Source organism: Lycium barbarum, chromosome 10 (genome assembly GCF_019175385.1).
Source record: "Lycium barbarum isolate Lr01 chromosome 10, ASM1917538v2, whole genome shotgun sequence".
Taxonomy (NCBI): Eukaryota; Viridiplantae; Streptophyta; class Magnoliopsida; order Solanales; family Solanaceae; genus Lycium; species Lycium barbarum.
Genome location: NC_083346.1, coordinates 22,815,002 through 22,887,090, shown reverse-complemented (window position 1 = coordinate 22,887,090; position 72,089 = coordinate 22,815,002). Strand labels below are relative to the sequence as shown.

The 72,089-nt window shown below is 39.4% G+C and overlaps 1 protein-coding gene and 1 long non-coding RNA gene across 2 annotated transcripts; both read left to right on the top strand.

Annotated features, from left to right (window-relative positions):
- The first annotated feature begins 9,592 nt into the window (after positions 1–9,592).
- On the top strand, positions 9,593–13,501 carry LOC132614340 (uncharacterized). The gene is made up of 3 exons (XR_009572267.1): positions 9,593–11,207; positions 12,063–12,109; positions 13,259–13,501. It is a non-coding gene; the product is annotated as an uncharacterized LOC132614340 (long non-coding RNA).
- Positions 13,502–43,338: 29,837 nt separating this feature from the next.
- LOC132615731 (histone H3.3a-like) lies at positions 43,339–43,968 on the top strand. The gene has a single exon (XM_060330341.1). It carries the CDS (start codon positions 43,372–43,374, stop codon positions 43,780–43,782), a length of 411 nt encoding a protein of 136 aa, XP_060186324.1. The 5' UTR covers positions 43,339–43,371; the 3' UTR covers positions 43,783–43,968.
- Positions 43,969–72,089: the final 28,121 nt, after the last annotated feature.

The window sequence follows — 72,089 nt, the reverse complement described above, 5'->3', positions numbered from 1 at the left end:
CAGTTCCCTCGGGGCGTTATCATACTTCCAGCCTTTACAGTAGTTCGGTCAGTGAGGTATGTTGGGGGCCTTGTCCCGGTAAACAGCTAGCAGTTTAGTACTCTTTAGAGGCTTCGTAGACTATAGTCCAGTCAGTCAGATGTTTAGCAGCTTTTGTGTTAGCCTTGTCGGCTATTTATTCAGTATTTTCGCATTTATGATATCTCAATCAGATTTTAGTAGAAAAGCTTGTGTTAATGTTATTTTCGTATTCAACTATGTTTGATATTACATGTTGATTCAGCCAGCCAATTGGTTCGCTCGGTCACATGCAGGAAGGCACCGAGTGTCGTGTTATGCCTAGGCCATGTTTCGGGGCGTGACACTTTTTTATGCGAATGAAAGGGTCACCACCAAAAAAAAAAAACTAATTTTCTTGTACTGGATCAACATACATATATAATGTTCTTGATAGAAGCTAGAAAACTAAGGTTTATTACTATAACAAGATAGATTTGTGCATATGAGTGTCCATGGTTCTTGCATAATACTGCTTTGTATTTATTTATGTCAGAATTTTTGTTAGTTATCATCTGGATTACTAATTTTAAGTTTTCCCAAGTGGGACAGTGCAAGATTTTTCATTAAAATTTTACTAATGTATGGCTGACATGTATTACAAATTGATTTTTATTTACATGTACTGAATATATCTAATTTTACGGCGATGAGCTGAGGGTCTATCAGAAACAGTACTGCGTAGATTGATTATACACTCCCTTAACCCCACTTATAAGATTTGACACGACCTAATTTTGTTAAGTCGCGAGGGCACCTACCTTCCCACCTCGGTAAGTGAAACCTTATCCCAACAATCTTAGGAATATGTAAGTCTGACAATAATGATATAAGAAAATGCAGAAGTAAGGAAATACATCAAAACCACCCCAGAATTTGGTCTAATCATACTAGATCATCTAACTAGATACTACTAGTTTGAACAATAAAAATACATCAATAATCTTAAAACATATGTCTTAGGATAGAAATAAAGACATAGTAGACAGAGGAGTCTTCGGGAGGCGAACATCCTCATGCTCACCCTGAAAGACTTGAACCACCAAATTCTCGAACAATCAGTCACGAGGAGTAGAATTCAATCCCTCCTGATACTCTACATTCATAAAAGAATGCAGCAAATGCAGGTCAGTATAAACAATAAGTACTGGTAGGTATCGTAGGCCGACTAAGACTAACTAACGTATTTAGAGACAACAAAGCAAGATAAACACATAAACAAGTACTGGTAGGTATCATAAGCCGTCTAAGACTAGCTAACGTATATAGAGATCACAAATCAAGATAAACACATAAACCCACAAGCACAAGTAAAAAATAAGCCATATCCATGGTATAGGTTATCCCCTATGTTGTAGCATCTAAGCCCAACTGTGTCAAATCCCAATATAGTAATCCGAATCAGTACATCATAGTAATATCAAAAAATCAACAATAATCAAGATATAATGCAATGCAATAATGCATATAGGATGAATGCAATGCATATGTAGCTTTGTACAACATGTCCCAGACGAAATGACTCCACGTCTCGACGATTATGACCCATAAGGGACTCGCGAAGTCCATGTACCACTATCTCCGGAATATGGACTCAGATCACGAGCACACTGTTACACCTCGGAAATTTCCCCGCGAACGTACAATGAAAAGTTGCAGGTTTGCACTTTGACCCAGTTAGTCGTAAAGTGGAATACGGCCCGTAAAGTGATTTATGGACCGTAAACTGCTATCGTCCTCCGACCTTTCAAAAATTTCAAATTTCTGTCAAATGCTTCAAATGGTTAAAAACAACTTGGAATACGGACCGTAAATCGAAATACGGCGTAAACTGAGTCGTAAATTTCCATGATCTCCAGCATGCCTTTCTAGTTTACGACCACTGTACCCCGCAGTCACTGTTCATTCCGGAATAGATTTTAAGTCATTAAAAAGAGACCCAACCTCATTCAAATCATTTCATAGTCACGATATTTCTCTTTAGAAACTCCTAGAATACTCTCTACTCTTCAATTACAAGAACTCAAGGGAGATTGGTCATCAATTACATGAGACCCACGAAATCAAGTGTGAGAATCACACTAAAGTTCATCCTTCTCAAGAAAATCCAAAAGGAGTGAAGCAGGGTTTTGGTGCTAGAGGAGTAAATCCATTCAAAGCTTGTTCAACCATCATCTAAGTTAAGTTTCATGACCATTTCATGTTGTTTAAGGTATTGGAAGGTTACACGGGTATGTAGAGGGCGGGGAAACACCAAGCAAGATAGCCAAACTACAAGCACAATAGTTTTCTTACATAGTAGGACTGGGCTTCAACATCCCGAAGGACGACTTGCCACAAACCTGACTTCAACAACTCGAAGGATGGCTTGTCAAGTTAGTCGGACAGTTTGAAAGATCGTAGATATGAAAGTTTTTATTACAAAATGGGTTGGATTCCTAGCCAAGCTACTCAACTCGGAAAAACTTAGGATCAGCCTTTCCATGCCTTTCAAAGAGAAGAACAAGAGAAATTTAGAAGGCAAACATTTTATTGATATCGAAAAATTTACAGGGAAATTGTTTGATGCCTTCTAACTACTACATAGCCTCCTATTTATAGGAGTTGGAGGCTTCCACAAGACTTATCTTACATGGAACACGGGCCCCACTAGACATGTGAAGGGCCTAATAAAACAAACCTAATAAAACGAGCCTAATAAGACAGCCTAATAAAACAAGCCTGATAAAACGAGCCTAATAAGACAGCCTAATAAAACGAGCCTCATAAAACGAGCCTAATAAGAAAGCCTAATAAAACACGCCTAATAAAACAAGCCTAGTAAAACGAGGGGAACATTATTTGAAGCATGACAACCATGTGCAAGCATGTGACCGTGGGGTCCGCTTTTGTCTGTCTTGTAAGCACGTCAGTAAGCTTTATCCAACGGAGCGGTGCTTGATAGAGTCGACGGCGGAGTTGCGTATCCTTCCTCTATCCACCATTCTGGTCCATGTTTTTTCTTGAATTTTTCTTTGTTTTCTAGACTTCTTTTTCGCGACCTTGTGTAGTAGCATTTTTTGTTGAATGGCCCTGACATCTCTGGATCTATTTTTGCTGAATCTTGAGATGGAAAATCCAACCTTAGCTTTGTGATAGCCTGAGTGACTTCATCTTTGATTATTTCATACGGCACTCGGTACTCCTTTGCTGCTTCTTGAACTCTTTCCTAATAGGGATGGTTATCAGTGTAATTCCATCGAGCCCATTCTTTCGGCCATATCTCCTTTGGGATGCACTTATTTTACTGGAAAATAATTCTCTGTGCTTCTTTGTATTCATCTTTTAAGGACAAGACAGAGACGGGAAATTCCTACCATAGTGAAATATTTGGTTGAGCATAGACCTTCCCATCAATAATTTTTATCGGTCGATGTAACATGAACACTTTTGCTACATAGGAGTCTTGGAAACATTGAACCCAATATCTTCATGGTTTGAACCATTGCAGAAACTTTTTGAGAGCAGGTTCAATCTTGTCAAAATATCGCAACATGTCGCACTTGAATTCTATGAAAATATCATACTGGTGACACAAGTACCAGAAAAACCATAATAGCTCCTGTGGAAAATCATTGTGCATGGCTCTGAATACGTGACAGAATGGGTATTCTGGATTGACTCCGAATGGCTTAAGGATGGATCCTCCATATTTTCTGAAAACTAGGAGCTCATAGAAAGTCCTTCTTTCTGTGAGGATGGATGGATCAAACGGGTCCACAAACTTGCTGAAGCATTTTGGCGGATGATCTGCTATTATTGATGGACTAGCTCCTGATGAGCTTGTAAGCATGAAAATGTTGCTAGTTAGCCTCTTCTGCAGCTTGTCTTGAAATCTCTTTGAAAACTCATCTGGCCTGGATGGGAAATCCGCTAGAATATTATCTTTCCCTTTGAGGTGCTTTACTTGGAATTTGTAAGGGGAGAACCATTGTGCCCATCTGAGAATCTGCGGATTTGGGATAATCTTTGGATTTATGTGGATCATCTTCGGGAAAGCTTTCATATCCATCTCGATAAGAAACTCTGTGTGAATTAAAAAGAAATTAAACTTTTTAATCCTATTTTTTACGGCAAGAATTTCTTTGAATGTGGAATGGTAATGTTGTTCAGCATCTTTGAACTTTCCACTGGCATATCCGCATATTTTCCGTTGGCCATCTTCAACTTCAAAAAGTACCGCACTCCAATATTCGTTGCTGGCATCTGTCTGCAATATCTTTTTCCCGTCTGATGGAATATGAAGGGCTTTAACCTCTTTTGAGATTTCTTTTATCATCTGAACTGCTTCATCCTGTTCCTTTCCCCAACCTTGGGCATTCTTCTTGAGCATTTTTGTAAGTGGAGCAATGTATGTAGAGACATTAGGGATAAAATCTGTAACATAATTAATCACACCTAAAAACTGTTGGAGCTGCTTCATTGTAAAATTGGTGTCTGGGAATTTGAGCAGTTCTTGACAAATATGTGGCCCTGGGCTGTATGCTCCATGAACAAAATGCATCCCCAGAAAATCAATTTCCTTCCTAGCAAGAATCATCTTTTTCTGTGAGAGCATGATTCCATTTTTCTCCACTAGGTCATGGAATTGTTGCAGCAACGTGAGGTGTTCTTCCATAGTGTCACTAAAGAGTAAGATGTCATCAACGTAGACTAGTGATGTATGGAGGATGGGTTGAAATACTTTTATCATGGCCTTTTGGAACAATGAGGGTGGCGTTTTCAACCTAAAGGGCATGACCTTCCATTGAAAGTGGAGATCGGGTATACAAAACCCTGTTTTGGGTCTATCTTCTGGGTGTATTCCCAATTGCCAAAACCCCGATTTAAGGTCAAACTTGGAAAAGTATTTAGCTTTGGCTAAGGGTGAAAAAAGGGTGAGTTTATTTGGGATAGGGAATTTATCATCTTGGAGGAAATAGTTAAGAGGTTGATAGTTTATGACTAATCTGAGTTTACCTCTTGTTTGTTCTGCCCGTTTATTGACATAGAACGCCTCGCATGCCCATTGTGAATTAGAGGGCTCGATAAGTCCAAACTCCAAGAGCTCTTCGCTTTCTCTTTTCGCAAGCTGAAGATGGTTTGGATTCATGCCGGAGTGAGTTGCCTTCGTTGGATTAATGCTTTCATTCTTCTTGAAGGGGAGTTTAATGAAAAACTCCTCATTTAGCCATAGAGGCTTTTTGCATTTTCCCATAAACTCCTTGTGAGAATCCGCACATGAATGCTCCACCAACCGCTTTTCTATCTCCTTGATCTGTTCAGCATCAGTTATTTGGAATAATCGTAAAACATTTGTATATGGCTTGAATTGTTTCTTGAACGTTATTCCATGGGCTTTGATCTGGAGCTGATCTTTAAGTTGGCTGAAGATGTCAAATCCGACAATGAGATCTTTTCTTGGTACATCTGATCCAATCAGCTTTGTTCGAAACTTCAGCCCTGGGAAGAATTCAATTGTGATTGGATGCTTTGTTATGACTGTGGTGGTTAGGACTTCAGTCCCAGCAGTGTTGTAATCTTTGAAATGTGGAATCCAGTGATCCTCAAGAAGGACGGCTGGGTTCATCAATGAACATGCCGCTCCAGTGTCCACGAAGGCAATAACCTGGATTGGTTTATCCCATTTGGATGGATAAAATTTAAGCTGGACCTGCGGGATCACCATGATGCTGTTGATATCTTCTTGAGCGTTTCCCTCTGGTTCTGAAATCTGGTAATATTCATCGCCATATTCTTCGTACACATCTATGGAAAAGAGGGTCTTCTCTGTGGGTTCGTCCTCTAATGAGAGTACAGATTCAAGATCGCCGTCTTTATCTAGATGTATACCAGTGTAGTCCTCTATTTCAGTAAGAAGCTTGATCGACCTTCTGGATTGGGGACAATGTTTTGCATAATGCCCAATCTTGTTGCAGATAAAGCATCTATCATTTTTTCGGGACTTGCCTGGGCTCTTCCTCCTGAAATATTTCGTGCGCCTCCTGAACTGGGATCCTTCTCGTGAAGTCCTTGGCCATTTGAATCGCTTGAACCTTCCTGTTCGTCTTGGGACATGGCACGAACAGCTTGACCCAGTAATTAGGTCAGACTTTCCGCAAGCTTTATCAAGGGTTGGATTGTTTCGTATGATCTGCTTCAAAACAGATCTCTTTGTGCCGATATCAATAAAATGTTTGCCTTTTAAATTTCTCTTGTTCTTCTCTTTGAAAGGCATGGAAAGGCTGATCCTAAGTTAGTATAGGGTTAGGAAATATTGGGCAAGTTGAGCTTGCTATGAGTACAATAGTTTTCTGAAGCTTTGACCGTATGTCTGTAGTAGTGCGAAAGCTTTTCCGAGTTGAGTAGCTTGGATAGGAAGCCAGCCATTTTGTAGGAAAAACTTTCATATCTACGATCTTTCAAACTATCCGACTAACTTGACAAGCCATCCTTCGGGTTGTTGAAATCAGGTTTGTGGCAAGCCGTCCTTCGGGATGTTGAAGCTCAGTCCTACTATGTAAGAAAACTATTGTGCTTGTAGTTTGGCTGTCTTGCTTGGTATTTCCCCGCCCTCTACATACCCGTGGTATCAGAGCCAGTCCATCTCTTTTGGAGAGAGGAGCAGTTTAGTAAAAATATGTCTGAGTCGTTACCATCTGCGTCCAACCCTTGAAAGTCCTTAGCAAAAATAAATGTCTCCTACTCTGTATAAAACCCTTTCTTGCAAATATGACTACCTTTATGAAGTTGATATTTTACCTGATGGAAACAAAGTGTCTCCCACCAACCTACCCCTCATAAACCCATACTCTGCATTTGCTAAAAAGACATGTTCCCCGTGGTCACAAATCTGTTCCCTGATCCAACCAAAGCCCAAAGAAGCTAAAGAATATGTTGGTGCCTCAAAACCTGACCAGCACCCTATTCTAGCAACTCAGGAGGAACAATTCATCACTTTGGCATGCATCCGGATCATCTTCAGCTTGCGAAAAGAGAATGCGAAGAGCTCTTGAAGTTTGGACTTATCGAGCCCTCCAATTCACAATGGGCATGCGAGGCGTTCTATGTCAATAAACGGGCAGAACAAACAAGAGGTAAACTCAGATTAGTCATAAAGTGTCAACCTCTTAACAATTTCCTCCAAGATGATAAATTCCCTATCCTAAATAAACTCACCCTTTTTTCACACTTAGCCAAAGCTAAATGCTTTTCCAAGTTTGACCTTAAATCGGGGTTTTGGAAATTGGGAATACACCTAGAAGATAGACAAAAAACAAGGTTTTGTATACCCGATTACGACTTTCAATGGAAGGTCATGCCCTTTGGGTTGAAAATGGCACCCTCATTGTTCCAAAAGGACATGATAAAATTATTTCAACCCATCCTTCATACATCACTAGTCTACATTGATGACATCTTACACTTTAGTGACAATATGGAAGAACAACTCACGTTGCTGCCACAATTCCATGACCTAGTAGAGAAAATGGAATCATGCTCTCACAGAAAAAGATGATTCTTGCTAGGAAGGAAATTGATTTTATGGGGATGCATTTTGTTCATAGAGCATACAGCCCAGGGCCACATATTTGTCAAGAACTGCTCAAATTCCCAGACACCAATTTTACAATGAAGCAGCTCCAACAGTGTTTAGGTGTGATTAATTATGTTAGAGATTTTATCCCTAATGTCTCTACATACATTGCTCCACTTACAAAAATGCTCAAGAAGAATGCCCAAGGTTGGGGAAAGGAACAGGATGAAGCAGTTCAGAAGATAAAAGAAATCTCAAAAGAGGTTAAAGCCCTCCATATTCCATCAGACGGGAAAAAGATATTGCAGACAGATGCCAGCAACGAATATTGGAGTGCGGTACTTTTTGAAGTTGAAGATGGCCAACGGAAAATATATGGATATGCCAGTGGAAAGTTCAAAGATGCTGAACAACATTACCATTCCACATTCAAAGAAATTCTTGCCGTAAAAAATGGGATTAAAAAGTTTAATTTCTTTTTAATTCACACAGAGTTTCTTGTCGAGATGGATATGAAAGCTTTCCCGAAGATGATCCACATAAATCCAAATATAATCCCAAATCCGGAGATTCTCAGATGGGCACAATGGTTCTCCCCTTAAAAAATCCAAGTAAAGCACCTCAATGGGAAAGATAATATTCTAGCGGATTTCCTATCCAGGCCAGATGAGTTTTCAAAGAGATTTCAAGCCAAGCTGCAGGAGAGGCTAACTAGCAACATTTTCATGATTACAAGCTCATCAGGAGGTAGTAAATCTAGATTAGCAGATCATCGTTCAGAATTCTTCAGCAAGTTTGTGGACCCGTTTGATCTATCCATCCTCACAGAAAGAAGGACTTTCTATGAGCTCCTAGTTTTCAGAAAATATGGAGGATCCAACCTTAAGCCATTCGGAGTCAATCCAGAATACCCATTCTGTCACGTGTTCATAGCCATGCACAATGATTTTCCACAGGAGCTATTATGGTTTTTCTGGTACTTGTGTCACCAGTATTATATTTTCATGGAATTCAAGTGCGACATGTTCTGATGTTTTGACAAGATTGAACCTTCTCTCAAAAAGTTTTTGCAATGGTTCAAACCACGAAGATATTGGGTTCAATGTTTCCAAGACTCCTATACAGCAAAAGTGTTCATGTTACATCGACCAATAAAAATTATTGATGGGAAGGTCTATGCTCAACCAGATATTTCACTATGGTGGGAATTCCCCGTCTCTGTCTTGTCCTTAGAAGATGAATACAGCGAAGCACAGAGAATTATTTTCCAGCAAAATAGGTGCATCCCAAAGGAGATATGGCCAAAAGAATGGGCTCGATGGAATTACACTGATAACCATCCCCATTGGGAAAGAGTTCGAGAAGCAGCAAAGGAGTACCGAGTGCCGTATGAAATAATCAAAGATAAAGTCACTCAGGCTATCACAAAGATAAGGTTGGATTTTCCATCTCAAGATTCAGCAAAAATAGATCCAGAGATGACAGGGACATCCAACAAAAAATGCTACTACACAAGGTCGCGAAAAAGAAGTCTGGAAAACAAAGAAAAATTCAAGCAAAAACATGGACCAGAATGGTGGATAGAGGAAGGATACGCAACTCCGCCGTCGACTCCATCAAGCACCGCTCCGTTGGATAAAGCTTACTGACGTGCTTACAAGAAAGACAAAAGCGGACCCCACGGTCACATGCTTGCACACGGTTGTCATGCTTCAAATAATGTTCCCCTCGGTTTACTAGGCTTGTTTTATTAGGCGTGTTTTATTAGGCTCGTTTTATCAGGCTTGTTTTATTAGGCTGTCTTATTAGGGTCGTTTTATCAGGCTTGTTTTATTAGGCTGTCTTATTAGGCTCGTTTTATTAGGTTTGTTTTATTAGGCCCTTCACATGTCTAGCGGGGCCCGTGTGCCATGTAAGATAAGTCTTGTGGAAGCCTCCAACTCCTATAAATACGAGGCTATGTAGTTGTTAGAGGGCATCAAACAATTTCTCTGTAAATTTTCCGATATCAATAAAATGTTTTCCTTCTAAATTTCTCTTGTTCTTCTCTTTGAAAGGCATGGAAAGGCTGATCCTAAGTTAGTATAGGGTTAGGAAATATTGGGCAAGTTGAGCTTGTTATGAGTACAATAGTTTTGCGAAGCTTTGACAGTATGTCTGTAATAGTGCGAATGTTTTTCCAAGTTGAGTAGCTTGGCTAGGAAGCCAGCCCATTTTGTAGGAAAAACTTTCATATCTACGATCTTTCAAACTGTCCGACCAACTTGACAAGCCATCCTTCGGGTTGTTAAAGTCAGGTTTGTGGCAAGCCGTCCTTCGGAATGTTGAAGCCCAGTCCTACTTTGTAAGAAAACTATTGTGCTTGTAGTTTGGCTGTCTTGCTTGGTGTTTCCCCGCCCTCTACATACCCGTGGTATCAGAGCCAGTCCATCTCTTTCGGAGAGAGGAGCAGTTTAGTAAAAATATGTCTGAGTCGTTACCATCTGTGTCCAACCCTTGTAAGTCCTTAGCAAAAATAAATATGTCTCCTACTCTGTATAAAACCCTTTCTTGCAAATATGACTACCTTTATGAAGTTGATATTTTACCTGATGGACACAAAGTGTCTCCCACCGACCTACCCCTCATAAACCCATACTCTGATTTTGCTAAAAAGACATGTTCCCCGTGGTCACAAATCCGTTCCCTGGTCCAACCAAAGCCCAAAGAAGCTAAAGAATATGTTGGTGCATCAAAACTTGACCAACACCCTATTCTAGCAACTCAAGAAGAACAATTCATCATTCTGCAGATTCCAGATGATTTTCCTAGACAGTGGAAACATCGTGGTTTCATCCATGTCCATTTTGGTGCTATTTGAATTGCATTAACATATCATGGATGAAAGGTCCTGTTATATCCCGTATTTTTTTACATTCGGATATTTCAAGGTAATCGCGATAAGTTAAGGGCAAGGCTATATTTTGATCTTGTTTAATACACAAGTTGTTTATGAATATTATTGATGTGGAAATATTAAGAAAGGCTAGGGGTAAAAAGGGAAATTCATAAGAAGGTTCATGGTAATATTGTGGAAGGCTAGGGGCAAAATGGGAAATTCACAAAATATTCAAGAAGGTTCTTGAAGGAGCCATGTTGGCCGTGTGGCATATGTCCACAATTTTATTAAATGGGGCTAATTATAAATATATATATATATATATATGGACCAAAGCTTACATAATAAGACAAGTAGTCATCTTTGTTTATTTTAAGAAAGTTCAAGAAAAAGGGAGAAGGGGACATGTATCCACCTTGTGTTGGTAGAATCTCTCTCTCTCTCTCTATATATATATACAATGGATGACAAAATAAGGCATATTTATCTTCTAAATCAAGAAGCTTGGAGAGAAAAGAAAAAAAAAGAAGAGAGAGGGGGTTCGGCCATGGTTGGCCGAACTTGGAGCCATGCAAAATTGATCCAAAAAAAATATTTTCTTCTAGCTTTTCTACCAATTGGAAGGTCCTCTATAACGTGGAGTAGTAGTTGGAGCAAGCAAACCATTCATTCTTGCAAGGCACAACTCTAGCCAAGTTGAAGAGCTAAGTGGAAAAGGTAAGGTTTAATCCTCTTTTATATGTTATGGATGGTTTATGCAAGTTGTTGGGTGTAGAAAATGGATGAAATTCTTGAAACTAGGTGTGTTGATGTTGTAGCCGTGAGTGGGCTGTTTTGGGTAGAAGGAATGAATTAAATTTACTTAGTATCTTGGTTGTTGTGTTGTGGATTCTATGATGTTAAATGAAGATTTAATGGTTTGAAATGAAGTGGAAATCGTTTGTGGAGTATTGAAGAAGTTAATGTGATATTAGCATGATTCCTTATATTTGTATGAATGAATTTGTTAATGTGTGGGTTGTGGTTATAACTCATGAATTTGGAAGTAAGAGATGTTTTCGGAAGATTGTAAGTTTGGTTGTTGTGATTGTATTGAATATAAGAAAAATGTCGTTGGATTATGTAAAAGAAGTTACTACGTTAGAATGTATTTTGGATTAATTGATGAAGTTGTTAGTGTGTAGATTGTTGGTGTAGTTTGTGAACTTGGAAGAGAAGAAATGTGTTGTTATTGTTCTTGTTGAATTTGGAAGGTTTCGGGTGAAGTGGTATGTTGGTTGGGTTGTTTGAACATTATGTGAATTGTTTGAAAGTTCTTGAACCATGTTATAATATATTTTGGATTGATTGTTGGAGTTGTTAGTATGATTGTTGGTATTGTTGTTGATAATTTGGCCGAGTTGAATTCTCGGATTGTGGTTGATAAATTGGCCGAGTTAGATTCTCGGGGATGGTGTATTTACAGGGGAAATGCTACCGAAATTTTGGCAGATTATAAATGAATTCATTTGAAGGACTAAGACAAGTATATGATGATGAATCTAATGATTATGTAATTCCTTTTGAATGTAGACTAGCAAGCTTGGATAAATAAGTGTAGCTAATAGGACGTGGAACAGGTATGTTAAGGCTCGTCCCTCTCTTTCAAAGGCATGATTCCTATGATTACAATTCCATAAATGTTTTCATAGCCTCCTTAATTCGAAAAGTAGATTTGTATGATTCCAAGGCATGATTTCTTTTCCCGATAACCGTAAATGTTTTCCAAAGTGTCCGTATTTTTCCAGATAAGAGGTTTATGACTCCGTAAGCCTTTATGACAACAACGATGGATATGTTTTACAATGACAACGATGATGTCAAGGATGAGAATATTTCTATGATGACTATGATGAGAATGATTTCATGTTTAAAGGTTCCAAGTTTACGATTTCAATGACGATATAAGAATGTTGAGCTATTTCTTGATTTCCCAATTTTATTCATGGATGATGACTATTTTTAAAGATTCCAAAGTATATGAAGTGACGCCTTATGAGATTTATGATTTTATTCTATGCTTTTTAATGCTATTCTACGTTGATAGTCTCACCTTATAATAATTGTCCCTTCAAGGTGAGACAAAGCGATGATGATTATTCCATAATATAAGCGGAGGTTACCGACCTTTCATCACTCCGATAGATACATGACTTTCTTTGGGCTCTCAAACATGCTTCTTATATGATATATGTATACGGGGAAGATGGGAAAAAGGGCCAGAGCGCTATAGACGCTGGGATATGCACATGATACATGTATCTGTATATGACATGATATCGTCCCGGACGCGGGATATATGTGGTTAAATGGATCGGAGCCGACGCCTCGGCAATATGATATGTTCTATTTTCTATATATATGAAAAAGAAATGTTTTCAAAGAAAGTAAAGTATGATATATATATATGGATCGGGTTGCACGTTCCGCAGCAATATAGTATATATATATGGATCGGGCTGCACGTTCCGCAGCAATATAGTATATATATATATATATATATATATGGATCGGGCTGCACGTTCTGCAGCACTAAGCATGCATGGTACCCGCCTAAAAGGCACTCAGATGTACAGGTTACTCTTTTACCCAATGATATGCTTTATATTTCCATTCTATTATTATACATATTTACATCCCTTACTATGTTACCATTCATGCCTTACATACTCAGTACATTGCTCGTACTGACGTCCCTTCTTATGGACGCTGCGTTTCATGCCGCGCAGTTGGATATAGATGAGTAGAGGGTATTGCTAGAAGATGATCCAGCTGGATTGGCGAGCTCCATTTCCTTCCGGAGTGTTGCCGAGTCAGAGTATCCATGTTATGGTATCTTGATTGATGTTAAAGACTTTGCAGATAGAGTCACGTGTATAGAATGTCAATCTTGTAAGCGGCTCTGCAAGCCGACGTACCATTATGCACCATGTTACAAATTCCATATGATTACAAATATTACTCGATTTGAGAATGACAAAAAGAATGGTTTTTGACAAGTTTTTATTATGCATTTGATTTCGTAACTTAAGAGTCCGGTGAGGTTATGAACATAATGAGAGCTAAAGGGGTTCGCTCGACTCTGAGTATGGGGTCGGGTGCCCATCATGCCCTATCAAGAATAGGGTGTGACAGGGCCAGCCAGTTGTAGCACGCCTTGCCCTTCTTGATACCAGATATAACGAGTACCAACATGCGAATTTGGGTACCACAGAAGTCACTCTAAATGCTGGGACAGTTTTTGTCACTATATTTCCAAATTTTAACGTGTCCCTGCATGATCCATATCTAACGGAGGCTTTAAAGCTCCAAGTCCAAATTCAAGGTGCTCCACAAGCTAAAAATGCTATTCTGGCTACTTTACACTACCAAATAGCTTGGCGAGTTCAGAATCATGCTATGGATATCTCTCTTCCAGGTGGAGAAAATGCTTTGCTCTTAAAAGTGGATGCCACCAACGGAACTACCATGTGCAGCCGAATCCCAAAACAGCTTTCTAGAGAAGAACTTATCAAATTCCTTCCAGATACATCGGTCACGAATTATGAAAAGCTGAGAGAACTTGTTGAACCCCTCCAATCTTCTGAACCCACTTTTTCCAAAAAACCCGATAAAACAGTCGCCATAAGCTTTGACCACTCTCACCTTAAAAAACCCAACAAAACAACCTTCTCTTTCCAGATGTACCAACCCACTCATAACCAAGCACACCAAGATAACCCTGAAACATTCGCTTACCATCTCCCAAGTATCATGAGCGAACATGACTGGATAAAGCAGTTCGATAATGAAGGTCATGAAGTATGGTGGTTCAAATGTCCTTTCACGGGACACTGCCCATGGGATATCCAATGTGATTGTCAAGAATGTCTTGACGATGAAATTGAATGGGATGAACACCATACAAGAAGATCCAAATCAAAGAAAAAAGGGGGAAACTCTGAAAGAAAGTTCCGAACAATGTATGAAGAAGGAGACTCATCTATCGGCTCACTGAGCCGTCCAGGAAAATATGAATTCCTTGTTTCGTACAAACCCCAAAATTGGCCATCTCTCCCTAACCAAAATTTACATCACAAACCTTCAAACCCAAGTATCCCAAAGCCAGAAGTATTCATGATGAGCCCCTCCAGCTCCAGTCACGCCACTGAATTTCCTCCACAACAACCTTTTGAAAAGGACGGTGCAAGCCATGGCCCAAAAATTCCAAGGCAAAATGTTGTGCTGCCTACGGGAGAAAAGCCAACAACAAGTGAAGTGGAAGAGACAATCAATTGGCAATCCGAAAATGCCATTTGCCAAAACAAAGTGTTAACTAATATTAGCACTTCCATCAGAAATGTTGCTCACACACAGAATAAGATGATGAGCAGGGTGGGGACAATTGAGAAAAAGGTGGAACAAGCATCTTCTCAGCATGCTGGACTGATCAAAGCCCTGGAATTGCGAATGAAAAACGTGCAGTATGAGATTTGTCCACCAGGCAGTTCCCTTTTCCATTTCTTTAACCAACAATAAAAGGAAATGGCTGACCTTAAAGAACAAGTACAGCTACTGAGATATGGTCACCTTGAACCGTAAAAAACACAAAGCTGCCCATCAAAACCCACCTTTTTCCCCATGTCCTCACAAACATACTCACCACCAAAGATTGACCATTCTTTCACTATGCTCCCATCCACAAAGCGAGACCCTATGCCTTTTGCCCAAAAACAAAATAATGAACCTGAGTTTGACATCGGAAAAATGGTTTGGGAAAGGAAAGACTCTATGGCGGCCCAAAAGTAGTCCAAAGGAAAGAAAGAACTCGGGGAAGGTTCAAAAGAACCCGAGCTGGAAAACTTGATGATCTAGGCCCATAATATTCCTAACCTCTACGTGACCCGACTCACAAAGGATGTAGAGGAGGATGATACCATAGGATCCAGTGACCAAGATTCATATGATACTGAAACTACGGAAGCAAGCGTTGAGACAAGCGAAGATTCCTCAGTTGACTCTACAGAAGAAAATAACCCGCCAATATTCATGAATCAACCCAGAGAACCAGAAATCTCTGAAGTAGATGATGATCGTGACGGGATGACAGATGAGCCAATTCCAGAAAGAAGTCTAGAACCAACAACAGCAAAATTCGTTGGGACTGGATTCCATACTTTCAGTCTGGATGATATCAAAGTATCAAGATGGCCCCAAAGGATCCAAGATTTCTTCACTTGGATGGTGACAAAGAATCTTGTCGAACGGGAAAATTATATGATCCTGTCAGAATTCACTTCAAGGTTCTCCGGAATTCTCCGAGACTGGTGGAATTCACTTGGGACACAAGACAAAAATATGTTTCTCACATCCCAAGACTTTGCTTACAACATCAAAATACTCCAAGAGGTATTTTGTGGAGATGCCGGCCAAAGGTAAGAGAAACTAAGGAGACAGTTCTTTGAAATGAAATGCGTAGCATTTGACAGAGATGTCATCGATATCCATTTTCAGAAGATGGCTAAAATGTTCTTTGAGTTAGGCGGAGAAGCTAGTCTCAAGCAAGCCTTTGTTTCATCACTTCCGAAGATGTTAGCAAGCCGGACCATGACGATCGTTGAGGAGACGTTTCAATCAATAACGATCCCACCAATTGGCTACATTAGGCAAGCCATATTTCCAGCGTTGGATGATATCTGCACAAAGATATCTGTTTTGAAGCAGATCATACGAAACAATCCAGCCCTTGATACAGCTTGCGGAAAGTCTGACCTAATTACTGGGTCAAGCTGTTCGTGCCATGTCCCCAGACGAAAGGGAAGGTTCAAGCGATTCAAATAGCCAAGGCCTTCACGAGAAGGATTCCAGTTCAGGAGGCGCATGAAATATTTCAGGAGGAAGAGCCCAGGCATGTCCCGAAAAAATGATAGATGCTTCATCTGTAACAAGATTGGGCATTATGCAAAACATTGTCCCCAATCCAGAAGGTCGATCAAGCTTCTTACAGAAATAGAGGACTACACTGGTATCCATCTAGATGAAGATGGCGATCTTGAATCTGTACTCTCATTAGAGGACGAACCCACAGAGACGACCCTCTTTTCCATAGATGTGTACGAAGAATATGGCGATGAATATTACCAAATTTAAGAACCAGAGGGAAAGGCTCAAGAAGATATCAACAGCATCATGGTGATCCCACAGGTCCAGCTTAAAGTTTATCCATCCAAATGGGATAAACCAATCCAGGTTATTGCCTTCATGGACACTGGAGCGGTATGTTCATTGATGAACCCAGCCGTCCTTCCTGAGGATCAATGGATTCCACATTTCGAAGATTTCAACACTGCTGGGACTTGAGTCCTAACCACCACAGTCATCACAAAGCATCCAATCACAATTGAATTCTTCCCAGGGTTGAAGTTTCGAACAAAGCTGATTGGATCAGATATACTAGGAAAAGATCTCATTGTCGGATTTGACATCTTCAGCCAACTTAAAGATCAGCTCCAGATCAAAGCCCATGGAATAACGTTCAAGAAACAATTCAAGCCATATACAAATGTTTTACGATTATTCCAAATAACTGATGCTGAACAGATCAAGGAGATAGAAAAGCGGTTGGTGGAGCATTCATGTGCGGATTCTCACAAGGCGTTTATGGGAAAATGCAAAAAGCCTCTATGGATAAATGAGGAGTTTTTCATTAAACTCCCCTTCAAGAAGAATGAAAGCATTAATCCAACGAAAGCAAGTCACTCCGGCATGAATCCAGATCATCTTCAGCTTGCGAAAAGAGAATGCGAAGAGCTCTTTGAGTTTGGACTTATCGATCCCTCTAATTCACAATGGGCATGCGAGGCATTCTATGTCAATAAACGGGCAGAACAAACAAGAGGTAAACTCAGATTAGTCATAAACTATCAACCTCTTAACTATTTCCTCCAAGATGATAAATTCCCTATCCCAAATAAACTCACCCTTTTTTCACACTTAGCCAAAGCTAAATACTTTTCCAAGTTTGACCTTAAATCGGGGTTTTGGCAATTGGGAATACACCCAGAAGATAGACCCAAAACAGGGTTTTGTATACCCGATCTCCACTTTCAATGGAAGGTCATGCCCTTTGGGTTGAAAACGGCACCCTCATTGTTCCAAAAGGCCATGATAAAATTATTTCAACCCATCCTCCATACATCACTAGTCTACATTAATGACATCTTACTCTTTAGTGACACTATGGAAGAACACCTCACGTTGCTTCAACAATTCCATGAACTAGTGGAGAAACATGGAATCATGCTCTCACAGAAAAAGGTGATTCTTGCTAGGAAGGAAATTGATTTTCTGGGGATGCATTTTGTTCATGGAGCATACAGCCCAGGGCCACATATGTCACGACCCGACTAGGGGCCGTGACGAGTACCCAATACTTGTACCGAGCACCCCTTGTCTGTCGTTTTACCTCTACCTCTTAGCAAGCCATATGAACAGTGCCATATATTTTTTTTTTGAACGCTAACATTAACAGCGTCATTATGAACATAGGCTAGTAAACTTCGTTATCCCTTTATACAACAACATTAAGACGCCAAAATACCACATATCTAGCTGTACATAACTGACAGTGCTTATCTGTCTACGAGCCTCAAGACATGGAACATTTATACCTAGAAAGGGCCGAGTACTGTCGTGCCCGAGAATACATACACAAAATAGTACCACTGAAGTGAGGCCCCGGAACAACTGGAGCGCTGTCAAGTACGGCTGGTAGAGCTTCTAGGGATCAAATCCACCTGTCTGCTGACCTGCGCGGCATGAAACGCAGCGTCCACAAGAAGGGACGTCAGTACGAATAGTGTACCGAGTATGTAAGGCATAAAAGATAATATAAACAGTAACATAGAGTACGATTAACAATATCATGGAGTCATAGGACATATAACGGGGCAGGAAAGTAACCTGTACGTGGGAAGGCCTCTGTTTCAGGCCGGCTATCATGTAGGCTTGTCCTTTTCTCTTTGAGACATTTCTTTCTCATAGCCACAGAAAATAGGATTTATATCGTGTCATATTTTATCATATTATGTGCTGCTCTATCATAGCGTGTCGTATCACGTCATGTCGTAGCATCTCATATCATAGTATATTTCGGCATAGCGTATCATGTCATAGCATTGCCCCTTTTTCAGAACACGGTGTCCCTTATTCTCGTATACAGAAAACAGTACAATTCGGTAGACGGTATCTTTTACTCACATTTACAGACGCCGAATACATCGGCTCTCCCAACCCCCTCCCCAACGGTGTCCCAACACATCATATCATATATATCATACATCATATATATACAGACGCCGCGTACGGCTCTCCCATATCCCGCGTCCGGGCATCCCGCGTCCAGGATGAAATCCAGCTGAATCAGGTGGTGATATAACAGTGGCCTTTCCCCTTTCCCCATATACATATACGTGTACATTTACTTCGCTATTATACATATACATGTCTTATATACAAATACTTGTCCTATATACATATACCTGTATCATATAACCAGCATGCACGGGAGTCCAAAGAAAGTTACGTCTATCGGAGTGACATAAAGTCGGTAACCTCCGATTACATTATAGAATACTCATGATCGCTTTGTCTCACCTTGAAGGAACGAGTATTTTAAGGTGAGACTATCAACGGAGAATAATATTAAAGTAAACGTAGAATGAAATCGTGGGCATCATAGATGACAGTTCATAGACTTTGAAATCTTTAGAAAATAAAGTCATAGCCAGGAAATATAAATAGGATTCAAAAATTAGTTTATCATTTTCATGTTTACATAAGATACTTAGCTTAGTCATCTTAGTCATAGAGTCGTTCCGGTAGTACGTATCATAGGCATATCCTCTTATCTAACATCATTGTTATCATTATCGCCATGGAAGTGCCCTCGTTAGAGGAGTCATAGTACTTATCATTTGGTAACGAAATCGGGATCAAAGGTTCCCTTTGGATTCACTTCAAGTAAGTCAAATAAGACTGTAAGGAAAATCTGGGAGTAACGGGCCCACCTCAGGCCGGATGGGGTGGCGTATATGATTTGCATATGTTACGTGTCATAGCGTTACTTTTGAGGGTTCTAGGGTAATCGGGTTCCATTTATGCAAGTTCTAGGGGTTTAGGAGGTCTTTCCATCATTTTGGACACTTTCTAGTTCAATTCTATTGATCAAAAAGGAGAAAACTTTAGGTGCGGATTTCGGGGAACGGAGTTGTCCCCGAGGCTCATACCCAACTTATTACATATAAGACATGCCATAGAAAGAAGGGTGAAGCCTTACATACCTCTTTCCGCTCCTTTTGCTACTCCGAATTCACGTTGCAATTTCGTCAAAATCTGCAAATTGGTCATATTTACCAAAACTTTTATTAGGATACTTAGAGTTAGAATCTTAAGGAAACGCTTGGCTACCGAAATTTCGGCAGCACTTCCTCTGTAAATATACCATCCTCAACATTCAACATAACCAAATTCTCATCAATCACAATCCGGGAATTCAAACCCAGCCAAACTATTAACATAATTCAACAATCACACTAGAAATTTACATATTCCCTTCAAGATGCATGATCTCAATTTACTACTCTCTTCAAAACCTTCCAACTTCAATAACACAATAGCAACCTTATAATATATATTCCAACAACATCATACTAATACCATTACATACCATCCATGCAAGAACATTGTCTTTCAATATACATAATCTTCCAATTATCAATACTTCACCAAACTTATCAAGCCTTTATTTACAATACAAAACCTACAACACAACAACTAAAACATTAAATATAACTTGCTCATTATTCTTTCACAACTCACCAATATACACGGCTATACATCATGTATACACGGCCACATATACATACCACAACTCACGGCCACAACATGCTTGCATATCTACAATCTCTCCAAAGTCATTCAATTTCTATTTTTCACATATCATTCATAACAATAACAACCAACACTAGACAAGATAATTAAACACACTTCCTATACACATATATATATATATACATATACGGCCACCCTCTATATTCTTTTCCTTCATGAATTTCATCCATTTTTGCACACTACAACATGCATAAATATTCATAACATCTAAAGGAGATGAATTCTCACCTTCTTCTTTTGATCCTCCAACTTAGCCAAAGTTGTAACTTCAAGAACTTGTGTTTTCTTTTTATCAATTTTTCTCATGGACTTTCTCTATGGCCGAATGTCCTTAAGCTTTTCTCTCTTCTCTCTCTTGTTCTTGCTTGTCTTGAAATTTCTAGAAAATGGTGGAATAAGATGACTTAGTCATCCTTTAAATGGATGAAATTAAAATACCTTGTGGGCTTAATCCCACCAAGAGGTGGACGGCCAACATGGCCCAACCCTAGCCCACTTTTTTTTTTTTTTTGAGTTCTAGAATTCATGAAAAATTATTTCCCAAATTCCAATTTTGCCCTTCGTCTTCCTCCACATTTCCACGAGTCATATTGCGAATTTCCTTTTATGCCCTTGACCTTCCTCATCATTTCCACTTCTAAATTTTTTTTTCATAAGCAACTCATATGCCAAACAAAATAAGATATAGCCTTGCTTGTCGTCCTCCCGCGATTGTCTTGGATTATCCGATTATACAAAATGCGGGATATAACATCCTCCCCCCCTTTAGAACATTCGTCCTCGAATGTTAAACTGGCCTCACAGCTTAGTATAATACTTCGGGGAGGTCTCTTTCATAAATACCTTACAGGTCGCTTAGCATATCCATTTTAGGAGCTTAGGTTGCCTTTATATTGTAGGTCATTTAAGTTAGTTCCGAACGCTGGCCCTGCGTTAATAAGTCTCCTTTATTGGATCTTGAATCGTCATAGTCCACTTTAGGTCCAACATGCTCTCCCCCCCCCCCCCCCCCTTTATTAAGGGGCCTACGCACGCCTCTGCCCTTTAGATGATCGTCGCCTCTTGCGATCCTTACAGTTGTAATTCCTTCTCCGTATAGTCTGCCGAATCCATCCCCTCACTAGACATGTTCCCGTATATCGCCATATCGTGGATTCCTTGCATTAGCTAGTGTGGAATCAATATCGGTCTCACCCTGTGACATCTATACCCTTTTTCCTTCGTCGCGTCCTCTGAGTTTCATTCAACTAACATGTTCCATGCATTGCGACACTGGTTGTTAGGGTTCTATGGTTACAGATAAGATGTCATGTGCTTATATACATTTCCACCACCATGTTACTTCCAGAAGCTAATCGAACTTCCTTTAGTCCTGAAGCTCTGTCATGCTTCCTCTCATTCCACTAGTCCAGCCCATCTAGGCCTGCATGACTCCCATGGGGTTTCTAACCACTCTACGCACTCCAATTTACTTTGGGCCGCCTAATTTTTATCCTCGTCCCTTGTTTCCGTATTTACGAAATTTTCAGGATATTTCCCAGGGGGTCACCCATCATGAGATTGCTCCTACCTGAGCACGCTTAACCTTGAAACTCTGGTGCAATTTAATACGCGAACGCTGGTGTAATTTTACCGACCGCCCCGTACGGCCTTTGTCACATTATTTAAAGTAAGTCGGGGTTCTAACAGCTCCCAAAACGTCCTCACGGCGGGTCCCGCTCCTATCTTCACTTTCCTAACCATACAACTACCATATTGCCTCTGCTTAAATCTTCGCTATTTACTCCTATCCATACATATAACTATCGTTTACCGGGGTTTCTAAATTCACACTGGTGGCGGGGACATCTCAGTCGCCATTACTTATAACCGCTAAACCTTTGACCCCTTTTTTGAATTTCTACCTGCCGTTATTAATTAGTGTTCCTGCAGAGGTTACGTATACATAGAAAGTTTTAAAGAAAATCTCATATACCTGTAGCCGATCAATCTCGAGCCTGGCCCGGGGAGCTACCATGTGAAGTATGTTCTTCATTCTCGTCTGTCTGCTCATCGCTCGCCCGACCTTCGTCATTTCTCGCATCCGAATCCAAAGAGAATAGCGGTGATTCCTGGTTCTCTGATGGCCGGAACAAGGGACAGAAGAAATCCGTAGCACTCTCCGAGGTGGCCGGACTGGCACGGTCCTCCATCACGGGGGTAACTGGCGTGCCCCCGGAAGTCTCCTCATCCGTCATCCCAGAAGAGTGCTCTGACGGGTCTGTGCCATGACTATCCTCCTCCCTGGAGGTAAAAACCTCTGGGGGAGTCATCGTCGAATCCTCTGAGGGATCTGTATCATAGCCACTGTCTATGGAGTCCCCTGCCCTAGGGGTCAGAATCTCTGGGGGAATCGTCGCTGGGTCCTCCGACCGATCCGTATCATAGCTGTCCTCCGCGGGATCCTCCGCTCTGGAGTCAGAAAATCTGGAGGAGTTGTGGCTGGGTCCTCTGACGGGTCTGACTCAATCGAATAGCCGGGGATCCCCCTACTCGGCTTTGGAGATACTCTAGGGGCCTTACTGGTGCCCCCATCATCTGAAGCTGATCTCTTCATCGACAGTACTGAAACCATAGCATAGGATTAGGAAAGGAATGTGGAAACCTGGTAGCATAGCTCTATCGCACGATCATAGACTACAAGGAAGGTCATATTTCCTAAATGCCCTGCAGTCTCCTGTTTATAAGTGTGGCGCGCTACACACCCATAAACAAGACTCTACTGGACACGGCTCGTAGACAAACCCTAGGACCGAACTGCTCTGATACCACTTCTGTCACGACCCGACTAGGGGCCGTGACGAGTACCCGATACTTGTACCGAGCACCCCTTGTCTGTCGTTTTACCTCTACCTCTTAGCAAGCCATATGAACAGTGCCATATTATGTTTTTTTGAACGCTAACATTAACAGCGTCATTATGAACATAGGCTAGTAAACTTCGTTATCACTTTATACAACAACATTAAGACGCCAAAATACCACATATCTAGCAGTACATAACTGACTGTGCTTATCTGTCTACGAGCCTCAAGACATAGAACATTTATACCTAGAAAGGGCCGAGTACTGTCGTGCCCGAGAATACATACACAAAATAGTACCACTGAAGTGAGGCCCCGGAACAACTGGAGCGCTGTCAAGTACGGCTGGTAGAGCTTCTAGGGATCAAATCCACTTGTCTGCTGACCTGCGCGGCATGAAACGCAGCGTCCACAAGAAGGGACGTCAGTACGAATAGTGTACCGAGTATGTAAGGCATAAAAGATAATATAAACAGTAACATAGAGTACGATTAACAATATCATGGAGTCATAGGACATATAACGGGGCAGGAAAGTAACCTGTACGTGGGAAGGCCTCTGTTTCAGGCCGGCTATTATGTAGGCTTGTCCTTTTCTCTTTGAGACATTTCTTTCTCGTAGACACAGAAAATAGGATTTATATCGTGTCATATTTTATCATATTATGTGCTGCTCTATCATAGCGTGTCGTATCACGTCATGTCGTAGCATCTCATATCATAGTATATTTCGGCATAGCGTATCATGTCATAGCATTGCCCCTTTTTCAGAAAACGGTGTCCCTTATTCTCATATACAGAAAACAGTACAATTCGGTAGACGGTATCTTTTACTCACATTTACAGACGCCGAATACATCGGCTCTCCCAACCCCCTCCCCAACGGTGTCCCAACACATCATATCATATATATCATACATCATATATATACAGACGCCGCGTACGGCTCTCCCATATCCCACGTCCGGGCATCCCGCGTCCAGGATGAAATCCAGCTGAATCAGGTGGTGATATAACAGTGGCCTTTCCCCTTTCCCCATATACATATACGTGTACATTTACTTCGCTATTATACATATACATGTCTTATATACAAATACTTGTCTTATATACATATACCTGTATCATATAACCAGCATGCACGGGAGTCCAAAGAAAGTTACGTCTATCGGAGTGACATAAAGTCGGTAACCTCCGATTACATTATAGAATACTCGTGATCGCTTTGTCTCACCTTGAAGGAACGAGTATTTTAAGGTGAGACTATCAACGGAGAATAATATTAAAGTAAATGTAGAATGAAATCATGGGCATCATAGATGACAGTTCATAGACTTTGAAATCTTTAGAAAATAAAGTCATAGCCAGGAAATATAAATAGGATTCAAAAATTAGTTTATCATTTTTATGTTTACATAAGATACTTAGCTTAGTCATCTTAGTCATAGAGTCGTTCCGGTAGTACGTATCATAGGCATATCCTCTTATCTAACATCATTGTCATCATTATCGCCATGGAAGTGCCCTCGTTAGAGGAGTCATAGTACTTATCATTTGGTAACGAAATCGGGATCAAAGGTTCCCTTTGAATTCACTTCAAGTAAGTCAAACAAGACTGTAAGGAAAATCTGGGAGTAACGGGCCCACCTCGGGCCGGATGGGGTGGCGTATAGGATTTGCATATGTTACGTGTCATAGCGTTACTTGTGAGGGTTCTAGGGTAATCGGGTTCCATTTATGCAAGTTCTAGGGGTTTAGGAGGTCTTTCCATCATTTTGCACACTTTCTAGTTCAATTCTATTGATCAAAAAGGAGAAAACTTTAGGTGCGGATTTCGGGGAACGGAGTTATCCCCGAGGCTCGTACCCAACTTATTACATCTAAGACATGCCATAGAAAGAAGGGTGAAGCCTTACATACCTATTTCCGCTCCTTTTGCTACTCCGAATTCACGTTGCAATTTCGTCAAAATCTGCAAAATTGGTTATATTTACCAAAACTTTTATTAGGATACTTAGAGTGAGAATCTTAAGGAAACGCTTGGCTACCGAAATTTCGGCAGCACTTCCTCTGTAAATATACCATCCTCAACATTCAACATAACCAAATTCTCATCAATCACAATCCGGGAATTCAAACCCGGCCAAACTATTAACATAATTCAATAATCACACTAGAAATTTACATATTCCCTTCAAGATGCATGATCTCAATTTACTACTCTCTTCAAAACCTTCCAACTTCAATAACACAATAGCAACCTTATAATATATATTCCAACAACATCATACTAATACCATTACATGCCATCCATGCAGGAACATTGTCTTTCAATATACATAATCTTCCAATTATCAATACTTCACCAAACTTATCAAGCCTTTATTTACAATATAAAACCTACAGCACAACAACTAAAACATTAAATATATCTTGCTCATTATTCTTTCACAACACACCAATATACACGGCTATACATCATGTATACACGGCCACATATACATACCACAACTCACGGCCACAACATGCTTGCATATCTACAACCTCTCCAAAGTCATTCAACTTCTATTTTTAACATATCATTCATAACAATAACAACCAACACTAGACAAGATAATTAAACACACTTCCTATACACATATATATATATATACATATACGGCCACCCTCTATATTCTTTTCCTTCATGAATTTCATCCATTTTTGCACACTACAACATGCATAAATATTCATAACATCTAAAGGAGATGAATTCTCACCTTCTTCTTTTGATCCTCCAACTTAGCCAAAGTTGTAACTTCAAGAACTTGTGTTTTCTTGTTCCAATGACTACTCCACCTTGTTAGGGACCCTTTACTTAGTAGGAAATGATTTTTGGAGAATTATTATCAATTTTTCTCATGGACTTTCTCTATGGCCGAATGGCCTTAAGCTTTTCTCTCTTCTCTCTCTTGTTCTTGCTTGTCTTGAAATTTCTAGAAAATGGTGGAATAAGATGACTTAGTCATCCTTTAAATGGATGAAATTAAAATACCTTGTGGGCTTAAGCCCACCAAGAGGTGGACGGCCAACATGGCCCAACCCTAGCCCACTTTTTTTTTTTTTGAGTTCTAGAATTCATGAAAAATTATTGCGAATTTCCTTTTATGCCCTTGACCTTCCTCATCATTTCCACTTCTAATTTTTTTTTTCATAAGCAACTCATATGCCAAACAAAATAAGATATGGCCTTGCTTGTCGTCCTCCCGCGATTGTCTTGAATTATCCGATTATACAAAATGCGGGATATAACAACATATTTGTCAAGAACTGCTCAAATTCCCAGACACCAATTTTACAACGAAGCAGCTCCAACAGTTTTTAGGTGTGATTAATTATGTTACAGATTTTATCCCTAATGTCTCTACATACATTTCTCCACTTACAAAAATGCTCAAGAAGAATGCCCAAGGTTGGGGAAAGGAACAGGATGAAGCAGTTCAGATGATAAAAGAAATCTCAAAAGAGGTTAAAGCCCTCCATATTCCATCAGACGGGAAAAAGATATTGCAGACAGATGCCAGCAACGAATATTGGAGAGAGGTACTTTTTGAAGTTGAATATGGCCAACGGAAAATATGTGGATATGCTAGTGGAAAGTTCAAAGATGCTGAACAACATTACCATTCCACATTCAAAGAAATTCTTTCCGTAAAAAATGGGATTAAAAAGTTTAATTTCTTTTTAATTCACACAGAGTTTCTTATCGAGATGGATATGAAAGCTTTCCCGAAGATGATCTACATAAATCCAAAGATTATCCCAAATCCGCAGATTCTCAGATGGGCACAATGGTTCTCCCCTTACAAATTCCAAGTAAAGCACCTCAAAGGGAAAGATAATATTCTAGCGGATTTCCTATCCAGGCCAGATGAGTTTTCAAAGAGATTTCAAGCCAAGCTGCAGAAGAGGCTAACTAGCAACATTTTCATGCTTACAAACTCATCAGGAGCTAGTCCATCCAGAATAGCAGATCATCTGCCAAAATTCTTCAGCAAGTTTGTGGACCCGTTTGATCCATCCATTCTCACAGAAAGAAGGACTTTCTACGAGCTCCTAGTTTTTAGAAAATATAGAGGATCCATCCTTAAACCATTCTAAGTCAATCCAGAATACCCATTCTGTCACGTGTTCATAGCCATGCAAAATGATTTTCCAGAGGAGCTATTATGGTTTTTCTGGTACTTGTGTCACCAGTATTATATTTTCATGGAATTCAAGTGCGACATGTTCCGATGTTTTGACAAGATTGAACCTGCTCTCAAATAGTTTCTGCAATGGTTCAAACCACAAAGATATTGGGTTCAACGTTTCCAAGACTCCTATGTAGCAAAAGTGTTCATGTTACATCGACCGATAAAAATTATTGATGGGAAGGTCTGTGCTCAACCAGATATTTCACTCTGGTGGGAATTCCCCATCTCTGTCTTGTCCTTAGAAGATGAATACAGCGAAGCACAGAGAATTATTTTCTAGCAAAATAAGTGTATCCCAAAGGAGATATGGCCGAAAGAATGGGCTCGATGGAATTACACTGATAACCATACCCATTGGGAAAGAGTTTGAGAAGCAGCAAAGGAGTACCGAGTGTCGTATGAAATAATCAAAGATGAAGTCACTCAGGCTATCAGAAAGTCCATCTCAAGATTTAGCAAAAATAGATCCAGAGATGACAGGGCCATCCAACAAAAAATGCTACTACACAAGGTCGCGAAAAAGAAGTCTGGAAAAACAAATAAAAAATCAAGCAAAAACATGGACCAGAATGGTGGATAGAGGAAGGATACGCAACTCCGCCGTCGACTCCATCAAGCACCGCTCCGTCGGATAAAGCTTACTGACGTGCTTACAAGACAGACAAAAGCGGACCCCACGGTCACATGCTTGCACGTGGTTGTCATGCTTCAAATAATGTTCCCATCGTTTTACTAGGCTTGTTTTATTAGGCGTGTTTTATTAGGCTGTCTTATGAGGCTCGTTTTATCAGGCTTGTTTTATTAGGTTGTCTTATTAGCCTCGTTTTATCAGGCTTGTTTTATTAGGCTTTCTTATTAGGCTCGTTTTATTAGGTTTGTTTTATTAGGCCCTTCACATGTCTAGCGGGGCCCGTGTGCCATGTAAGATAAGTCTTGTGGAAGCCTCCAACTCCTATAAATAGGAGGCTATGTAGTAGTTAGAAGGCATCAAACAATTTCCCTGTAAATTTCTCGATATCAATAAAATATTTGCTTTCTAAATTTCTGTTGTTCTTCTCTTTGAAAGGCATGGAAAGGCTGATCCTAAGTTAGTATAGGGTTAGGAAATATTGGGCAAGTTGAGCTTGCTGTGAGTACAATAGTTTTGCGAAACTTTGACAGTATGTCTGTAATAGTGCGAATATTTTTCCGAGTTGAGTAGCTTGGCTAGGAAGCCAGCCCATTTTGTAGGAAAAACTTTCATATCTACGATCTTTCAAACTGTCCGACTAACTTGACAAGCCATCCTTCGGGTTGTTAAAGTCAGGTTTGTGGCAAGCCGTCCTTCGGGATGTTGAAGCCCAGTCCTACTATGTAAGAAAACTATTGTGCTTGTAGTTTGGCTGTCTTGCTTGGTGTTTCCCTGCCCTCTACATACCCGTGGTATCAGAGCCAGTCCATCTCTTTCGGAGAGAGGAGCAGTTTAGTAAAAATATGTCTGAGTCGTTACCATCTGCGTCCAACCCTTGTAAGTCCTTAGCAAAAATAAATATGTCTCCTACTCTGTATAAAACCGTTTCTTGAAAATATGACTACCTTTATGAAGTTGATATTTTACCTGATGGAAACAAAGTGTCTCCCACCGACCTACCCCTCATAAACCCATACTCTGCTTTTGCTAAAAAGACATGTTCCCCGTGGTCACAAATCCGTTCCCTGGACCAACCAAAGCCCAAAGAAGCTAAAGAATATGTTGGTGCCTCAAAACTTGACCAGCATCCTATTCTAGCAACTCAGGAGGAACAATTCATCACTCTGCAGATTCCAGATGATTTTCCTAGACTGTGGAAACATCATGGTTTCACCCATGTCCATTTTGGTGCTATTAGAATTGCATTAACATATCATGGACGAACGAGCCAGCCAGTTGTAGCTCGCCTTGCCCTTCTTGATACCAGATATAACGAATACCAACATGCGAATTTAGGTACCACAGAATTCACTCTAAATGCTGGGACAGTTTTTGTCACTATATTTCCAAATTTTAACATGTCCCTGTATGATCCATATCTAACGGAGGCTTTAAAGCTCCAAGTCCAAATTCATGGTGCTCCACAAGCTAAAAATGCTATTCTGGCTACTTTACACTACCAAATAGCTTGGCGAGTTCAGAATCATGCTATGGATATCTCTTTTCCAGGTGGAGAAAATGCTTTGCTCTTAAAAGTGGATGCCACCAACGGAAATACCATGTGCACCCAAATCCCAAAACAACTTTCTAGAGAATAACTTATCAAAGTCCTTCCAGATACATCGGTCACGAATTATGAAAAGCTGAGAGAACCTGTTGAACCTCTCCAATCTTCTGAACCCACTTTTTCCAAAAAAAACCCGATAAACAGTCGCCATAAGCTTTGACCACTCTCACCTTAAAAAACCCAACAAGATGTACCAACCCACTCATAAGCAAGCATACCAAGATGACCCTGAAACATTCGCTTACCATCTCCCAAGTATCATGAGCGAACATGACTGGATAAAGCAGTTCGATAATGAAGGTCATGAAGTATGGTGGTTCAAATGTCCTTTCACAGGACACTGCCCATGGGATATCCAATGTGATTGTCAAGAATGTCTTGACGATGAAATTGAATAGGATGAACACCATACAAGAAGAGCCAAATCAAAGAAAAAAGGGGGAAACTCTGAAAGAAAGTTCCGAACAAGGTATGAAGAAGGAGACTCATCTATCGGCTCATTGAGCCGTCCATGAAAATATGAATTCCTTGTTTCGTACAAACCCCAAAATTGGCCATCTCTCCCTAACCAAAATTTACATCATAAACCTTCAAACCCAAGTATCCTAAAGCCAGAAATATTCATGATGAACCCCTCCAGCTCCAGTCACACCACTAAATTTCCTCCACAACAACCTTTTGAAAAGGATGGTGCAAGCCATGCGCCAAAAATTCCAAGGCAACATATTCTGCTTCCCACGGGAGAAAAGCCACCAACAAGTGAAGTGGAAGCGACAATCAATTGGCAATCCAAAAATGCCATTTGCCAAAACAAAGTGTTAACTAATATTAGCACTTCCATCAGAAAAGTTGCTCACACACAGAATAAGATGATGCGCAGGGTGGAGACAATTGAGAACAAGGTGGAACAAGCATCTTCTCAGCATGCTAGACTGATCAAAGCCCTGGAATTGCGAATGACAAACATGCAGTATGAGATTTGTCTACTGGGCACTTCCCTTTTCCATTTCTTTAACCAACAACAAAAGGAAATGGCTGACCTTAAAAAACAAATACAGCTACTGAGATATGGTCACCTTGAATCGCAAAAAACACAAAGCTGCCCATCAAAACCCATCTTTTTCCCTATGTCCTCACAAACATACTCACTACTAAAGCTTGACCATTCTTTCACTGTGCTCCCATCCACAAAGCGAGACCCTATTACTTTTGCCCAAAAACAAAATAATGAACCTGAGTTTGACATTGCAAAAATGGTTTGGGAAAGGAAAGACTCTATGGCGGCCCAAAAGCAGTCCAAACGAAAGAAAGAACTCGGCGAATGTTCAAAAGAACCCGAGCTGGAAAACTTGATGATCTCGGCCCATAATATTCCTAACCTCTACGTGACCCGACCCACAAAGGATGTAGAGGAGGATGATACCCTAGGATCCAGTGACCAAGATTCATATGATACTGATCCTACGGAAGCATGCGTTGAGACAAGCTTGCCACAGTAGGACTGGGCTTCAACATCCTGAAGGACGGCTTGCCACAAACCTGACTTCAAAAACCTGAAGGATGGCTTGTCAAGTTAGTCGGACAGTGTGAAAGATCGTAGATGTGAAAGTTTTTCCTACAAAATGGGCTGGCTTCCTAGCCAAGCTACTCAACTCGGAAAAACTTTCGCACTACTACAGATATACTGTCAAAGCTTCGGAAAACTATTGTACTCATTGCAAGCTCAACTTGCCCAATATTTCCTAACCCTATACTAACTTAGGATCAGCCTTTCCATGCCTTTCAAAGAAAAGAACAAGAGAAATTTAGAAGGAAAACATTTTATTAATATCGAAAAATTTACAGGGAAATTGTTTGATGCCCTTTAACTACTACATAGCCTCCTATTTATAGGAGTCGAAGGCTTCCACAAGACTTATCTTACATGGCACACGGGCCCCGCTAGACATGTGAAGGGCCTAATAAAACAAACCTAATGAAACGAGCCTAATAAAACAGCCTAATAAAACAAGCCTGATAAAACGAGCCTAATAAGACAGCCTAATAAAACAAGCATGATAAAACGAGCCTAATAAAACACGCCTAGTAAAACAAGCCTAGTAAAATGATAGGAACATTATTTGAAGCATGACAACCCTGTGCAAGCATCTGACTGTGGGGTCCACTTTTGTATTTCTTGTAAGAACGTCAGTAAGATTTATCCGACGGAGCGGTGCTTGATGGAGTTGATGGCGGAGTTGCGTATCCTTCCTCTATCCACCATTCTGGTCCATGTTTTTGCTTGAATTTTTCTTTGTTTTTCCAGACTTCATTTTCGCGACCTTGTGTAGTAGCATTTTTTGTTGGATGGCCCTGTCATCTCTGGATCTATTTTTGCTGAATCTTGAGATGGAAAATCCAACCTTATCTTTGTGATATCCTGAGTGACTTCATCTTTTATTATTTCATACGGCACTCGGTACTCCTTTGCTGCTTCTCGAACTCTTTCCCAATGGGTAGGGTTATCAGTGTAATTCCATCGAGCCCATTCTTTCAGCCATATCTCCTTTGGGATGCACCTATTTTGCTGGAAAATAATTCTCTGTGCTTCGCTGTATTCATCTTCTAAGGACAAGACAGAGACGGGGAATTCCCACCATAGTGAAATATCTGGTTGAGCACAGACCTTCCCATCAATAATTTTTATCGGCCGATGTAACATGAACACTTTTGCTGCATAGGAGTCTTGGAAACATTGAACCCAATATCTTCGTGGTTTGAACCATTGCAGAAACTTTTTGAGAGCAGGTTCAATCTTGTCAAAACATCGGAACATGTTGCACTTGAATTCCATGAAAATATAATACTGGTGACACAAGTACCAGAAAAACCATAATAGCTCTGTGGAAAATCATTGAGCATGGCTATGAACACGTGACAGAATGGGTATTCTCGATTGACTCCGAATGGCTTAAGGATGGATCCTCCATATTTTCTGAAAACTAGGAGCTCATAGAAAGTCCTTCTTTCTGTGAGGATGGATGGATCAAACGGGTCCACAAACTTGCTGAAGAATTCTGGCGGATGATCTGCTATTCTGGATGGACTAGCTCCTGATGAGCTTGTAAGCATGAAAATGTTGCTAGTTAGCCTCTCTGCAGCTTGGCTTGAAATCTCTTTGAAAACTCATCTGGCCTGGATAGGAAATCCGCTAGAATATTATCTTTTCGTTTGAGGTGCTTTACTTGGAATTTGTAAGGGGAGAACCATTGTGCTCATCTTAGAATCTGCGGATTTGGGATAATCTTTGGATTTATGTGGATCATCTTCGGGAAAGATTTCATATCCATCTCGATAAGAAAATCTGTGTGAATTAAAAAGAAATTAAACTTTTTAATCCCATTTTTTACGGCAAGAATTTCTTTGAATGTGGAATGGTAATGTTGTTCAGCATCTTTGAACTTTCCACTGGCATATCCGCATATTTTCCGTTGGCCATCTTCAACTTCAAAAATTACCGCACTACAATATTCGTTGTTGGCATCTGTCTGCAATATCTTTTTCCCGTCTGATGGAATATGAAGGGCTTTAACCGCTTTTGAGATTTCTTTTATCATCTGAACTGCTTCATCCTGTTCCTTTCCCCAACCTTAGGCATTCTTCTTGAGCATTTTTGTAAGTGGAGCAATGTATGTAGAGACATTAGGGATAAAATCTCTAACGTAATTAATCACACCTAAAAACTGTTGGAGCTGCTTCGTTGTAAAATTGGTGTCTGGGAATTTGAGCAGTTCTTGAAAAATATGTGTCCCTGGGCTGTATGCTCCATGAACAAAATGTATCCCCAGAAAATCAATTTCCTTCCTAGCAAGAATCACCTTTTTCTGTGAGAGCATTATTCCATTTTTCTCCACTAGGTCATGGAATTGTTGCAGCAACGTGAGGTGTTCTTCCATAGTGTCACTAATGAGTAAGATGTCATCAATGTAGACCAGTGATGTATGGAGGATGGGTTGAAATAATTTTATCATGGCCTTTTGGAACAATGAGAGTGCCATTTTAAACCCAAAGGGCATGACCTTCCATTGAAAGTGGTGATCGGGTATACAAAACCCTATTTTTGGTCTATCTTCCGGGTGTATTCCCAATTGCCAAAACCCTGATTTAAGGTCAAACTTGGAAAAGTATTTAGCTTTGGCTAAGTGTGAAAAAAGGGTAAGTTTATTTGGGATAGGGAATTTATCATCTTGGAGGAAATAGTTAAGAGGTTGATAGTTTATGACTAATCTGACTTTACCTCTTGTTTGTTCTGCCCGTTTATTGACATAGAACGCCTTGCATGCCCATTGCGAATTAGAGGGCTCGATAAGTCCAAACTCCAAGAGCTCTTCGCATTTTCTTTTCGCAAGCTGATGATGATCCGGATTCATGCCGGAGTGACTTGCCTTCGTTGGATTAATGCTTTCATTCTTCTTGAAGGGGAGTTTAATGAAAAACTCCTCATTTAGCCATAGAGGCTTTTTGCATTTTCCCATAAACTCCTTGTGAGAATCCGCACATGAATGCTCCACATACTGCTTTTCTATCTCCTTGATCTGTTCAGCATCAGTTATTTGGAATAATCCTAAAACATCTGTATATGGCTTGAATTTTTTCTTGAACGTTATTCCATGGGCTTTGATCTGGAGCTGATCTTTAAGTTGGTTGAAGATGTCAAATCCGACAATGAGATCTTTTCTTGGTACATCTGATCCAATCAGCTTTGTTCGAAACTTCAGCCCTGGGAAGAATTCAATTGTGATTGGATGCTTTGTTATGACTGTGGTGGTTAGGACTCTAGTCCCAGCAGTGTTGAAATTTTTGAAATGTGGAATCCATTGATCCTCAGGAAGGTAGGCTGGGTTCATCAATGAACATGCCGCTCCAGTGTCCATGAAGGATATAACCTGGATTGGTTTATCCCATTTGGATGGATAAACTTTAAGCTGGACCTACGGGATCACCATGATGCTGTTGATATCTTCTTGAGCCTTTCCCTCTGGTTCTGAAATTTGGTAATATTCATCGCCATATTCTTCGTACACATCTATGGAAAAGAGGGTCTTCTCTGTGGGTTCGTCCTCTAATGAGAGTACAGATTCAAGATCACCATCTTCATCTAGATGGATACCAGTGTAGTCCTCTATTTTAGTAAGAAGCTTTATCGACCATCTGGATTAGGGACAATTTTTTGCACAATGCCCAATCTTGTTGCAGATGAAGCATCTATCATTTTTTCGGGACTTACCTGGGCTCTTCCTCCTGAAATATTTCGTGCGCCTCCTGAACTGGGATCCTTCTCGTGAAGGCCTTGGCCATTTGAATCGCTTGAACCTTCCCTTTCGTCTGGGGACATGGCACGAACAGCTTGACCCAGTAATTAGGTTAGACTTTCCGCAAGCTTTATCAAGGGCTGGACTGTTTCGTATGATCTGCTTCAAAACAGATATCTTTGTGCAGATATGACCCAACGCTAGAAATATGGCTTGCCTGATATAGCCGATTGGTGGGATTGTTATTGATTGAAACTTCTCCTCAACGATCGTCATGGTCCGGCTTGAGACTAGCTTTTCCGCCTAACTCAAAGAAAATTTTATCCATCTTCTGAAAATGGATATCGATGGCATCTCTGTCAAATGCTATGCATTTCATTTCAAAGAACTGTCTCCTTAGTTTCTCTTGACTTTGGCCGGTATCTCCACAAAATACCTCTTGGAGTATTTTGATGTTGTAAGCAAAGTCTTGGGATGTGAGAAACATATTTTTGTCTTGTGTCACAAGTGAATTCCACCAGTCTCGGAGAATTCCGGAGAACCTTGAAGTGAATTTTGACAGGATTATATACTTTTCCTGTTCGACAAGATTCTTTGTCACCATCCAAGTGAAGAAATCCTGGATCCTTTGGGGCCATCTTGATACTTTGATATCATCCAGACTGAAAGTATGGAATCCAGTCCCAACGAATTTTGTTGTTGTTGGTTCTGGCCTTCTTTCTGGAATTGGCTCATCTGTCATCCCGTCCCGATCATCATCTACTTCAGAGATTTCTGGTTCTCTGGGTTGATTCATGAATATTGGCGGGTTATTTTCTTCTGAAGAGTCAACTGAGGAATCTTCGCTTGTCTCAACGCTTGCTTCTGTAGGATCAGTATCATATGAATCTTGGTCACTGGATCCTAGGGTATCATCCTCCTCTACATCCTTTGTGGGTCGGGTCACGTAGAGGTTAGGAATATTATGGGCCGAGATCATCAAGTTTTCCAGCTCGGGTTCTTTTGAACCTTCTCCGAGTTCTTTCTTTCGTTTGGACTGCTTTTGGGCCGCCATAGAGTCTTTCCTTTCCCAAACCATTTTTGCAATGTCAAACTCAGGTTCATTGTTTTGTTTTTGGGCAAAAGGCATAGGGTCTCGCGTTGTGGATGGGAGCACAGTGAAAGAATGGTCAAGCTTTGGTAGTGAGTATGTTTGTGAGGACATAGGGAAAAAAGTGGGTTTTGATGGGCAGCATTGTGTTTTTTGCGGTTCAAGGTGACCATATCTCAGTAGCTGTATTTGTTATTTAAGGTCAGCCATTTCCTTTTATTGTTGGTTAAAGAAATGGAAAAGGGAAGTGCCTGGTGGACAAATCTCATACTGCATGTTTGTCATTCGCAATTCCAGGGCTTTGATCAGTCCAGCTGAGAAGATGCTTGTTCCACCTTCTTCTCAATTGTCTCCACCCTGCTCATCATCTTATTCTGTGTGTGAGTAACATTTCTGATGGAAGTGCTAATATCAGTTAACACTTTGTTTTGGCAAATGGCATTTTCGGATTGCCAATTGATTGTCGCTTCCACTTCACTTGTTGGTGGCTTTTCTCCCATGGGCAGCACAACATGTTGCCTTGGAATTTTTGGGGCATGGCTTGCACCATCCTTTTCAAAAGGTTGTTGTGGAGGAAATTCAGTGGTGTGACTGGAGCTGGAGGGGTTCATCATGAATATTTCTGGCTTTGGGATACTTGGGTTTGAAGGTTTGTGATGTAAATTTTGGTTAGGGAAAGATGGCCGATTTTGGGGTTTGTACGAAACAAGGAATTCATATTTTCTTGGACGGCTCAGTGAACAGATAGATGAATCTCCTTCTTCATACCTTGTTCGGAACTTTCTTTCAGAGTTTCCCCCTTTTTTCTTTGATTTGGCTCTTCTTGTATGGTGTTCATCCCATTCAATTTCATAGTTAAGACATTCTTGACAGTCACATTGGATATCCCATGGGCAGTGTCCCGTGAAAGGACATTTGAACCACCATACTTCATGACCTTCATTATCGAACTGCTTTATCCAGTCATGTTCACTTATGATACCGGGGAGATTGTAAGCGAATGTTTTAGGGTCATCTTGGTGTGCTTGGTTATGAGTGGGTTGGTACATCTGGAAAGAGAAGGTTGTTTTGTTGGGTTTTTTAAGGTGAGAGTGGTCAAAGCTTATGGCGACTGTTTTATCGGGTTTTTTGGAAAAAGTGGGTTCAGAAGATTGGAGAGGTTCAACAGGTTCTCTCAGCTTTTCATAATTCGTGACCCACGTATCTGGAAGGACTTTGATAAGTTCTTCTCTAGAAAGTTGTTTTGGGATTTAGGTGCACATGGTAGTTCCGTTGGTGGCATCCACATTTAAGAGCAAAGCATTTTCTCCACCTGGAAGAGAGATATCCATAGCATAATTCTGAACTCGCCAAGCTATTTGGTAGTGTAAAGTAGCCTGAATAGCATTTTTAGCTTGTGGAGCACCTTGAATTTGGACTTGGAGCTTTAAAGCCCCCGTTAGATATGGATCATACAGGGACATGTTAAAATTTTGAAATATAGTGACAACAACTGTCCCAGCATTTAGAGTGACTTCTGTGGTACCCAAATTCGCTTGTTGGTACTCGTTATATCTGGTATCAAGAAGGGCAAGGCGAGCTACAACTGGCTGGCCCTTTCGTCCATGATATGTTAATGCAATTCTAATAGCACCAAAATGGACATGGGTGAAACCATGATGTTTCCATTGTCTAGGAAAATCATCTGGAATCTGCAGAGTGATGAATTGTTCCTCCTGAGTTGCTAGAATAGGGTGTTGGTCAAGTTTTGAGGCACCAACATATTCTTTAGCTTCTTTGGGCTTTGGTTGGACCAGGGAACAGATTTGTGACCACGGGGAACATGTCTTTTTAGCAAAAGCAGAGTATGGGTTTATGAGGGGTAGGTCGGTGGGAGACACTTTGTTTCCATCAGGTAGAATATCAACTTCATAAAGGTAGTCATATTTGCTAGAAAGGGTTTTATACAGAGTAGGAGACATATTTATTTTTGCTAAGGACTTACAAGGGTTGGACGCAGATGGTAACGACTCAGACATATTTTTACTAAACTTCTCCTCTCTCCGAAAGAGATGGACTGGCTCTGATACCACGGGTATGTAGAAGGCGGCGAAACACCAAGCAAAACAGCCAAACTACAAGCACAATAAATATTGGGCAAGTTGAGCTTGCTATGAGTACAATAGTTTTCCGAAGCTTTGACAGTATGTCTGTAGTAGTGCGAAAGTTTTTCGGCGTTGAGTAGCTTGGCTAGGAAGCCAGCCCATTTTGTAGGAAAAACTTTCATATCTACGATTTTTCAAACTGTCCGACTAACTTGACAAGCCATCCTTCGGGTTGTTGAAGTCAGGTTTGTGGCAAGCCGTCCTTCGGAATGTTGAAGCCCAGTCCTACTATGTAAGAAAACTATTGTGCTTGTAGTTTGGCTGTCTTGCTTGGTGTCCCCCCCCCCCCCCCCCCCCCTCTACATACCCGTGGTATCAGAGCATAGCAAATGGGTCATAAATGAGTGAATAGTGCCATGAGTGAATGGTTGTTGAATTGAATCATTAATATTAGTGTGTTGTGAGTATGAATACGTTATAAATGACATGTAGACCATGAGATAAGTGTGATACATCAGAAAATACGATAGCAAACCCACAACCATAATTGTGGGAAAAATGAAGAGAAATGGTGGATCATGGTCATTGTATATGAATGATAATTGTTGATTGCTATATTGTAATTGTTGTTGTGGATGTTGGAAGTTGATGTGAAATATGGGAAAAGTAGTATAAACAAAGGAAGTGCTGCCCAATTGTCTCTAGAAATAGTAGTGCGTTCTTATAGTTGATTAACTAACGTTAGTACGAATCTTCTTTTTAAGGTAGAGGCGTGACATTGAAGGAGAATAAACGAACGCTAGATTGCTTAAACGAGAAAGGTATGTGAGGCTAGTCCCTTTTTTCTAATGGCATGAGTCCTATAGTGTAACTACTTTCTTATCCATGAGCCTATGTCTATAGTTAGCTACACAAGGTAATGAGTTAAAGTATAGAAAGTCTAATGACGTTATTTATTGCTTACACTCACCTCATATGCTAATTCCTTTGAGGTGAGGCAGGATGTCAATGATTGTTCCATAATGCAATTGGGGGATCACAACCTTACGTCACCCAGATAGAGCGTGGTTGATCTTGAGCCTTATGTATGTATGATGATAAGCTAAGCATATTGTGATGAGCATATGATGATACTACTATTACACCGCGCCTAATTGGCCGAGCAGTCACCGCCAAGACGGGCAGCTATATGATACACCATGGCTAAATGGCATGGGCAGACACCACTAGTGGGCGGCATGAGATGTTACCCCGGACGCGGGAGGCCTGGACGCAGGCTCATGTTGTGATTATCACACCGATCCGATATGGCCGGGCAGTTTATACATGATGCATATATGATATGATATGATGATGAGCATGAGTAAGACAACATGATTTGTTTTCTTATACTTGGCAGTTAGATTCTAATGTTACATATGAGTATCTTCCTTATATCATTGTCTTACTTCATTGTTTATGCCTCTCATACTCAGTACAATATTCGTACCGACTTCCGTTTTCTTTGGACGCTGTGTTCATGCCCACAGGTAGACAGGGAGGAGAGCTCGATCCAGATCCATAGTAGCTGTCAGCTGAGTGGAAGCCCTCCATTGTCCTGGAGGTGCTTATGATTATTCTTTTGAGTATATATCTCCATGTATATGTATTTTTTTTTTTGGCACGATGGGGTCTTGTCCCGTCCCGATGTTCAGCACTCCAGTAGAGGCTCGTAGATACGCAGTGCGGGTTAGATGGTCTCACGAGATCACTACTGTATACATATCTATATTATTTTGATATCCTAAGGGCACATGTACATGAAAGTATTTTATGTTTTCATACGAAATATGATTTTCCTCCGCTATGAGTATAAAGCTGATAAAAAGAGCATTAAATGAGTAAAATGAGCGACAGAGCGAGCAGTGCTCGGTGGTTAGCCCCGGGTACCCCTCGCGGCCCCTAGCTGGGTCGTGACACAAACTCTCATGATCCTGGCAAAGATCTCGGGCATCATACACTTCATAGTTCCCGACAAGAAGCGTCGGGCAACGAACAATCATATCTCTTTTACGCTCTTTGGCGGAAACCTTGGAGGCTACACTCTCTCACATATCATCATCAGTACCAGAACCATGCATATGTCAATGTCTCATGGATTTGCGTTTGAATATGACGAAATGTGATATCAGAACCAATGTAATTCGAAATAGTACCACACATGGCACACAAGTAACATCAACATTAAGGCTACACAATAAGCCACAATGGATCACCATTCTCATCTCAATATCAAACGAGTAAGTACCAAAATATCAAATCTGTGATATATCACTAGCCACAATTTCCAGTGTCTTAACATGTCAATGAACTAACAAGTAAATAGATCAAGATGAGTCAACAACACAACGGGGTGGCTAGCCCTAAATCATACAATAAGGCCCAACCAAAGACAATATCCATCCCAACTTCGTACCTGAAAAATTACATGCATTCTCCGACAATATCATCTAAACATATGCTTCGTTAATTGAAGTCTCATCATAAGGTAAACTGTAACCTACCTGGAAGACCGAACAGGAAATTCTCCAATAATCACTCCTTAGTCTTCCCTTTTCTTCGAGCCTCGAGATAATGAAAGTCTAACATATCCGAATCATAGAATTAGAATCACGAAGAACATCAATCAAACCCTACTTCTATGCAAGACCCAAATCCCCAACCTATGGAATAGGGGTTTATGAAATAGAAGGGTGAAATTAGGAATCTAAAGGTCTCAACATGAAATTAAAGGTCTAGGTGATCAATTCCTATCAATACCAAGCTAGAAGAACCAACAATTTACTCAAATTCAGATTCTAAGCAAAACTCCCAAATTTGGGTATAAACCCTAACCTCTAACCCCATAATTTAGCCACTGATTAGGAATAAATCCTGCAATAATAGGTTCTAATCATCAATTCCATGCTTACTAGAGCTAACCCAACCAATAAATCATGATTTAGAAGCCTAGAAAGAAGAACTCATGGAACCCTCTTTTAATCATCAAACACTTAGTGAACTGTCATGATAAAGGGATTCTAAGGTGATTAAGGACAATGGTAAAGTAAATGGAATAGAAGAACTTACCACCAAGAGTTTCCCCTAAGAATCACCTTGAAAATCTCTCAAAAATGCAAAAGTCAAAATAATAAAGACTGGGGGACTTAGGAGTTTTAATGCTCAGTTAATGAAATAATCAGCCTGATACCGTTTCTGCGGTAGCGAGACTGCTACGGCGGCGGTCCTGCCTTGGCAATCTCTCAGACTACTGTAGTGGTCAGCTAATATTACGTTAGGCCGTTGTGGCGGCAATCCCACCGCTATAGCGGTGCCGCTGATGCAATACTAGTACCGCTATAGCGGGCACCAAAACTAGAATTTCGTAATCACAATTTTAATCTTGAAATCTCGACTATCACTTGAGGCCATCTGCTCACATACCACATACACGAACACACATAAAAGCATGCTACGAACGCACTTGCGGCCTCAAAATTCTCAACGGAGGTTGCGTTGATCGAGTCAACCACCGATATCTCAACATCCACTTCCCAACTCAAGTCCCAAAATATACTTGATTGCATTGGGAACCAAACCGAATATACACACTAGTTCTAAAAGACCATCCGAACCTTTCGGAATCGACGGATTTCTAAAAGAGGTCCCTTTACCCAAAAGTCAGTTTTGAGTCAACTTTTTCCCGCTTTAAGCCCAATTTCTCAAAAAGTCTCTCAATTCCTATCCAAATACTCAGGAAGCGTGTCGACAGTCCCCTCGGGTCAAATGTAAGTTAAACAAGCGGGTCGTTACAAGATTACACTGGTATGTTGTTGTATACTGTATGGTCATATTATTTAGGAAAGGTTGCTAATGAGATTGAACTCTTAAATGACTTATTCTTGTTAACTATGGAAACCCTAGCTTCAGTGATTTGACAATCATCTAGCTAGAAGTGCGAGTTTTCCATAAGTCTCCCTTTTACTATTACCATGTTTGCTGAATTTCTATCTATTTAAGCTAGTTTTGGGAGTTATTTTGAGCCCGCATGAATTAGTTGATCAAAATTAACTAATAAGTGTTGAAACAAATTTCATAAATAACCAATTAATTATGTAATTAAATAGATATGCTGAAGTTAAAAAATATGTATTTACTTGTTCTCCAAACAATCTTAACTAGTTACATTTGTTTGTCTACCAATCTTAAGCCACTGAATATAACTGATTCCATCAAAGTAATTGATATTCTCACCAATGGAAGCGTTTTTCATTCGTTGTTCTTACTTAGCTAATGATTGGAAACCAATGATGAAGTCAAGCATGCATAGAGAAATGAATGGTGTCGCATAGGGGTGTTTAAATAAAATCGACAAACCCACCAGACCGATAATTCGTGTCAAACCGGGAAAAAATCTAACTACAATTCAGTTTAATTTGCTTTGGTATTGGAAAAAACACAACCATAATAATCTGAGTCAACAACTGGATTGGAAATTGTAAGAAAAATAATTTTCTTTTATTAACTGGACCATATATAAATATGATATCTGAGTAGAGTCAGCTTCAACCCAATTGTGATATTATCAATTTCTTCATGCAAATTCTTTTATACTTTATTTGTAATATAAGTTCTAACATCCTTAACTCTGTTAAGAATTGACTAATTTAATACATTGCACGGAATCACTTTCGCCCATATAATGTGTACATATTTAGCTAACAAAGCATGAATTTAAGTCTCATAAATTAATTACTTTCTCATTCATCTCTTAATTTAAGTACATTTTTTATGAGATCTTTAGATAACAAGGAATAATGATCTTTTTTTACTTGGAGAAAGAAAATAATTCGAAACGAAAATGCATAGGATACTTACCAAATAACATTATATGCTAAGTCATTCAATTAAGTATGTTAACTTACATTATCCAATAATTATAGTAATGTAATGTGATTACTAAATAAATATTTGGTATGTAATGAATGAGCCGGCATACTCTTATTGATTGCCTCCTTCAACCTTTCATCCTATATAAATGCCTAAAATTTTCTTTTGCATTCACTCCACAAAGCAGAGAAGAAGGAAGAAAGAAAACAAGAAAGAATAAAAAAGATGGCTCGTACCAAACAAACTGTTCGTAAGTCCACCGGAGGAAAGCTCCCCAGGATGCAACTTGCTACCAATGTTGCTCGTAAGTTTGCTCCTACAATAAGTGGATTGAAGAAGCCTCACAAATACCGCCCTGGTACTGTTGCGCTTCATGAAATCTGTAAGTATCAGAAGAGTACTGACCTCATGATCAGGAAGCTCCCATTCCAGAGACTTATTCGTGAAATTGCCCAGAACTTCAAGAAAGATCTGTGTTTCCAAAGTCATGTTGTGTGGGCTCTACAAGAGGCAGCGGAGGCCTACCTGATTGGTTTGTTTGTGGACACCAATCTTTCTGCCATTCACGCCAAGAGTGTGACCATTATGCCCAAGGACATTCAGCTTGCTAGGCGCATCAGGGGCGAGCATGATTAAGTTGCTTAGCTAACTTTGATAACCAATTCTGAAATCTACTTCATGCTGAAATGCTTCCAACTTATTTCACTGGTGTGCTACTTGCTTGATCATTCAGTATTGTTGTCTTCTGCATCATGTTGAAGTTCCCATTTTGTAGTATCTCCAACTAGAAATAGTAATATTTCCAGAAGATTGAAATTTCGTTAATACCACACACTGGAAACAAAGCCATTTCCAGTTTTTATTCCCTATCTTTTGCTTCATTAGTTGATGTTGTGGTAGCTGCTACCTTGTTTGGCTGACGACCTTATTCTGAAATTTGGTACTTGATCCTTCTCCATATTGATTAGTCTTCTACCTTGTGCTGGTATATCTTGAAAATGAGTGTATTGTATTATACCTGCAAAATCAAAAACCAGGTTAGTAAAATAATCAGCCAAGCGGTTTCTTTCTCTCCATATATGCTCCACTTGAATTGCATTTCCTTTTCTCCAATGCTGAATTCTTCTAACCGCCACTGCTATACTCCATGGCACCTCCCATATACCATCTAGCACCTTCTTCATTGTTAGGGAATCATTTTCAGCTATTAAAGGCAATAACTGATGAGCAACACAGTATTCAATCCACTCCTTAATAGCTAGAGCTTCTGCTATTAAGTTAGTAGTATTGTGTAATATTTTTGCTGCTGCATATATGATATCTCCTCTATAGTTTCTCACACAAAATGCTGTTGAACTAGGCCCTGGGTTGCCTCGTGATGACCCATCAGTATTGCATTTGTAGTGAACTACATTTGGAGGCTTCCATACTAGCTGTTTCAACCTGAGTGGCATTTGATAATCTTCCAATGCTTCACTATCAAAGGTCAAGTTTTGGGACAATTCTATAACCAAGGATATCCTTTTTAAAATAAGAGGTGCAAGCCTTTGTTGATCTCATATATATCCTTGGTATATGCCACTAATCCACCATGTCTTCTTCTATTTCCACTCTTCTAGATCTACCAAATTATCATAGCAGGAGCACCTTGATATAAAAGTCTTAGTCTTGCAACACATGTAGCATTCCACCAGGTCAATATTTTCTGCTTTATTTGGATGAGAGGCTCTATGATACCTGATGCTAAGGTGAAGTATTTCCATATTTTACATGCAAATGGACCTGTAATGAACAGATGATCTATAGTTTCCTACTGGTCTTGACAACACCAACACCTTGATACAATATTAATCTTCATTTTCATCAGAATATCATCAACAGGAAGTTTTTTGAACCAAACTCTCCACACAAAAAAAAAATGAAAATTTTAATGGCACTCCTTTAGTCCAGAGTTTGTCAAAAGACTGTGACATTGGATCTTTTTGCCTTACATCATCCCATACACTCTTGACTGTGAACTTACTAGAGCTTGTAATCTTCCACCATGGTTGATTCCTTTCTTGTGTTCCCACAAAGTCTCCCAGTTCTTGTCTAACATGATTCACAATGTTTTTTGGTAGTAACTCCTGCATCTTTGAATAACTCCAATGATCACCTTCCATTAACTCCTCCACTTCTTCAACAAATTGGTTTATTTGCTTTTGTGATGGAAGTATCTCATGCAATGCTCCAAGTTTTGTCCAATTATCTAACCATACTGATGCAGAACCATCCTTGTTTTCCCACCAAATATTGTGTTCCATTTCATCCCTAGCTTCAAGCATCATCTTCCAAGTTTGTGAACCTCCTTTCCATTGCACACTAGTTGGTCTAAACTTTTTACAATACTTATTCCACATGAAGTTTGACCACAAATTATTACTTGTTCTGAATCTCAACCATAATTTAACAAATAGAGCTTTTGAGACATCAAATAATGACCTAAATCCTACTCCTCCTTCTTGACTTGGAAAACACAGATTTTTCCATTTAGACCAGTGCCTGCTTTCCCTTCTTCCTTAGTTTTCCAAAAGAACTTATTGGAAATCTTGTGCAAATCAGGAATAACACATTTTGGGGGAATTATTATAGATAGTAAGTATATTGGGATGCTTTATAAGACATTGTTGATCAATACAACTTTTCCTCCAAAAGATAACATCTTTCCTTTCCATGATTGCAGCTTATCCCTTACTTTTGTCATCATCTCCTTATAGAATAACTTCTGCCTTCTTGCATGAAACATAGGACAACCTAAGTAAATGAATAGGAATTCTCTTCTTTCAAAACCTATCACTTGCTGAACCTCTTGAACAATTTGAGTTGCTGCCTTCTTGTGCATATAAAATCCGCTCTTATCAGCATTAACTTTCTGGCCTGATATCTTTTCATAGTCCTAAATAACTTCCATTACCATCTGTAGTGATTGTTTTTCAGCAGAAACAAAAATTATTGTGTTATCAGCTTATGCCAAGTGATTTAATTTAGAACTCCATTTAGGCATCCCATAGCCATTGAACATGTCATTATCAAACAAAAAATTAAGAGCAGCTGATAGAACCTCTGCAGCCAAAATAAATAAAGCTGGTGATAATGGATCTCCTTGTTTGACTCCCTTTGTAGAATGGAAAAACCCATGTTATTGACCATTAATTAGTAATGAGTACCAATTATTGGCTAGTATTTTCCAAATCATATCCACATAACCTTCTACAAATCCCATTTTTCTCAACACCTGAATTAGATAATTCCAAGAAACTCTATCATATGCCTTTGCCATATCAAGTTTGATGATCACATTAGCTGGTTTTCCTCTTTTTCTAATCTCAATCACTAGTTCTTGAGTTAACAAGACATTCTCAATTATGTTCCTTCCTTTAACAAAGCTAGACTAATTTTTTAATATCAAAGCAGGCAACATAAATTCAAGCTTATCATGCAACAATCTAGAAATGACCTTATTAATGAAGTTACTGAGACTAATTGGTCTCAGATCTGCAAAAGTGCTGACAATGGATTTCTTAGATAGTAAGACTAAGTTTGTATAAGTGACAGACTTTGGAAGTGTTTGTCCCTCATAAAAGGCCTTAACCACATTATAGACATCATCTCCTACTATATCCCAACACCTTTGATAGAATATACCAGAAAATCCATCTGGACCACAAGCATTGTCTCTTAATAGTGCAAAAACTGCATTTTGAACCTACTCCAATGATGGAATGGCACAAATGGTAGCATTTTGTTTCTCTGAGATCCTCCTTGGTACAGGATCCAATAAACTCAAATCTGTGGAGATTTGTTCCTGAGTGAATTGATTCCCATAAAAGGCAATTGCCTCAGCAGCAACCAGTTCAATTTCCTCAAACCATTCACCATCTGCATTTTTAATTCTGGTTAGTTGAAGCCTCTTTCTTCTTCCCTTTACTAGACTATGAAAATATCTAGTATTTCTATCACCCTCTAAATGCCATCGAATGCCAGATTTTTCTTTCCAAAATTCCTCTTCAAAATTCAAATATTTTTTGAGTTCTGCTTATGCTCTTTGCAACACTGTTCTATTTTCCTCAGAGGAATCCTCTTCAAACAACTGTTCTTTAATCTTTACTATATCTTTTCTTATTGCATGTTGCTTGAATACATCTCCAAATGTTTCTCTACTCCAAGCTCACAAAGCAGTTTTCAAATTCTTCATCTTCAACTTGAAAGTAATGAAAGAATCCCCTACATAATCAGTTTTCCAATGTTGCTCCACTATATGCATAAAGGTCTTATGCTCTAACCAGAACTTCAAGAATCTGAAGTGCTTATGGAATTCTTGGATTTGATCACTTGCTGATAAAAGTAGTGGTGCATGATCAGATTCAGTTCTAGCTAAATGCTCCATACTCATGTTTCCTAACCAATCCTGTAATTGTTGATTGACCAAGATTTTATCCAATCTATTAAAAATGCAATCATGAGCAGCTCTTCCATTCCACCAAATCAGTGTACTCCCTCTGAATTCCACTTTTGATAGCTCACATGAATTCACACAAAAAGCAAAATCTTCATACTCAGTTGGATAAACAGGAAGTCCACCAAATTTCTATTCCTCATTCATGATAACATTAAAGTCTCCACCAATGAGCCATGGAAAATTTATGTTATCTGCTAAATTGTATATATCATCCCACAGTTGTAACCTTTCTGCATCATCACACATAGCATAAACAAAGGTATTGATGAGAGATTTACCACTATTCTGCAAGCACAGTTTAATAGTAATTTGTTGCTCAGTATCCTTCAAAACTTCAACATCAACCCCATCATTTACAAAATACCAAATCTTTCCATTATAGTTGTAACCGACTGTATTCATGTTTAGTCTTGTTCTATACTTTCCTATTTGTCTTGAATTTTGAAACGGCTCCATTAATGCTATGACAACAAACTTGTGATGTCTGTTTAACATTTGGACTCTATGGAAGGCTTTCTGATTATTTACTAACCTTATGTTCCAAATGAAAGTTTTCAACATCATTAGGAACTAAACATAGGACCTGTTCCCTTCTTTGATAGAGTCCTGGTGGAATAGACTCTAGTAACTTCAGAAACCTTGTTCTTTTTCCCTTTCCTGTTTCTCTTGGGCTCATGATTAGGAGTCACATCTGCCTAAATACTGATTTCTTCCATGTTCTTTTCCATGTCTTCCTGTCACATCTCAAAACACTTGCTACACGTGATTGGCACCCAGCAAACAACCACCCCCCAGGCGAACCATATATTATACCCTTAATCATTTACGAAAGCACTAAAAGAAAATAAGTGCAGGTCCAATAACGTTATTAATGATAAAAATGCGAAATAGTTGCCAACCAAATCCATAATCGAATTATGAAAATCAACCAACGCTAAGATAAAAAGAATCTCTAGCCCATATCCCACACTAAGACTATGGAGCATCTGATAGAGTTACATGAGTTTGAATGTCGGGCATGTAAACCCAAAATAAAAGAAATAAACTAGATAAAGCTGAAATGGCTGCCTCCACGAACAATGCGGTGGTTCACCTCAGCAACAGAATCCACTCACGAAATCTTCAATTACTAGCCTCGTTCTCAACGATAGTATCTGCATGGACATGCAGGTAAGGAGTGAGTTATACATAAATATAACCAGTAAGATCCTCGACCCGCCACTTTAAATACCCCTGGAACTAGTGTTAGAAAATACAAACACACAACAAGCAGAAATAATACGCACATGAATATATCATTATATAATAGCAACCAAGTCCCAAACCACTGTTTATCAAGTATATTATATGTCTCAACACAATTTAAACTAAAGACCTGTCATAAACGACAGTTAAAGAATTAATCAACACCATGAATCCACGGCAACCTACACAATGTTCCAAATATGTCGGGAAGCATACACAATGCTAAGGGAAGCATACACAATGCCCCAATATCATGAAGAAGCATATACAATGCTAAGGGAAGCATACACAATGCCCCATTATCATAAAGAAGCATACACAATGCTAAGGGAAGCATACACAATACCCCATTATCATCAAGAAGCATACACAATGCTAAGGGAAGCATACACAATGCCCCAATATAATCAATAAGCATACACAATGCTAAGAGAAGCATACACAATGCCGTAATATCACGGCTCACAGTTATATCACATCATAAAACAATTTATAAAAAGATTTTTAGATTATTTGAAAATACAGTATATGCGGCAAGCCTTAAGGACCACCGATTCTGCCAAGAATATGCTCGCCCCAACACAAGGACCAGGCAGCCAAAAAATATTTTTAAAACCGGTTTTGAAAAGCAAGTACCCAAAGCTTAAAGTATCACTTACCTCAAATTCGCAATTCAAGCACACTTCCCCATAAATCAAAACTGCATTCTCGATTCTCCGAATTGCCTCAAACTACACAAAAACGGATTTAGAATGGTCAAAAACCTTAGGGTAAACCACTTCTATATTTTTAGAGGATTAAACGATTAAAGTCAAATTTTAAAGGAACAAAACGCCCTCCGGTCAATGTATTCAAAATCTGACAAGAAATATGTTTTCCGGAAGGCTTAACGAGAGGATTCCAACAATATATAGAAGTTTAAAATCCGACACTATTTTCCCTTTTATATCAATGATTTTGATTAAAGAACCTTAGAGCTACACTTTCTCAATTCCTCAAAATATCCCCATGTTTTCACTATAAAGATTCACCCATAATTATGTAATAAACTTAAATAAAAGATTAGAGTCATTACCTTGATGAGTTGAGTGGAAATTCTTTATTTTTCTCCTCTCCCTTCCTCTCTTAAACTCCCTTTCTTCTACTGCGTTTTGTTTTTTCTCTGTTCAGCTGCTATTGCTTCTGCTTTAGCAATTCACGTTTGATTCTCTTATTCCCTTTCACTCTTTATTCCCTTTTTTCCTTTTTTTTTTTCTTTTTGTGGGCTTGGCCCACATCTCCTTTTCTTTCTTCTTTTTGTTTTCTTTCTAAAGGACCCTTTAATCCTCCTTTTATTTTATTTTGTACCACTTAATTCTTCTATATTTTTTTTCTATTTTGATTAATTACCAAAATAACCCCTAATTTAATATGGGTTATTACATTCTCCAGCACTTAAAATGACGTTTGTCCTCGAACAGGTCTAATTCATACCTGTCGTGTCAAATAAATGAGGATATTTATCTCGCATATGCACCTCGGACTCCCAAGTAGCCTCCTCGGTTGGGTGATTACTCTATAACAATTTGACTGAAGCTACCTTCTTCGACCTCAATTGTCATACTTGCCTATCAAGAATAGATATGGGACCCTCCTCACAAGTCAAATTCTCATCGAGCTCCACATCCTCTGGCTGAATCTTATGGCTATCATCACCAACATATCGTCTTAGCATAGACACGTGAAATACAAAATGAACAACAGACAATCTCGGAGGTAAAGCAAGTGTATATGCCACCTATCCAATTCGATTCAAAATCTAATAAAGACCAATGTACCTAGGACTTAACTTACCTTTCCGACCGAATCTCATAACGCCTTTCATAGGGGATACTTTAGAAAGACTTTTTCCCCCTTCATAAACTCCATATCACGTACTTTCTTATCTGCATAGGACTTTTGTCTGCTTTGTGCTGTCCGAAGCCGTTCTCGTATCAATGCAACTTTTTCCAAGGCTTGCTGAACCAAATCTGGACCTAATAGTTATGTTTCGCACGGTTCGAACCATCCAACTGGTGAACGACACCTGCGACCATATAGAGCCTCAAACGGCGCCATCTGTATACTCGATTAGTAGTTGTTATTATAAGGAAACTCTGCCAAAGGCAACTGATCATCCCAATGACCACTAAAATCAATCGCGCAAGCTCTAAGCATTTCCTCTAAAATCTGAATAACTCACTCAGACTGTCTGTCAGTTTGTGGATGAAAAGCTGTACTGAACTCGACTTGTGAACCCAACGACTTCTGAAAAGATTTCCAAAACTCAGCAGTAAATTGTGCACCTCGATTAGATATTATAGAAATAGGCACACCATGAAGTCGTACTATCTCACGGAGGTAACTATTTGCTAACTGCTCTGCGGTATGAGTAACCCGAACCGGTATAAAATCAGCGGATTTTGTGGGTCTATCCACAATTACCTAGACTGAGTCATGTTTCTTGAAAGTATTCGGCAAACCAACTACGATATCTATCGTAATCCTTTCCCACTTCCACTCTGGGATAATCAAGTTTTGCATTACTTCACCGGGTTTTTATGCCCATATTTAACCTGTTGACAATTTAAACAACTAGTCATATGTTTCAAAATATCAGCCTTCATACCTTTCCACCAATATAATCCACGCAAGTCTTGGTACATCTTCCTAGCACCTGGGTGGATGGAGTATCTCGAGCTATGAGCCTCTTCAAGAATTAGTTGCTTCACATCACCCTCCATAGGAATACACAGTCTACCATGACAACGTAACACGCCTTCGTCATCAATAGAGAATGACTTAACCCCCCCCCCCCATTTTGCACTCGATATCATAGTCTAGCAAGATGGGGATCTTCATATTGGCAAGCCTTGACTTGCCCTACTAAGGACGATTGTGCCACTATACCTGCAAGTAACCTGCCCTACACTGTATGATCAATCCAAACTCCGCAGTTAGCTAATGCCTGAATATCCTTAGCCATAGGTCATTCTTCAGTAGTAAATCGGGCCAAGCTGCCCATAGACTTTCTACTCAAGGCGTCTGCCACCACATTCGCCTTACCAGGATGATACAAAATAGTAAGATCATAATCTTTAAGTAACTCTAACCATCGTAGCTGTCTCAAATTCAGATCTCTTTGCTTGAATATGTATTACAGACTCTTGTGATCAGTATAGATTTCACACGGCTCACCATAAATATAGTGACGCCAGATCTTGAGTGCAAATACAATTGCGGCCAATTCTAAGTCATGAGTTGGATAATTCTTCTTATGTTTCTTTAGCTGTCGAGATGCATAAGCTACCAGTTTGCCATTCTGCATCAAGACACAACCCAACCCGACTCGAGATGCATCACAATAAATGGTGAAACCACCCTCATCAGTAGGTAAGGTCAAAATCGGAGCTGTAGTCAATGCAGTCTTTAATTTCTGAAAGATTTCTGAACATTCATCTAACCACTGGAATACCACACCTTTATGAGTTAAACGTGTCAATGGAATAGCTATCTTCGAGAAACCCTCCATAAACCTCCTGTAATATCCAGCTAGTCCTATGAAGCTGCGTATCTCTGTGGGAGCAGTGGGTTGAGGCCAATCTCGAACTGCTTTAATTTTCTTTGGATCAACTTGAATCCCACCTCGGGACACCACGTGTCCTAAAAAGGAAACTTTACTCAACCAGAACTCAGATTTTGAGAACTTGGCATAAAGCTTTCATTTCTTAAGTGTCTGTAGCACAATTCCCAAGTGTTTTCCATGCTCAGCCTCACTTCGGGAGTAGACCAAAATATCATCAATGAACACAATCACGAAATGGTCTAAGTATGGCTTGAATACCCTATTCATAAGGTCCATAAATGCTGCGGGGGCATTAGTCAGCCCGAATGACATCACCAAAAATTCGAAGTGCCTATATCTGGTCCAAAAAGTTATCTTGGAGATATCCTCGGTCTTGATTCTCAGCTGATGATAACTTGATCTCAAGCCGATTTTGGAAAAATGAGTAGCACCCTGCAGCTGATCAAACAAATCATCAATACGAGGCAATGGATACTTATTCTTGATTGTCGCCTTGTTCAGTTGCCTGTAGTCAACGCACATTCTCATCGTGCCATCTTTCTTTTTCACAAATAACACAGGTGCACCCCAAGGCGATACACTAGGCCTAATGAAATCCTTATCAAGTATCTCTTGGAGTTGAGCCTTCAATTCTCTTAACTCAATTACAGCCATAGAATATGGAGGAATAGAGATAGGCTGGGTCCCTGGGACTAAATCAATGTTGAACTCGATTTCTCTCATCGGGGGTAGGCCGGGTAAATCTTCAGGAAACACATCCGCAAATTCGCGAACAACAGGCACACTATCAATAGTAACATTCTTCGCTCGAGTATTATGAACGGTGGCAATAAAACCCAAACACCCATGATAAATCATTCGGCGTGCCTTTACATAAGATATTATTTTTCCTTGAGTCACAAGAGTCATGCCTTTCCACACTAAAGGTTCTCCAGGAAAATTAAAACTTATAAGCTTAGCATAACAATCAACCGATGCATAACAAGATGCCAATCAATCCATGCCCATAATCACATCGAAAACGGACATCGGTAACACACATAGATCACCTACGGTGTCCCTGCCCTGAACAGATATCACACAATCTCTATAAACTCTATCCACTAATATACTCTCCCCCACTAGGGTTTCTATCACATATGACACATTAATAGACTCAACTCCCCATTCTAAGAATATAGCAAAAGAAGAAGATACATACAAATACGTAGAACCGGAATCAATAAGAGCATATGCACCATAAGAACCGATAGTAATAATACCTATGACTACTGCATTATATGCCTGGACATCCTGTCTGGTCATAGCAAAGAATCTCGGTGATCCACCCTCTCCCTGGGTGTTACACCCCGTAGGTTCGTACGTGGAAATTTATAATTGTTGGACGTTCTAAGTAAGGTTACTGGAGTTACCTTCAAGGATATATGAGATTATATGCGCCAACCTTATGGTTACGAGGGTTTAAGTTCATATAATAAGCTATGGAAGATTCCGGGAACAAGCAAATCGAAGAAAATAAATTTATTGAAAATTTGGAAAATAGTTGACAGAATTTTTGGACAGAATTTTGTGTCAACTTTAGAGGGGTATATCTCCTAGTAAATTAAGAGTTTTAAGGTGAAACAAAAGCCTAAAATGAAGTTTGTCAAGTCTAGTTTCCAACGCAACAAACCTCTTGTCGATAGGACATCAGAGTAGAGAATTATGGTCGTTACAAGTTCGGCTGACAGAGCAGAAACGCGTGCTACAGTACTACTACAGTAACCGACTTGCTATAGTACTGCTACAATAAAATGCTACAGTAACCTACCCGAATTTGACCCTTATAAAAAGGGTAAGAACCCCCTTTTTTTCACCACATTTGCCCAGAAATTTCCAAAAAATTGAAGAGAGAGGGGGGGGGGGGGGGGGGGATCACAAAGTGAGCAATTTTCAAGCGAGGAGTATTAATCGAAGCTCGGATAAATGCATGGATATGATTCTAGTATGGTTTTGCGGTGTATTCAAGGTAGATATTGAAGATATCTCTGTTTTAACAAGAATAAGGTATGAATATCCTATTATTAATGTTAATTTTGGTTTATTTACGGAGATAAAGTCGTTAAATAATTGTATAGCGAGTTGGTTGGTTGTGGAAATCGGGAAAACATCGTGTGGGATGTTTTATGGTACATATTGGTGTTGGAAGTTATGTGATTGTCGTTGTTATTGATGTTGTTGTTATTGGTTGCTGAATTGAGATTTCGGGTTAAGCATATAAACAGGGGAGATGCTGCCGAAATTTTTGCAGATGTTAGGAAGAATTATTTGAAGGCTTAGGATAAGTATATGATCATGAGCCTAATCATAGTATGAATGGTCTTATATGTATACTTGCAGGCTTGGACGGATAAGCGTAGGTAGTTGGTGGCTGAACAGGTATGTTAAGGCTCGTCCTTTTCTTTCAAAGGCATGATTCCTATGCTATGATTCCATAAGTGTTTCCATAACCTCCTTGATTTCAACAGCTAGAAGTTTATGACTCTTAAATCTTCTTATGATGCTAAAAATGAGAATGTTTTTACGAGGGTTACGTGAGGATAATTTTATGCTTAAAGGTCTCAAATATGATTTCAACGATGATGTGAAGAAGTTAAGCTATTTCATGATTTTCTCGATTTATTTCATTGCTGTTGATCTCACCTTATAAATTGTTCCTTCACGGTGGGATAGAGCGATAGTTTTTATTTGAACTCTTATGCATGCCATGAGTATAATATATGTATATGGCTATTTTTTGACATTACGGAGAGCTCTATTATTTCATTTTGATTATGCATTGCACTCATTTTCATTCTTCATGTATATGTAAGGCACAGTTGACAGGGGGTGTGCTGTGGCCTTTGTTGTGTATATATATGGCACAGTTGACAGGGGGTGTGATGTGGCCTTTGTTGTGATGTGTATATGTATGGTACAGTTGACAGGGGGTGTGTTGTGGCCTTTGTTGTGATGTATATATATATGACACAGTTGACAGGGGGTGTGCTGTGGCCTTTGTTGTGATGTGTATATATATGGCACAGTTGACAGGGGGTGTGCTGTGGCCTTTGTTGTGATGTGTATATATATGGCACAGTTGACAGGGGGTGTGCTGTGGCCTTTGTTGTGGTATTTCTATGGATATATGTGTTTCTTTGATATAGCGATACTGATGCATTTATTTTGCACATTCATTGACATGTCTCAAATGTTTTCCACGATTTTATGTATATGTCGATTTCATGCCTTACATACTCAGTACACTATTCGTACTGACCCCCTTTCTTCGGGGGGCTGGGTTTCATGCCCGCAAGTACAGATACTCGGTTTGGTGATGCTCCGGCTTAGGACTTCTGCCCAGCTGCTTGGAGAGCTCTATTGTTCCGGAGCTTGTGATACCACTTTTTCACAACCCAAGCCGATGGCCCATGATTAGTGCCCGAGTTGGACACTCGTATACGAACCTGTTAGATATAATCAGACTGATACTAAGGACAATGTGGAAATATGTAAAACATGTTGTAGACTCATAATGCCATCTATCAGAATAAACCTGTCTCCTGAAGAGTCACAGTTAACCAAACATAACAAAATACACAAGCCGACAAAGCTACTAATATACACGAGAATATCCAAAACGAACTACATCTGTATAGCTGACCAGACCATATACATAACCCACACATGTCTACAGACCTCTAGGAGTATGCCAGAGTCTATATAAGAAGATATGTTATGTTAAATGGAATATGTTCTATGATGATCGTGACGATAATGATGATTCTCTTCTTTTGAAACTCCGAAGCTATGATTTGAGGGCATTATGAGATTATTGAGCCATTCCATGAATCCCTTAACCGTACTTATTGTTGATGGTCTTACCTCATGTTACTTGTTCCTTCGAGGTGAGATATAGCGATGATAACGATTCTATTTCCAGTGCTACCTAAGTTCATGATTCTCGAGACTCCCGTGACATCATCGATTTCATCTTGCGATGGTTGATCCTTCAAGGATTGATATAATGAAAATGGTAATGCTATTAATGATGTTGATTTCATTTATGTATTTTTATGTATATGTATGTATGTATGCATTGCATCCCACTGATCAGTTGGGTATGACACAGGGCCGGGTACGGATGACATCGAGTCCCTAACGGGCCGGGTACGGATGACACCGAGTCCCGAAAGGGCCGGGTACTGATGACACCGAGTCCCGAAAGGGCCGGGTACGGATCACACCGATTCCTGAAAGGGCCGGGTACGGATCACACCAAGTCCCGAAAGGGCCGGGTACGGATCACACCGAGTCCCGAAAGGGTCGGGTACCGATCACATCGAGTCCCGAAAGGGCCGGGTACGAATCACACCGAGTCCCGAAAGGGTCGGGTACGGATATGATAGATGTTTGTATACTAAGTGTATGTGAATGCATATGTATGTATGTTGTGTATAGATGTGTATGAAATGTTTTTCCTGTAGGTGACGAGTTTACATGATAGAGATCTTAAGAAGAGTACGAGGTATAATTACTTATTTTATTTTATGTTTTCTTCACCCTGATATCATACTACCATTCATGCCTTACATACTCAGTACATTGTTCGTACTGACGTCCCTTCTTGTGGACGCTGCGCTCATGCCCGCAGGTGCAAGTAGACGAGATGAGGATCTTCCGCAGTAGGTTGCTTTCAAGTACCTGTTTTGATTGGTGAGCTCCATTTCTTCCTGGAGCACTGCTGAGTCTACATATATATATATATATATATATATATATATATATATATATATATATATATATATATATATATGAGGATCTTCCGCAGTAGGTTGCTTTCAGGTACCAGTTTTGATTGGTGAGCTCCATTTCTTCCTGGAGCACTGATGAGTCTACATATATATATATATATATATATATATATATGATTTTGTCCAGGGTACGTCGGGGGCCCTGTCCCAACTTGTATACTTCAGTCATGTTCATAGAGGCTTTGCAGATAGTTCCTGTGTATAGCTTAGTCATAGTGTGACAGTAGTAATGTCGACATCATGGGTCCATTGTACATATATTTACTCATGATATTAGGTTCATACTTAGCCTCTTGATCTTATTGTTCCCATTTGAGACACGAAGGATGTAAGTTATAAGTTAGTTCGCTCGGTTCCTGTAAGGTGCCAGGTGCCAATCATGCCTTACCAAGGGTGGGGTGTGACACTGAGCAACCTGTGCACCCTGTCCACGAGCACCCTGTGGAGCGGCCCTAGCTGGCTGAATCTTACCCTGTGCAGCTGTAGTAGTTCCCTGTGGCTTTGTAGTAGCTCGACTAACACCATAATTTTCTTTAGGACAGTATTTAGGAATATGACCCTTTTCACCACAAGTAAAAAAAGCCCCATCTGCCCCAAAGCAACTATCACTGTGATTTCTACCACAGTTAGAACACCTCGGATGATAACCTCACTGATATGAGCTATTACCCTTCCTTTGTATCTGCTGCTTGCCCTGTCTAGCTGAATAACCACTAGAAGACTGCACCACTGATTCTGAATGAGTAGGTCTGGACTGCCCACGATAAAACCACTCTTGCCCCTAGATGGAGCACTATTAAACCCACCTGTGTTACGTGGCTTTTTACTTTCACGCTCAACTTTGTCCATTTCTAGATAGGACTTGTAACAGAGAGAAGTGTCAACTACATCTGAATAGTAACCATATCGCACATCTCATGCTACAGGACCACAAAAGCGATGCTTAAGTCCATCCACGAATCGTCTCACCTTCTATCTCGAATCCTTAACCAAAGAAGGCACAAACCTGGATAAATCTGTAAACTTGGCCTCATACTCTGTAATAGTCATAGTTCCCTGCCGCAGATGATTGAACTGACGTCTTATGTCATCGTGCTTGCTTAGGGCAATAAACCTGTCCTTAAACAGTGCTAAAAATTCTTACCAAGTAATAAGTAGTAACGCTGCTTGTCTACCTCTCTGAATCAAAATCCACCAAGACTCTGCAGACCCTGAGAATAAGAAAGTGGCAAATTCCACACCTTGAGTCTCCTTCAACCCCAACATAGTCAATATCTTTTCACAACGATCAATGAACTTCTAAGGTTCAATAGAAGTTGGTGAAGTATCAAACTCTGGTGGCTTAAGATCCATGAAATTCTTAAACTCCTTGGATTGCCCTATAGACTAGACAACCTGTTGAGGGGATAACTGAGGTGTCTGATTAGCTGCAACATTCAACTGAACTTGAGCTTGTGCTTGTGAAGTGACCTGAGGACCTGGAAGTCCACCATGATTAGGCACCAATGCCTCTAACACATTCAACAATCTGGTCACCACATCTGCGGGCAAAGCAATAGTAGGTGCAGCAGTTGGTGTCGGTGGAGTGTTCTGAACCACTTGTTCCTGCACTTGCTCTGACACAACTCGGGGCTGACCCCATTCACAACTTCGGGCTGAGGAGTGACCTGAGACCTAGTCTAAGCTCTAGTTTGATGAGTACCAATTTGTCTACCACCGCGGGTAGCACTCTGTCCAGCACCACGTTTAGCAGGTGAAGATGCGTGTTTCTTAGTCATCTGCAAAATAAATATTACAAGGTTAGACTTGATTCAACTCACGCATGAACAAGGAATGAAAAAAGGGAAAACTTCCTAGATGTTCAGTAGCCTCAAGGTGATAAGTATGGGCGCCTACATACCCATGAACAAGACTCTCCTAAACACTGCTCCATGACCCGGGACTTAAAGCCTAAGCTCTAATACCAACTTTGTCACGACCCAAAATACCCGCTAGGCGTGATTGGCACCCAGCAAACACCACCTGCAAGGCGAACCATATATCATACACTTAATCATTTACGAAAGCACTAAAAGAAAATAAGTACAGGTCCAACAACGTTATTAATCATAAAAATGCGAAATAGTCGTCAACCAAATCCATAATCGATTTATGAAAACCAACCAATGCTACGATAAAAAGAATCTCTAGCCCACATCCCACGCTAAGACCATGGAGTATCTAACAGAGTTACATGAGTTTGAATGTCGGGCATGTAAACCCAAAATAAAAGAAATAAACTAGATCAAGTTGAAATGGCTGCCTCCACGAACAATGCGGTGGCTCACCAGAGAAACAGAATCCACTCACGAAATCTTCAATTACTAACCTCGTTCTCAACAACAGTATCTGCATGGACATGCAGGTAAGGAGTGAGTTATACATAAATATAACCCAGTAAGATCCTCGACCCGCCACTATAAATACCCCTGGAACAAGTGTTAGAAAATACAAACACACAACAAACACAAATATTACGCACATGAATATATCATTATATAATAGCAACCAAGTCTCAAACCACTGTTTATCAAGTATATTATATGTCTCAACACAATTTAAACTAAGGACATGTCATAAACGGCAGTTAAAGAATTAATCAACACCATGAATCCACGGCAACATACACAATGTTCCAAATATGTCGGGAAGCATACACAATGCTAAGGGAAGCATACAAAATGCCCAGATATCATCAAGAAGCATACACAATGCTAAGGGAAGCATACACAATGCCCCAATATCACCAAGAAGCATACACAATGCTAAGGGAAGCATACACAATGCCCCAATATAATCAAGAAGAATACACAATGCTAAGAGAAGCATACACAATGCCCCAATATCACGGCTCACAGCTATATCACATCACAAAACAATTTATAAAAATATTTTTAGATTATTTGAAAATAAAGGATGTGCGGCAAGCCTTAAGGACCACCGATTCTGCCAAGCACACGCTCGCCCCAACACAAGGACCAGGCAGACAAAACAAATTTTTAAAACGGGTTTTGATAAGCAAGTACCCAAAGCTTAAAGTCTCACTTACCTCAAATTCGCAATTCAAGCACACTTCCCAATAAATCAAAACTGCATTCTCGAGTCTCCAAATTGCCTCAAACTACACAAAAACGAATTTAGAATGGTCAAAACCCTTAGGGTAAATCACTTCTATATTTTTAGAGGCTTAAACGGTTAAAGTCAAATTTTAAAGGAAGAAAACGCCCTCCGGTCAATGTATTAAAAATCCGACAAGACATATGCTTTCCGGAAGGCCTTAACGAGAGGATTCCAACAATATATAGAAGTTTAAAATCCGACACTATTTGCTCTGTCAAATCAATGATTTTGATTGAAGAACCCTAGAGCTACACTTTCTCAATTCTTCAAAATATCCCCATGTTTTCACCATAAAGATTCACCCATAATTATATAATAAACTTAAATAAAAGATTAGAGTCATTACCTTGATGTGTTGAGTGGAAAATCTTTATTTTTCTACTCTCCCTTCCTCTCTTTTACTCCCTTTCTTCTACTGCATTTTGTTTTTTCTCTGTTCGGCTTCTATTGCTTCTGCTTTAGTAATTCACGTTTGATTCTCTTATTCGCTTTTACGCTTTATTTTCTTTTTTCTTTTTTTTTCTTTTTGTGGGCTTGGCCCACATCTCTTTTTCCTTCTTTTTTTTTTTTTCTTTCTAAAGGACCCTTTAATCCTCCTTTTCTTTTATTTTGTACCACTTAATTCTTCTATATTTTTTTTTTCTATTTTGCTAAAATACCAAAATAACCCCTAATTTAATATGGGTTATTACACTTCCTACTCTACTAACTCTAATTCTGTTCCCTGAACTTTATCACCTTCTGCAATATTGTTGTCCCCCATACTATTCAAATCATGAGAAACTAAGTCACGTAAGTCTTTGTTTGGTGAAGGCTTCTTAGACATTGCAATAACATTATTATTTTCCTTCAGCACTAATGCAGTTGGCACTGCATGTTGAGTGTTTTGAGCAAGCTTATTAGGATAACAACCTATGTGATCTCCATCTGGATCTCCAGCCAGGGAATGCGACTTCTCACTTGCTTAAGGATCTGCCTTTCTATTGGTATTTTCCAATTGAATGGAATCCTTATGTGCTTCCTCTTGGACTTCTATCACTGCAACCTCATCTCGTGGTATCTTCCTTTTGACCTTAAATACATAAAAAATATGAAGTCTAAAGAATCTCGGATTGTTTCCCACCCATGCATTGCATGGGTTCTGCACAAGAAAAAAACAATTTTAGAGAGGGTGCCGGCATGCATCACCAGCGTGACGCAAGGGTGCCGTGCACTGTCTTTAGTAAAATGGGCATAACGTTTTGTACAAAGCTCCATTTGACTCGGTCCTTATATGGATGGAAAGCTAATTCAAAAGGCTACAACTTTTGTATTTATGTTTTCTCAAATTCCCAATAGATTTTCAGGTAAAGAAACTAGAAGAAAGACCTATCGTAAACTTAGTTGATTCTATGGAATCTTATGCACCTCACTATTCTTTTTTATTATAAAACAACTATTTTCTCCCAAACGTATCCTGATGGGACTCCATATGGCTTAAATATCACGTTAATACTCATTTTAACACATACACACCTTACCCAAATTCACAGAGTGTTACATTATCACCCTCATTAGAATTATTCGTCCTCGAACGAGTGTACTAGTTATATACTATAACGACCCGTTATGTCATTTTAGCAATTTTAATTATTTTACCTTTTTGACCTTCCCCTAGCTTCGTTAGAATCTATTTGACTTGCAGGGATGAGTGGCGCGATTCTCGAGAAAATCAGATGTGTTTTGGGTGAGAAAATGGAATTTTTTTAAATCTTTAAGTGCTGGATTGACAAAAGTTAACATCGGCGGTAAACACATCTTTTTGAGAATTTTGTCGATACCACAGTGTTCGAAATGCTGATTTATCTTGACAGAGTGGTTGGTTCGATTCTGTTACACCTCGGACATTTTGCATTATCGTGCGATGTTTAGACTAATGCAAGTTAAGGTGTACATGAATTCCCTAAAAGTAAGAAGGGATACATAATAATTCTAATTAAGATTCCAAAGACATTAGAGGCAAGGGAAGAAAGTTCGTCAAAGGAAAGTGAAGTATAAGTTGTGTTTGGAGAAAGGTTTTGTAATTATCGAGTTAATGACAATTTAGTAAGGTCTTGAGAATGACTTATAACGTTCCTTAGATGGTTAATGAGGTTTTATACAAGTGCTATGAAGGTTCCATAAGGATTTGAGATCAAGCGAATTGATGAGAACAAGTTCGGGAAAAAAGTGGGCTATACGACCATTTATATGGTCTGTATAACTTTATACAGTCCGTATAATGGTCGATATAACAGTCACATTGAAGGGTCATCCTTGGTGAAATTATGTGGTCACTTATACGGACCGTATAAAATTATACGAATCGTATAAGTATCCGTATAACAGTTACAAAATGGATCGATTGTTGGTGCAATTCTACGGTTACTTATATGGACTGTATAAAATTATATGGACCGTATAAGTGTCCGTATAATCCATGTCGGGTCAGATTTTTCACAATTATAAATATATGGCCCAAGTTCTTATTTTTCATTCTCATCTTCTCCACACCTCTTGAGAATTCCAGAATATTCTCCACAGCATGTTAACATAAATTCAAGGGGAAATAAAAGATTAAACACCAAGAATTAGTAGAATCAAGTGCACGGATGCTCTCTAGGCCTTGTGGAAATCAAGAATCCCTTTGGAATTGAAGTTGGGGATTTCTTTAAGTGAAGTATTTTCATCCAAAGCTCATTCCTACATCATCAAAGGTGAGTTTTATATTCATTTTATGCTATTAAGAGTATTGAAGGGTTGAATGACTTGGATTGGGGGAAGAAAATAGAATATGAAGCTCAAATGTGGAAATAGTGGTACGCTTGAATGGTAACTTGGCTTGAATCATAGTTCTTGATATGCCATGAGTATAATCTTGTTATGAACGATATGAAGGATGTTGAAGAAGTGTCACGACCCAACCCCGTAGGCCGTGACTGGTGCCCGAGCTGGACACCCGTATACACAACTGTTAGCTATATGATCAATCCACAACAAAGCATAACATGGAACTCATAAAGACCAAAACATAGTCACGGAGCTGTCACATAAATGTATATATATGTCCAGCAACCTGTCTCCTGAGGAGTTACAACTATCAACAGATAACGCAGTACATAAGCCGACAAGGCTGTCATAACATGTGGGAACGTCCCAACTATATTTGTACGCAAGCCGACAAGACTGCCACTACGAAACAATAACACAAGCAAGCCGACAAGGCAGCTACCACAACATGACAATATATGCAAACTGGCAAGGCTGCTACAACGATAGGACACGCATACTGATCATACACACAACTGATCACGTCTGAATACAACCCACATACATGTCTACAGACCTCTAAGAGTATTAACAGTAACATATGACGGGACAGGGCGTCGTCGTACCCCTGGACAAAAACATATACATGTATATATACATAGCAGGAAGTCTGTACCAAAATCTAGGCTCCGAAACGACGGAGCTCTCCAAAACAGCAGAAAGGGAATCCTAAGTTAGCGGATCACCAAAGCGAGTGTCTGCACCTGCGGGCATGAAACGCAGCCCCCCGAAGAAAGGGGGTCAGTACGGAATATGTACCGAGCATGTAAAGCATGAAATATAGTAAAAGGATCATAACTGAAATGAGGAGTACAGGAAACAAATACAATGTTCAGAATACCAAAACGCTTGCCTTTGAAACATAAATCATGCATGTCAATATCATATATCATATACATATATACCGTACCCGGCCCTCTAGTGAGGGACTCGGTGAACAATGCAGTGAAACTATGCACGATAACATACCCGGCCCGGGACTCGGTGAAAGATATATTGAGGCATGCACGAGCAGAGTAGTGAGAAACGATATGCAATTTAAATCATTATCAAGACTCAAACAGGATAAGAAGAAAAGGTTAACACTTGAGTATTAATAGCGACAATCCTATAAAGTATCCCTCGAATGTCAGTATAGAATGTATCAAGAGACTTAGAAGTCATAACCATGTATCAAGATCATATATAAAACAATTTATAGAAGTCTAGACAGTAGTTATTACAGAGTTCCTGAGTATAGGAGCTTGTGTATCGACAGTTATCCAACATACAGAAACTGAAGGGGAAGGCTCAATCACTTGACAATTGTAATATCAAGGAGTGAATAAGAATCATAAATATCACTCAAAGCTTATGAATGGAATTACCCCAAAATCCATATCAGTCATCACTTAAGTCTAAGACATGCCAAAAGAAAGAAGGGACAGCTTTACATACCTGTCAGCGACTAATCGTGAATCCTTTTCGCTTCGTCGCTCTTTTAGCCTATTTATATAAAAGTAACGGTATCGTTAGTAACTACATTTTCGAGTGCGCAAATCTGTAGCCCATTCTTCTATTAGACCTACATTTCAGTTTATATATATATATATATATATATATATATATATATATATATATATATATATATATATATATATATATTCTCGTTTAGGGTTTTCTATTATTTAAAAATTTAGCGAAAATCCGGCAGCACTTCCCCTATATGCTCACCTATCCCAAATTTCCAATTGCTCTCCTGTTGACACAGATATACCAACAGCAACATATGGATACAATTATATTTCCAATTCCTTCAATTCAACAAGAAAAACAACATGTTCACATCAACACAACTTCAACTTTAACTTGCTAATCCTTTCGCCATATAATCCATGATAACAACAACTATAACACAACTTAAAATAAATTTTCCATGCCTAATTAAAACAGCCCCTACACGGCTCCATTTCTCTTTCAACACCAACATCCACAACTTCTTATATTCATCACATATCTACAAATTTATACAAGTTTAAATTGCCTCCAAATTGGGTATAAAAAGATTAAATCTTACCTCAATCAACTTGGCTCCTTAACCTTGCTAATCACTTGGATAAATTCAACAATTTCACACCCCAAATCTCTTTTTTTTTTTTTCAATCTTTTCCTCGGCCAAATCCTCTCTTGGCCGAGAGCTTGACTTCCTTTTTTTTTTTTTTTTTTTTTTTGATTTGTTCTTGTTCAAGTTCATGAAATGTTATTTCATGACTTGTTGATAATATATATATGGTCCTTCTAAGCCTTCCACGTGCACCATAAGGTGTCATCTTATTTGATGACTAATTCTTTTTTTTTTTTATTTATTTAAAAAGAAATCGGGTGGGGCCCACTAGTTTAATAAATTTTAATTAATTTAATTAATTACTAATTTCCACTTAATAATCTAAGAACAATTAATTAATTCCTAATCTCCAATAATAATATTTTTACACTAAATAAAATTTATCACAATTAATTCTAATTTAGAAATTAAAAATTAAGGGTTCCTATTCCTTGTCCGGGGGTTTCCGCCTTTAACTCACGTCGATTCCTTTGCGAATAAATTGACGTATAAAAATACGGGGTATGACAAGAAGCATTATATGTGAATGAATATAACGTTGTGCTGTAATTATGGTTATGGATACCTTTGAAAGGGAATTTTGAGAATTGAATAATGCCTAACTTGAAGCGGTTTATATATTATGATATTGTGGGTGTTATTATTGATGTTTAGGAGTTGTTTATTATATGGAGTAAGTTGTTGAAACAAAGGGGATGCTACCCAATTTTCATTAGCTCTTAGTTTTGTTAGTTGAGACCTAAAGTATGTTTCCGGTTATCTAATCTTAGTTTGAATTCTCTTGAATGTAGAATCGTGAGCTTGGAAGGAAAACGTTTAATTGATAGAGTTAAAGAGACGTAAAGGTATGTAAGGCTAGTCCCTTTCTTTCGTAGAGGCATGACTCTTATATTATTATCTTTCATATATTCCATGACCTTCTTACATCCCAAAAGCTAAAAGTTCATGATTCTTAAGAATTTCTTATGAGCTAGAGATGAGATATGTTCTATAACAATGATGATGATGCTATTTCTAGAGATTCCGAAGCTTATGAAATGATGCTATTATGAGCTTGATAATCTCATTTTATAAATTCATTGATGTCATTCCTTGTTGTGATCTCACCTCATGATATTCGTTCCTTCAAGGTGAGACATAACTGTCATACCCCACCATTGGTAAGCCGTGACTAGCACCCGGCACCCTACGAAAATCGAGCGAACTAACTTATAACTTGCATCCTTCTTGTCTCGAATGGTAAAAATATGGATAAGGGCTAAATATGAACATAATATCATGCATAAATATATGTGCATTGGACCCTTGATGCTAACATAACATCCGACATAATATAACTAAGTTGTACACAGGAACTGTCTGCAACTATCTGCAAAGCCTCTATGCGCATGACTGAAATATACATGTCGGGACGAAGCCCCCGATATACCCTTAACACAAGTTATATATATATATATGTGTATACCCAGATTCGGCATTGCTCCAGGAAGAAGTGGAGCTCACTAATCAAAACTAGTACTGAAAGCAGCCTACTGCGAAAGATCCTCGTCCCGTCTATCTACACTTGCGGGAATGAACGCATCGTCCAAAAAAAGGGACGTCAGTACGAATAATGTATCGAGTATGTAAGGCGGAAATGTAACATAATAAATATATGTAAACTGCAGGAAGGAAAGATAAGCATCAACTTGTCACTTCTGACTTATTAATAGGACTCTAGTACATATGTCTCTTTATGCTCTCATATCCTTCACTAAATTTGTGTATTATACTGTGATCCTAGCTAGCATGTCCCTCTGGTGCTCTCTCTATCGGCCCAACTGACTAGTGGTAACTGCCCGACCGGCCATAGCCCGGTTGTAATCGCCCATCCGATTATCGCCTGATGGGAGAGCGCAACTGGCCAATTGATTAGTGGTAACTACCCAACCGGCCGCAGCTCGATGGTAATAACTGCCCAACCAGTTGTAGCATGGTGGTAATTCACAACTACCCAACTGGTCGTAGAGCAGTGGTACATACATATCTGCCCAACCGGCCGTAGCCTGGTGGTAACATTTGCCCGACTGGTCGTAGACCAGTGGTAACTATAATCGACATCATAATCAAACTTCTACAAATAATCTATATGCACTTCGCATGATCATCAATTAACCTGTAGTGTCTGCATAATCATATAAGACTTATAAGCACATCTCTGGCCATTAGGACTGCTTAGGAATCCTCAGCTAACACAATATTCATGTCCCACTAGACATTACCTAAGTACACATTTCTCATCTCGTTGGATTATTCTTATGCAACTGCCATCATGAACACATCTCACCTTGAAGGAACAGATCATAAAGCGAGACTGATAGTAATGAATAATCTTGAAGGTCATGAATAGCTCAACAATATTATACAGGTCATAAGGCTCATAGATTCTAAAGGGATTTTATTTAAATGCTTAAGACAAGTGTATGATGGTGAGCCTAATAATAGCATGAATGGTTTTTACATATAGAGTTACGAGCCTAGAAGGATAACCATTGAGTAACTAAGAAGATCGAAAGGTATGTTAAGGACAAACCCTTCCTTTATAAAGGACTGATTCTTTTGTTATAAACCTTTGCGCCATATCCATAATGTCATTGCCACCACAAGTGGTGTGCATAATAGGTGTCGTACCCGGCCAACTATAGCGTGGCTCGGTGTGAGAAAATACATACATATATATATATATATATATATATATATAAAGCATGCATGAGAGCCAAATAAAAGCAACGACTCTATCGGAGTGACGTAAGGTCGGTAACCTCCGATTTATATTATGGAGCAATCATCATCGCTATATCTCACCTTGAAGGAATAATTATTATAAGGTGAGATCAACAACAATGAATAAAATCGAGATAATCATGAAATAAGCTCAATACTCTCATAATAGCATTAAAATCATAAGCTTTTTACCACTGGACTGTAGCCAGTCGGGCAGCTACCACCGTGCTACGACCGGTCCTATAGTTACCACTAATCAGTCGGGCAGTTGTGCTCCACCGTCGGGCAATAATCAAACGGGCAGTTATTACTACCGGACTACAGCTGGTTGGGTAGTTACCACTGATTAGTTAGGCAGTTATCACAAGATGATTAGTAAGATAGAGACCCAACACTATACCTAGATATAGTTAAGCATGCGAGAGTATAGAGAAACATGTATCATAGATGGATCGGGTTGCACGCCACAACACATGTTTAGATAACGTTTGATGATAAGGTAACCAGGTCTATGGTAGGGTTTACAGACTTAGTAAAGACTACGAGCAGATGAAGAGGAATGTATACATATGCTAGATTTCCATCGGTAGTTTAGAAATGCCAGGTTGATTCTTATCCTTCTTCTGTTTAGTATATGGCTATTTTGTTACACTTTCCACCTTACATACTCTGTACATTGCTCGTACTGACGTCCTTTTGCTGGGGACGCTGCCTTTCATGCTCGCAAGTCTTGAGATATAGCTTGACGGATCTTTCAGTAAGGATAACAGCTCAGCAGGCAGAGTCGTGGCACTCCACTTGCTTCGGAGTTGCCCTGTGAGTCAGCATGGCTGCATATGCATTTGCATAGGTATGGCGGGGCCCTGTTCTGGTCACTTTATGTCATGTACTCCTGTAGAGGCTCGTAGACAGATATGCATAGTTAGATGTGTTATAATAATCTCGACTTATACTATGTTGTATCATTATTATGGATAGCCTTACCAGCATATGCACTCGAGATTAGTTTGAAGGCGTAAGTATGTTATCATTTAGGCTTGTGCCCCTATGGTTTATGGTACCTTGGCCTTATGTTGCCTTTCGAGATACAGAAAATATGAGTTACAGTTTGGTTCGCTCTGTTCCCGTAGGGTGTCGAGTGCCAGTCACGCCTTACCATGGTTGGGGTGTGATAATAGCGATGAAGATTGTTCCATAATATCATCAGAGGGTAACAACCTTACGTCACTCCGATAGAGTTGTAGCTTTCACTTGGGCTCTCATGCATGCTATGTATAGTAAATGACGAACATAGATATATGAGTATGTATACATGGGATATGGGAAAAAGGGAAAGGAATTATATACACAATACCACCTGTTTAGTTGGCATATTATAATATCGTCCCAGACGCAGGATATATGGATAAATGGATCGGGTCATTCGTTCCGCGGCAATATGCGTAGATGTATACTGAATACATGGATAAATAGATCGGGCTGCATGTTCTGCAGTAATATATGATACGATGGATCAGGTTGTACGTTCCGCAACATTAGTGATGATATATATGTATAAGTATATGTATGAAAGATGTTAAAGAAAGTAACATGCACGATTCCGCCTTAAGAGGCAATCAGTTACAGGTTATCCCTTTGCTTTATGTCCTTTCATTATTATGTTTGATATACATGCCTTACATACTCAGTACATTGCTCGTACTGATGTCCTTTTCTTTTATGGATACTGTGTTCATGCCCATAGGTAGGGGTGTTCATGGTTAGGTTTGGGTCGGTTATTGATTAAAACCATAACCAAACGAATTTAGTCGGTTTTTAAATTTCTAAATTCATAACCAAACCAAATAAAATAATAATCACCGGTTTGGTTCGATTTTTCGGTTTATAACTAGCAGCTATGAGACTTATCAGAAAAAATTAAAAAGTTGAAAAAGACATGTCTTTTTTTTGTTCAAATGATAACTTTTATTTATAGTTTAAGGTGGAACATACATCATAGAAACATTTTCACTATTAGTGATAGTGTAGTACTCAAGTTACCCAAAGTTGCTAAACTATTACATATAGAGCTAAAAACTAACTTAGTAGTGGTTGCACCATTTTTGCCATCTTAATACACATACCTGGAAATAAAGTTGAGTATAGGAGCTTTTAGTTGTTGTTACAAATATAAATATTAATTAAACATAAAGACTACCTAAAATTAAAATGAATATATATGAAATAAAAAACTTTGTGTAATAATCCCAAACTTTTGGGCAGTACTTGCATTTTGCCCTCAATTCTCCCATTTTATTAAAAAAAACTTTGTGTAATGATCCCAAACTTCAGATGTTTTTCTATCATTATACCCAAGGCTAGAGTCTCGACTACAAGGAGTTGTTCTTTTCTGATTTTTAGGAGGATTACCCATGGAAGAAGTATTAGGGTATTACCATGTGCTTGAGTTGCAGCAAATGCTGCTGCTTCTATACGAACCTCCAAATCTACAATCTCTGTCCTTGTCATATGAAAAATATTAGAAGTTTAGGACCCATTCAGACAAGAAAAAAGAAAGGTATAAGTTCGGAAAAAAAAAAAAAAAAAACCTAAAATCAAATGGCTGACAAAGAAAGGCTAAAAATTTAAGTTAAAGACATCAGACTCTAACGTGAGCTTCTGTTAGTAGGTTTACACTTAACACTTAAAGAGTTAAAAGACTTAAAGACATGGGCTTAGACATATTCTTAAAAACATGGGCCTTAAACAATCATGTGAAATAAGTAGACCAAAAATCAAATTAATGATAAAAAGGTATAAAATATTTATAATTATTTATGAGAAACTAATAATATACATATAAATAATTATAAAATTTATGTATATAATTTATCGGTTTGGTTCGGTTATTTATTCAGTTATTTTTTATAAGAACCATAACCAAACCAAATATTATTGGTTTTTAAAATTTAAAACCAAACCAAACCTAATGTCGATTTTTTTATTCGGTTTGGTTTTGGTTTTAACCAAAACCATGAACAGCCTTACCCACAGGTAGACAGCGAGGCGGTCCGAATTCCTAGGAGCATATTGAGCAGGTACATAGGAGCACTCCACTACTCCGGAGTTGCCACTTCTTGGTACATTCTTTTATGTATATATTGGGGCATGGTGGGGTCCTGTCCCGTCCTTATGATTACAGAGTTCCAGTTAGAGGTTCGTAGATACTTATGTGTGGGTAACAAATGTTACGTGACCCCTCCCGTATATGTCTGTACATCATTTTGTAGCTTCATGGGCTTATGCATATAAATGCATGTTTTGGGAAAAGCGTAGTGACCATTCCATAGTACGCAATACTCTGAGTAATTGTACATGTATATGTATATGTTCAGGTTGGGTATGATAGTTAGCAGGATGAGTGGTGCTCAGTAGTCAGCTCCGGGTACCCGTCATGGCCCACTAGTTGGGTCGTGACAGAAGTGGTATCAGAGCAGTTCCGTCCTATGTGTGTCTACGAGCCATGTCCGGTAGAGTCTTGTTTATGGGTGTGAAGCGTGCCACACTTATAAACAAAAGGTTGCGGGGCATTTAGGAATAATGATTGTCTTTCTTCTTCATAGATCGTGCGATAGAGCTATAATGTAAGATTCCTCTTTCTCTATAATAATGCGTTATGATTTCAGTAATGCCCATGAAGAGGAAAGCGACAGCTGCCCAGAAGGGAAAGACAGTTATGGAAAGGCGGATTGAACGGGAGTCCCCGGTACATATAGAGGAAGGTGAGTCACATGATGAGGCTCCATCTTATACTTCCCACACTCCACCCATTTTAGAGGAGCAGGAGGGGGCCTAAACTCCAGCTCCAATGCCTCCAGTTCCTCCATCGGGTGCTTCGGGTCAGCAGATGAC

What these genes read in the sequence shown, in the direction of transcription:
- LOC132615731 (XM_060330341.1), top strand. Translation starts at nt 43,372, where the DNA reads ATGGCTCGTACCAAACAAACTGTTCGTAAGTCCACCGGAGGAAAGCTC.